Raw genomic sequence first — 72,089 nt, forward strand, 5'->3', positions numbered from 1 at the left:
TACTTCTGAACTTTTCTTTGGGGTCGTATACTTCTGAACTTGTGTCTTTGGGGTCGGATACTTCTGAACTTGTTTCTTTGGGGTCGTATACTTCTGAACTTGTATCTTTGGGGTCGGATACTTCTGAACTTGTATCTTTGGGGTCGTATACTTCTGAACTGGTTTCTTTGGGGTCGGATATTTCTTAACTTGTATCTTTGGGGTCGGATACTTCTGAACTTGTATCTTTGGGGTCGGATACTTCTGAACTTGTATATTTGGGGTCGGATAATTCTGAACTTGTATCTTTTGGGGTCGGATACTTCTGAACTTGTACCTTTGGGGTCGAATACTTCTCAACTTGTATCTTTTGGGGTCGGATACTTCTGAACTTGTACTTTTGGTGTCGGATAATTCTGAACTTGTATCTTTTGGTGTCGGATACTTCTGAACTTGTATCTTTTGGTGTCGGATACTTCTGAACGTGTATCTTTGCGGTCGTATACTTCTGAACGTGTATCTTTGCGGTCGTATACTTCTGAACTTGTATCTTTGGGGTCGTATACTTCTGAACTTGTATCTTTGGGGTCGTATACTTCTGAACTTGTATCTTTGGGGTCGGAAACTTCTGAAATTGTATCTTTGGGGTCGGATACTTTTGAACTTGTTTCTTTGGGGTCGGATACTTCTGAACTTGTTACTTTGGGGTCGTATACTTCTGAACTTGTTTCTTTGGGGTCGGATACTTCTGAACTTGTATCATTGGGGTCGGATACTTCTGAACTTAAATCATTGGGGTCGGATACTTCTGAACTTGTATCATTGGGGTCGTATACTTCTGAACTTGTTAGGGTAGGGCATCGAGGGGCTATTCACTCTGATTGAATGTACGGTAAATCATTTAAGCATTGTAAAAGATAGCGCTATTCACTCATTTCGGTAAGGAAAAAAGGGTTATCCACTCATTAGGGTAGGGTATAGAGAGGCTATTCACTCGTACGATGTGGCTACTATTAGTAGCCCTTGGGCCGTCTTGTTTAACTCGTTTAGATAATATTCGGTTGGGGTACATTAAGGTCTTACCACACATAGCTGAAAAGGTCTTTTCGTCTACCCAACATACACAGCAACCCAGCCTTCACACATAGTGCCCTTTCCGACTAAAAATGAATCTTTCACTCTAGCTACCTTGCCCGCATTCCCTATCCCCCTCCCCGCGTTAACCCCAAACACCGGAGTAAAGAGAAAATATTTTAATTTGAAACGCTTTCAACAAATGGGCTTCGCTACAGCTGTCCATCAAATTAAACCAAATTGGAGGGTTGCCGCGATATAACAGGGTGAATTCTTTGACAATATCAATGGTGTTTACCAATACTCCAAGAGCCGGGCCCGTAAACAAAAGCCCCAAATGTAATTTTTTTATAGAAATTCTTTGCTTAATCGGTATCTAGCCACAATTGTTCCTGGCGTACCCCGGCCACAAACACACGTACAGATCTCCAGTGCAAAGCAAGGTCCGCTTACATAACCACACCTAGCAAAATTACCTGTAAGTTAGCGATTAAAATTATGGAATAACAAAAACAACCCTAATTTATGGTATTTTATATTATAACAGGCTTATTACCGTGGTAATTTACCAATAAATTACCATTGTAAGATTTGTAAAATTACGGTTATTTACGTCGTACTCTCTATACTTACACCAATGGAAATAGTTTTTAAATCGTCGAAGGCTCCGACTGGAGCAGCGTTGAACGTCAGATTTTTGACAGACAGTAATCTTTGATGGGCGTACGTGACTGGTACTGTGAATTTTGAGGAATATTTGATTACAAATTCGTAACTCATTGGAAATGCTGTCAGGTCCGCTTCCTGGAAATGCGTATGAGAAAAACAGTTTGTAGTTGGCCCTTAATGGGAGCATGAAGGGTTGAAACAAATTGAACTCATTCGCTTTAAAATTATACAGTGAAATGAATAAAGGGTTAATGAAAAATAACGCCTCGCTTTTAAACGATTTTCACGTTGCCTGAAATGTATTCTCGACCTTTTTTACTCTGAATTTCCAAGCAAAGCTGGACCATCCATTTTAAATAGGCCTTGTCAAGAAAACTAGAGTGCTCTCTGCAGGTTGAGAAGATTTCACCTACTAGAGTTTTGGCGGAGAACGTTTCGTCACTGGAACACGATCTAATATAAAAGAACGTAAAAACACTCGAGCACCGTCGCTCCGTCGAATTTTTCAGAGCAAGAAAGAGCAATTCTCTGGCAGTTTTTGAGATCAGTGGAAAACTCGACTCTGGGCGAGTAATGCGCTCGTGTTCCCAGTGATGGATACTTAGTATTCTAGTGCAGTCGGTGGACATCGCTATTAAGTTTACCCAGTTCCTCTCTTCAACCCTTCAAGCTCTTTTTTAAGATTAATCAATCAGCGAAGTGAATATATATTTTTTTAGTTCACGCATAAGTGCAATATTTGAGCGCTAAGTTTTTTAGTCAAGGCGTTGGTTGTTGCAATTTCGACATCAATAGCGCGCTCTGTTTACATATTCTCCTAGCGAGATTTGCCAGGAGTTAAAGACAGCCTGCGCAGCGGGAGATGCACAAATTTTCAAATTTTCCTCTCTTATCTGGATTAGGCTTGCTTGACATTTTGAATAGCGTACAATGAAACCGACGGTGGGGCACTTATTTCAAACTTAGGGCTAAAATGTTTTATTTATAGTGACAAACCTTCATGATTTCTTTTCCATTAGTATCATACACGTGGATGTACCTTAAAATATAAACTCAATTAGGAAAGCGACTTTTACATCACCAAGAGCAAAACCAAGCGGGAATACCAAACTACGAACTTTGACCAAATTTCAATATAATACAAATTTCATCGAAAATCAAGTTTTAGAATCCCTAAAATGAATCCGACTTTTTGGTGGGAACCACTAAATTTTCCCATAGAGATAACGTCGAAATGTTTTTTACAAGTGAGGGTAAAATAGGAACCGTTATGAAGACAAGTCACGCAAATACAATTTCCGTATAAGCTACGTGTGGTTGGGAGGGCGTGTTAGCTTCGTATGAGCTAATGTAATACATTATTCGCTTTATCTCTTTCACTAAGGTAATATTCGAGATTACCCAACATTTGGGGTACTTTAAGTTCTTACCACGCCTAGCTAAAAAGGTCTTTTCGTCTATACAGCCTCCACACACAATCCACAAACATACACACTCGCGGATCATAATCTGAATATCTTTCGTAGCTAAAAACCGATTACAACTAGGCCTAAATATATATTGAAGGGTCAGGAGAAGTTTTGGACGACAACTATAATAAATTAATAAAAACTGTCGTTGTAGAAAAAGACGACAAATTGTAACAGTTAAGTGAAGAAAATTAATTGCCTGAAGTTCAGATATTCAAATTGTCACTTTTGAAGACAAGATATTAAAACATCAATTATTTTAAGAAATTCTTATCTTACTTTCTTCACCAAAATTACTTCGGTAAAATATTGTAACACGAAACGCGCGTCAGTTTAAAAATAGTACGCGTTTGCATTTTATTTTCTCTCAAAAGTTTACAATTAGGCCCTATAAAGAGAATAAAATCATGAGTGCTGATTAAAATAAAAACCGTATGAAAACTTAACAAAACGTATTCCTTAATTTAAATAGTTTTCAAAGTTTTAAAAATTAACGTGTTGTATAGCTCTCAAAAGATCACGATCGATCTACAGATCACTTCGACACTAATAACCACATCACAATGAAAAGGCCTATGTTATTTACCGCTTCGCTGATATCCGAGTATTTGTATCTCCTAAAAGCAAATGTTAGTTGATAGTAAAACCTAGTATTCTTTAAAGTGTACTCCAACTCCATTTGCTCTTGGGTAACGGTTACCTGGCATACATTACCGGAGACGTTTAGTATTTTCAAAAACGTAATAAAAAATCATTCTCTGGATAGAGTATTTAGGAAAATCCCAAAGCGGCTACGAAATTAAAATTTATTACGCAATTAAATTTCAAATCTACAACTAAAGTCTGGAGCGAATCGGAAGACGCGGAATCTCATTGCGAAATTTGATCAACCTCAAAAACTCCGATGCGCAAATCGACTATTTCGACATAAGAATTCATGACTCTAACGTTTTTAGGTATTGATAACTTACCTTATCAAAGAGACTGTATACGCTTACGTTATAGACGTCTTCTTCCATATGTTAAGCAAATAGAAGCCCTTTTCAAACAGCAGATTTAAGCTCGGATTTAGAGTCACAAAATGATCGAATCAACAGCGTGTCCTCACCAGGAGAAGTCAAAACGAGTTTTACCGCCGGAATCGACCGAAGAGTCCAATTAAAACTGCTCATTTTGGTGTTATCATTATCCTTAGTAGTGTTTCGACACCAGTTAGTTAAAACGTTCATTTCTAGTCACTTGGATTAACAGCGCCAACCGAGGAGCTCGTCACTCTCAGATTCCCGCTCCACCTATTAAAGCATAGCGCGTTATAATTCTAGCGCTGCCAAGAGTAGGCTTTAAAGGTTAGGCGTAATCATTTTTGTAAAAAAACAATATTGCGACTTGTTCACTGAATACTCCGAGTGGCTGGCCCCTCGACGCCAAGTTGGAATAATTACTTTTTGAAATGATGGCATTATTATTATTATTGTTGATGAGGAGGGTACGCGCCCTAGCACCGATGCCAAAGGCATATTGTGCATCCTCGTAATCAGGCCTTGAATAGGCCTGTAGCTGCAGCGTAGCGAAGAATTCGCTCCACCGTGAGAGAGGAGACCCTCGAGGGTTCCAGGGTGTGTGAATCAAGAGTAGGCTTTAAAGGTTAGGCGTAATCATTTTTGTAAAAAAACAATATTGCGACTTGTTCACTGAATACTCCGAGTGGCTGGCCCCTCGACGCCAAGTTGGAATAATTACTTTTTGAAATGATGGCATACGCGAGAAGCAATCACGGAGTGTTATTAAAGTCATTTTAGAGTCCACTTTGTTTTGCACGCACATTTGAGAAATCGAAACTCGACAGCGTTACGACGCCATGAAGTTAAAATGTTCATTTCTAAAGGCCCGTTTTCAATCAAGAGTTTTTGATAAGAAAATAAGTTCTTGCGTCTAAAGTAATGTTCAGTCAAAAGCGGAAACAAAAATTGTAGATGGTTTTCAAACAAGCTTCAAATTCAGTTCGAGAAGCGGATATCTAAAAGAGTTAAGACATTTGTTTCTCATTTTCTTTAAGTTTCAACTGCTCAAAGTGAAAGTAATTGAGTTACGCCCTCTTTAGTCAGTTTTATTCATTTGATGCTTGTTTGAAAACGATCCGAGTTGCGGCTTTTCGATTTCGATTTTTCTTTGTGTTCGAAAGCCGTTCAAAATTTCGAAAGGAAAGGCCAAAGGCAAAGAGCTTGTAAAACGTTGATTGAAAATGGCTCTTAATTTAAAGTCAGGGATAAAATCTCAGTTAATACAGGCGAAACGCTGCAATAATGGCTTTGGTAATGATGGTTCAATATTAGGAAAAATAGCTACCATATCGGTAATTAAAGTTTAAACGGTTCATTTGGCATTATTATTTAAGTTGTAGCGGTTCAGCTACTGAGCCTACACACACACTTAAATAAATTAGGCTTACCGTTTAGGCTCCTGTCTATTGAACTTATGACTAGGCCTATATCATAAACTATTTTTGAGTCTCCTCACTTGAGGGCGCGCTATTGCATTCCTTGAGCGCCCCCTTGTGAGGATAGGCCGAACTACTATGATTCTATATATAGTCAAAGCAATAGAGAGTTAGTTAATTAATTAGCAGTGAGAGAGCTAGTTAGTAGTCAGGTCAACTGACGTAGTCCAAGGGAATCGGTCGACACCCGTCAAGTTAATATCTACTTTACGGCGAGGTTGAGGGTACGACTACCACGTCCCTCTAGTAAGTTAGTGAGTTCTCGCGAGCTACTTATACTAGGCCCGCTTACTCCGAAGACCGTTACACATTGAACATAATATGGCTCTTCCTACCTCGGTGAGTGTAATAAGTAATTAGAAGAAACCCTCTGGCGCTACCCCAATTTTGACTTGGCATTGTATATAATTCATAGATTAACTACTTTAACATTATTTATTTATTTATCATTTTTGTAAAAACTTTATTACTAACAAATTAAGAATCTGGACAATAAAAAGAATTCAAGCATAATATCTATCTTGAGTTCATTATTTCACCCTGTAACCCGCTTTTCAGCCTAATCGGTTACAGGGGAGAAATAATTGGCGCGCTTGCCAGGACCCCGTTAGTTTTTAATTTTAACATTATCTAGCTTTTTTATAACTTAATTATTATACATAGTCGACCTAGGCTTAGGAAGCGCGGCTAGCTCGTACCCCACGTGACTTATAGCTTAGACAAGTTAGGACACGTTTTTCCCATGTGGCGAAACAAGGAGGCTGAATCCGATAGTGATTCGGGAGACGCCGCCATAGCTGCGGTGAGGCCTACTCCGATATTAGCTACATCTACACGGCGGGCTAGGAGGGATGATACCTCCGTAGCACGTGATATCCGTCGTTCGGAAGTTAGGCTAGCTAAACGGAATTTATTGTCACAATTTCGAAATTTAGCTTTATCAGACCCCCCCAGTTACCACTAGCGGAATTCCTAATACTGTAATGACTACCGTTCCAGTTTCAGTAAGTCCAATTGGTTTTCAATTTAGTACTTGTAATATTCCTAGCTTAAGGTTTAATACAATGCCAACTAGTATTAATCCCTTCTCTATTGCGCCCACACCAAGGCTTATACCTAATACACATGTCCCTGTTAGTGTCATAAGTTCTGTGTCGTCCAATATGAACGCTAGGCCTACTTCTACTTATACCACTTCAGTGTTTGGGCAACAACTAGTCGTTACTACAAATATATACCCATCCACTAATCTTTTTAGTAGTACCTTTACGACATCCTCTGTGTCATCCATGCTAGGCCACATTCCTAATATTTCTGGTCCTTCACCAACTGTTCCTTTCAACGGAACTTTACCAGTAAGGGGTGGTGGGTCTCTAGCAACCTATGGACCTTTGTCATCGACACCAGTTAATGCTTTTCTGCCTACACATACTCCAGTAGATCCTAACATTGCAACCTTAAATACACAATAAGCTGCATTAACCAATTTAGTGGCAACTTATGTGGCTTCTAGTAACTCCAACGTTCAGAATTCTACTCTTACATCTAACGCTGCCACCTATCATCGGGTAATTAAACCGGATTTTAAGTATAATGGTAATTTTGCTGAAGCCGCAAACTTCCTTTACCAATTGGATGGTTTCCAGTTACTTCATTCATTAAGTGATGTAGAAATTTTAAGGTTAATGCCTACATTATTAGTAGACGAAGCGCGAGTATGGTATAGACAGGAGCGATTGGCTGGGGAAGGTTCATTAGTTAACTTTAAACGTAGATTTCAAGATTATTTCATGTCAGATGATAAACAAAGGTTTATGAAGACTGAATTAATCACCACTAAACAAAAGCAGGGGGAAAGTGTAGTTCAATTTATAGAACGGGTTCAAAATATGAACTTTTCATTGCGCGAACCGCTTATTGATCTTGAACTTCTTCCCTTATTAGAAGAAAATTTCCTCCCTGATATTAGCCTGTATTTGCAGAGAAACTATGATACTATTTCTGAGCTAAGTCTCCATGTTCAAAGAATTGAATCTAGACTTAATGCTTGTCGTAGGGATTCTAGAGTTTCCTCTAAAATTACCAGAAGTGAGAGTAGTTCTCGAAGTAAGCCTACTGTTTATAGTCAGGCTACCCGAACAGAAAGTAGTTCGTCTAGTGGCTCTAGTAGTATGACTCCTAGATGCCACAAATGTGGGAAATTAGGGCACATTAAGCCAAACTGTCATGAGTCGAAAAGAAATCCACCTAATTCTCCTCCAAAGTCTAGGACCAGTAAGAAAAAGAAGGGAAACTAGGGGGCAGGAAGGATGATGGAGGGTCCCTTTCTTGCCAGGATAACATCCCTCCAAATTCTCATATTCTTGCTTCTTCAAGTGTCTCTCCTCAGACTAGTTTGTCATTTGCCCTACCTTTGAAATTTCCCAATACTAGATTGATATTAGCTCGTGTAGGTCAGGGTTCCGATTCTAGCTTTATTTCCACCAAGGCTTACCTCGATGTACAGTCGCCGCAATTAAAAACTTTCTCTCTTGCGACGTCTTGTTTCAATCATAAGCCGCAAATTATTGATCTGATACGATGGGTATAAAAAAACGGATCTTATATTGTTGTTTCAATAAATTTTTTACTAAGCGTTTTTTTAACACTCTCCGCTTTACATTTCCAACTGCTAAATAGGGGGTTTTGAATGATTGGGATGATTTTAAAGAGAAGGTGAACAGTTGAGCATAGCTCGTCCGAATTACCGAATGACATTCCAGTAAGGGGAGAGTGATTTTAATTGCAATTTTCCGAATACACGTCCCCCACGGAATCAATGCCTTGAGCCATATTCTTATGGATAGAGATACCCTTTAATGTTGCACAAAGATATAATCAACAATTGTGGAATGAAACTTCAAATCTTCCTCCGTTGAAGATATGGCCACGGGTGCGACATTCTGTTCCACTATGGTTCGCAAATGCCAGGGGGTGGACAAAGATTTCTATCTAGATTAGTGGGCGATTCTTGATGTCAGATTCAACATAAGTCTGCACGAACGTTTGGATGAAAACGGCGCATTTCGGAGAGAATAGTCTAGAAATTCAATGGCCAACCAATTCCCTCAATATTTCACCCATTGAAAACCGCTTGGTATAGGAAATAAAGGTTCACTGAAAAGGAGAATACCCACATTCAAAGAATAGCATGGGTCGCAAAGTGGTGCCTACATTTGAGAAAGTGGTTGTACTCATTGTCTTCAACTAATTGGGATTCGCCATAATCAAGATGACGAACCTTTCTCAAGAAACCCTTTATTTACAATGCGAAATTATTATTATACTAAAGTTCCACTAGTCTTAGCAGTGTATCCGATGGCAAATTATGGTATTTTTGACAATCAATGGAATCTGCTGAGCTGCACGAAGTATTATATCCTTGAAGGTTAAGTAAGGACGCAATTAATGCAGAGTGTGTATATATTTTATTGAGAACAACAACCAACATAACAAGTTAAATAAAGAATAAAGACACTTTGCTAATTACTATAAAAATATTTATTCTTAATTATGAACATGGTTAGGATAAATACATTTATACGTTTTCATTTTTAATTTCATTATGCGATTAATATTTGATAATTTTCCCGTTGGCGTTTACAACCTGTTACATTCTCTGCGGCATTGATGAAAACAGATTGCTTATATAATTGGGCCGCTCACCAACCTCTTCCCATGCGGTCTGGATGATGGTGAATAGTTCGTCCTTATCATTGGGAATTATATTGATCTGGGATACAATCCTTTTCATAATCGCCCAGACGTTTTCGATTGGAGATAAGTCGGGTGAATTTCTTGGCCAGTTCATTAGATCTATTTCCCGATTGGAGAAAAGTCGGGTGAATTTCTTGGCCAGTTCATTATCTATTTCCCGATGATTCCATTCAAATACGCCATGGTTGCACGTATTACATAGACATCAGGTACACGTTCAATAGACCCGTAAGTTGATGGATTTAGTTTTTTTTTTGGCAAAGAAAAACTGAAACTGGTTACTGCGAGGGTTTATTTCTGATTGTGTTGATTTTCTGCGATTTATGGAAAGAGAAAAAATGTAAGCTAAACTAGAAATGGCACCTTATAGTGTCGTGGTCACTGTATTTTGCGTGTATTGAATTGGGCATGGATTTCTCCAGTTTATGTGACACTCTTCGTAACTGTATAGTGTATGCGAGCCAATGTATAGAGTAGAGAGAGGATTAGCAGATGTATCCCTCACTCTAGGCGCGCTTATTATTATTATTATTATTTAATTGTATAATTATTATTATTATTAATTGTTATAATTATTATAATTAATTGTTATAATTATTATAATTAATTGTTATAATTATTATTATTTTTTTAATATTACATTATTATCCGTTTTTTGTTCTCATATTACTGTACTCCCTTAGAGTCTTTCCGTAACATGCCTAATGTATCGATTTACGATGTTCACACATACGTCACAATTGACTTTGTGAACAACACATTCAAATAAATATATTTTGTAAGAGGGGATACAGTACGCGCCTGGTAGGGGGATGACACTGAGCTAATAGAACAAATATATGTTAGAATATAGATATTTCGAGTATCCACAAGTCACGTGCAACCATGGCGTATTTGAATGGAATCATCGGGAAATAGATCTAATGAACTGGCCAAGAAATTCACCCGACTTATCTCCAATCGGGAAATAGATCTAATGAACTGGCCAAGAAATTCACCCGACTTATCTCCAATCGAAAACGTCTGGGCGATTATGAAAAGGATTGTATCCCAGATCAATATAATTCCCAATGATAAGGACGAACTATTCACCATCATCCAGACCGCATGGGAAGAGGTTGGTGAGCGGCCCAATTATATAAGCAATCTGTTTTCATCAATGCCGCAGAGAATGTAACAGGTTGTAAACGCCAACGGGAAAATTATCAAATATTAATCGCATAATGAAATTAAAAATGAAAACGTATAAATGTATTTATCCTAACCATGTTCATAATTAAGAATAAATATTTTTATAGTAATTAGCAAAGTGTCTTTATTCTTTATTTAACTTGTTATGTTGGTTGTTGTTCTCAATAAAATATATACACACTCTGCATTAATTGCGTCCTTACTTAACCTTCAAGGATATAATACTTCGTGCAGCTCAGCAGATTCCATTGATTGTCAAAAATACCATAATTTGCCATCGGATACACTGCTAAGACTAGTGGAACTTTAGTATAATAATAATTTCGCATTGTAAATAAAGGGTTTCTTGAGAAAGGTTCGTCATCTTGATTATGGCGAATCCCAATTAGTTGAAGACAATGAGTACAACCACTTTCTCAAATGTAGGCACCACTTTGCGACCCATGCTATTCTTTGAATGTGGGTATTCTCCTTTTCAGTGAACCTTTATTTCCTATACCAAGCGGTTTTCAATGGGTGAAATATTGAGGGAATTGGTTGGCCATTGAATTTCTAGACTATTCTCTCCGAAATGCGCCGTTTTCAACCAAACGTTCGTGCAGACTTATGTTGAATCTGACATCAAGAATCGCCCACTAATCTAGATAGAAATCTTTGTCCACCCCCTGGCATTTGCGAACCATAGTGGAACAGAATGTCGCACCCGTGGCCATATCTTCAACGGAGGAAGATTTGAAGTTTCATTCCACAATTGTTGATTATATCTTTGTGCAACATTAAAGGTATCTCTATCCATAAGAATATGGCTCAAGGCATTGATTCCGTGGGGGACGTGTATTCGGAAAATTGCAATTAAAATCACTCTCCCCTTACTGGAATGTCATTCGGTAATTCGGACGAGCTATGCTCAACTGTTCACCTTCTCTTTAAAATCATCCCAATCATTCAAAACCCCCTATTTAGCAGTTGGAAATGTAAAGCGGAGAGTGTTAAAAAAACGCTTAGTAAAAAATTTATTGAAACAACAATAATATAAGATACGTTTTTTTATACCCATCGTATCAGATCAATAATTTGCGGCTTATGATTGAAACAAGACGTCGCAAGAGAGAAAGTTTTTAATTGCGGCGACTGTACTTCTGGACCTACACAATAATGACCCCGAAACATTCACACAAAATACCAAAGATTGCATCTTTATGCCAAATGGGCAATATTTCTTTACAAGTGGTAGTGTAGAGTTAGATTTCACAATATGTGGGAATTCATTTACACACTATTTTCATATTGTCCCTGATTTATTTTGTGACATTATATTAGGTGCAGATTTTCTTATGAAACATTCAGCTAACATAGATTTTCCTAGCTTAACGGTAACTTTAAACACTAAGCCTTATTCTTTGTTACCAGCACCCCCGATATCAATTGGTACCCTTGATTCGGCCGGTGATCAGCAAGATTTAAGTCCTGCATTTAAGGAAAGTACTATGATGCCATTACAAATCCTGGAACTTAAGGCCTTATTAACAAAATTTCCTGCGATAACAGCATCTAAACCAGGTCGTACACATATGACTACACACAAAATAGATACAGGTGACAGTAAGCCTATTAGAACTTTTGCCTATCGTTGTACTGAGTCAAAAAGAGCAATCACCAAAGAACACATAGATAAAATGCTAAAGGCGGGACAAATACGTCCTTCCCGAAGCCCATGGTCCTCAGTAATGATTTTTGTTGAATATATCTAACTGTCCAACTTTCGAATAGAGTTCCCATGCCCAATGCGTGTTGAGGAAAAGGGAGCCCAAGAGACCGGCGACCAATTTACTTCTTCCACTCAAGAAGGTAGCGAAATTAAACCCAACCTCAGAGAAACAAAAAGAATTTAAAATGGAATTAGTCCAAATGTTGGCCGTTGATAGCGTACCCTTTAGTGTGGTAGAAGATACTGGCTTTCAAGACGTTGTAGCAAGGGGTTGGCCGCAGGTGCTCGTACTGGCGTCTTCGTAGTTAGAAGATGTCTTTCAAAAACCATGAAAGATTTCATGCCACAAATTGTATGTCAGGATATTAATCCATGTAATGTACCTAATTTTTTTAATGTGGGTCAACTTAATTTATAGTCTGAATTACAAAAATGCGGTGACATTCAAATAATACTTCTTCGGTGGGGCGGGATTACTGAAGTGTCATGTCATTCAATTGACATTAAATGGTGCATCAAAACAGGCATTGTTGGTTTTATCGGTGACGAAGACAATTTACAAGAAAAACTTTTGACCATGCTTCAAAATGTTCAAATCGATGTCACCGAGGTATTTCAATGTTTTAGTTCTGTGAAGTCCATTGAATGAATCTAATAATTTCAAAGAAAACCTCTTACAAGAGGCTGGCTTATAGGTTGGGATGTGTCGAAATATTATATTTTCAACATAGTTCAATTAATGGTAGTTTTATTATCCCTGATGATATTTAGGAATTGTAGGTTAAAATTATGTTGATTAATATGAATTATCTCAGGAGACTAGATTTTGGAAAATAGCTTCTATTGCTTAAATAATAGCCTAAATAGATGAAAACTTTAAAATATCTTTAAAAGTGTTTGACTTCTATGGCACCTATCCTTGAATGAATGAATGAATATTTATTTTCCTTTCACATACAGTGAATCCCTTTTGAAACAGGGATTCACATACAGTGAATCCCTTTTGAAACAGGGAGGAGCAGTTAGGCTGCTCGCAAGTTTAATTTTGTACATTTTAGAACATTTAACATTTTATTTATTATATTATTATATGGTTTAAGGCTTTAGTTGCGGTTATTGTTGTTGTGGAGGAAGGAATTGGTCTAATATTGTTCCAAGCTTTTAGGAGCGCGTTTGTTGATTGCACATTCTTAGCTTTGTCTTTACCCATAAAACCTAGTCTAAGGAGCAAAGTGCTTTCTGCATTTGATGTTACTAAGTTAGCTTCGCGGTATTGACTAAATGAGGATGTGAGGAATATCCTCACGCGCAGAGCCGCATCTCGGGCACACTGGGTCTTCCACAAAATTTTCTGATCTTTGAGCCGCTGTTGCTAATGCTAAAAAGATGAGCTCGCTTTCCTTCCCATTGGAGTAAAATGGTTCCACCGACGGAGACGTTTTGGCGTGGTACACTGACAAGCTTTGGTGGCGTTCTAGTTTGGCCCTCCACTTCTGTTCGGCGAGATCTTGAACAGTCTTACCCACTCTCTAGTGTTAGTGGCTCCTACTCTGCTAGAACCGCATCCATAAGTCTTATCGAGGAAAGAGAGCCGATTCTAATTCCCGTAGCTCGTAGATAGCGGTAAATATTTTTGGCGATCCGGATTTCATCCATGAAGGGGCTGTTCGACTGTTTCACCTTGGCTACCGTCAGAGGTTTTTAGAGCCTTTTGATAAAAATACGTATTATCGGTGGATGCGGCTTCAATTTTAGAAAAGGTTGAATCATGGATGAAATTCCTTCAAATTTCTGAAAAAATGGGTCTACAAGTTTGTCATTAATGCTCCTGATGGAGCTGATTTAATGAAATCGAAGAATTGTCGAGTCACTTCTCTTTTTTGAGGTAAGAATTGTGAAATATATTTCAGTGTCGTCCCTTATCTTAAATTCTGTTTTGTAGAGTTTGTAATTGCATCGAAATTTTACTTATTAAAAGTATTTAGGTTCACAAAAATCTGAAATTACCTTGAAAATTTGAACATATATAAAAGGTGGTCCAGAAAGGGTGGCTGGGCCGAAACGATTTTTAGCCCAGTTTTACGCATGACCCCTTAAATTTCAATAAAAAGTATAAAACATAATGACATTTAAGTAGTCATCCACAGAACACTCTTTAGGGTGAAATCCCTTGAAACATTGAGTCAAAATGGACTATACAATTCACTGTACTTCGGTCCTGCAACCATGGATACAAAAGCCATTCACCGAAATAAGATGCAAAACCGTTTATTTTTCAGAATGGAGACGTTACAGAATCACTGAGGTCAATTCTCATGATGGCTAAAGGTGACATTTATCTGCCAGATGAAGATAATATTGAGAAACTGAAACAGCTAAGTGAGCTGTGTAAGGCGTTCAGAATGACAGTAGAGCCATTGTGCGCTGAAGGCCGAACTGTCTCTAAAGTTATTTTCTTGCTAATGGAATTGTTCAACAATCTAAGAAAAATTAAATATATTTGGTCTGGAACCTTTCGGTCAAATCTTTCAAAAACTATGAAACATAGGCTTTCGAATCTTATGAGAGAAGAAAGGTTTTAGATATCGGCTTTATTTCTTCAGAGACGAAAACATTCATCTTTAAAGGTGATAATTTTGCGAAGTCATATGGTCATATGTTAATGTTCAATGGCAATTGGCTTATAATCAATGAAATGGTCACGGGCTACAATTTACTAGTACAAAGAGATGAATATCCAGATTTTCGCACAGTGAATGAAGATAAAGCCGAAGAATTTATCTCGATGCTCTTGATAAACATTTTTCAAGATAAAACGAATCAAGGTTTTTGAACCTCTCGTTGATAATATTTTAAAACTTAAAACAGAAGGTATTTATATTGAAGAGCATAATGAACGTTTTTATGTAACGATATGAACAATTTGTGATGATATCCTTTCCAGTGACACATTTGGTGGGTTTTCGTAAACTTTTTCTAGTAAAAGAATCTGCAGATTTTGCATGGCTAGCACGGAAGATATTTATGGTAAATTGAAGAGTCTTGTTTTAATTTGCGAACGGAAAACATACATACCTATCATTTGACCGAAGTTAAAAAATAAGGCTACCGCAACTATTTACGGGGTTTCAGAAAAGTCTCCTTTTAAAAATTTGCACTACTTTAAAATAACAGATATTATGCATGATCTTTTTGAAGGCGTCATCCTGGTTATATTAAAATTAGTTGTGGTATTTATTGTGAAAAAATGGCTTAATGTCTTTAGAACTAATAAATTGGAATATAGAGAATTTTAAATACGGTGAGCTTGAGAATAGAAACAAGCCAGTTTCTATAAATAAGAGTTAACTAACGCCAACTGGAAATATTATTGGTAGTGCCTCCCAAAAAATTCCTGTTTTACATTTTACCTTTCCTCTGTTGGGATGTTGTGCCTAAAGATAATGAATATTGGCAACTCTTTCTTCTTCTTACGGAGTTGGTTCAGATAGTCACGTCCCCAGTAATAAATAAAATATGGCTGGTACACTTACACAAACTTGTATTTGATTTTAGCTATCAGCTAAAAAAGTTATCGCCTAATTCCTTTACACCGAAAACGCGTTTCATGATTCACTGCGCGAGATTAACTGAAGAATTTGGACCGTTTGTGAGATTATGTTGTATGAGGTATAAAGCGAAAAATCAGTATTTTAAAACCTTGGCATTCAAAGTTAGAAATTTTAGAAATATAAGTAAAACTCTTTCCCAGCGACGTTAGTTTTTAGTTTGCTAGCAACAAAGCGGGAAAAATAGTTTTGAAAACGACAATGATCAAGGAAAATGAGAAAAAGTTATTACTCGAATATTTCCCTCAAGTCTAAGATGTATGATAGCTGAGTTTTTAGCTGTAGAAAGGCCTCCTGAAACAGTGCGAGGCGTGTCAAAAACCATTTAATAAACATTTATTACGTGAGAGACGCCTAATTGGTCAAACATCGTTGAACGTTCTGTAATAACCAAAAGGAGAATAGTTTTGATTTTTTTACAAAATTCAGAAAGACCTTCCGATTCTTTTACTGTGTAATAAGGTATTGCATGTAGTTATGGAACGATTAAAAATCACTTGATTTATCTCTTTAGTCTCCCTTTAAAGGTAAAGCTCAACCTAGAATTTTTCATGTTTTTCGAAAGAGCTCAAAGGATAAGGAATATGTCTTTTGAAACCATAATTAATTGTATCTATAATATTGAAGAATTGATATAGGCAAATATGTATGCTCATTAGAAATATTCCTTACTTTGTGCGTTTTTTCAGTTTTTTTTTGCTCCTTTGTAGGAATGCCGAGCTAGGGTTTATGGGAAAACCTTACAGCTCCAAAAAATAAAGAGGCACATACGGGACATTTTAACTTGAGTTACCGTTTCAATGCTGACTTAAATTGGGTAGAAAAAATCTACGAAAAAAAGGAGTGCTTAAGCTGGTTTTTACGGGCATATCGGTGGAATAATGTTTTACCATGATCCCTTGTGGGAGCGAGAGAGGGATCATCAGAAAAATAAGTTTGATTGAGGGGAGTTTAAGATTTTGAATATGCTTGAAAGGTCAAAATACTGGCGACGCGTTGTAGGGGAAGACCAACGAAGAGTAGAAAGTCGTACATTCCTCGGTAGGTGACGGAGTCTGGTTGGGATTCGGGAGAGAGAGCCCAGGATATTGTCGAGATACTTAATATCAATAGCGGATTGGGGGTTCCAGATTTGGCAACCAAACGCAAGAATAGGGCGAATGTAACTGTGGTAAAGTCGAGTAAGGAGTTTGGTTGTGATTCCCGGAAAATTTGCATTGAGAGTTGCTCTTAAGCCTCGGGCACGACCACGGATTTTTTGAATATGGGAATGGAATTTTGGGTTGTACACCTAGGTCACGGCATTCATTGACACGTTGTATATTTTGGCCGCAAATAAAATAAAGGGATGGAGAATTTTGTAAGGTTAGGACTAACGATTTGGTTTCATTAAACAATAGACCAGTACAAGTCGACCAAACCTCAAGCTTAAGGAGTTCTGATTGCAGGGTTTGTACATCAGTATATGATTCAATTACTCGGAATATTTTTAGGTCATCAGCAAATAAACCAAGAGGGGAGGTTAGGTCTTGGGGCAGAGCATTAATACAGATCAGGAAAAGTATAGGGCCTAGAACACTTCCGTGAGGAACGCCACTGGTAACCGGTAAAATATCGCACAGTGAATCCCAAACACAGACTTCTTGAATACGATCAAGAAGATACGATTTAAGCCACTGGAGAACATCATTTTTGACGCCGTTGATGTTTAGCAAGGAGTCTGTGGTGGGGGACTGAATCAAACGCCTTGGCTATATCCAGATAAATTATGTCAACTCGTTTAGATTGGTCAATAGCTTCTAGCCAAGTGAAAAGGGCTGAGAGGAGATTTGATTCAACCGATTTGCCATTGAGAAACCCATGCTGGATATTGCTAAGGCGGGGGGTAATTTGGGCTAGGAGAGAAGAGTATAGGCATTTTTCAAGAACTTTACAGACCGCTGACGTCAAACTAATTGGACGATAATTTTTCGCGTCACATTTACTTCCCTTACCTTTATGTAAGGGGGTAACATTGGCAATGCGCCAGTCATAACGAAGGGACCCGGTATTTCCCGATATTTAGGGAGTACTTTATTAGGTGTAAATTACCTAATGAAAATACATTAAGATGAGAGCTTTCGGCTCGTGAGCCTTCATCAGTCTTACTAAAAACTAACGCGCGTGACACTTACGAGGTGACCTCGGTTTTTAAAAATCTTATCACGCCCTCTCTTGATTAAAATGTTTGTCGTCTGACTCCCCAATATTTTGCTTCAGCACAACCTTGATTTAAATTTAATTTTCCTGATTTTTTAATAAATATACCTTCAATAAATTTTCTTTTTCGCCAATTTTTCTCCCGATACAGAATTTTCGGATATTTAATATCCATTACGTGACCTTTTGACTCCCAAACATGAACCGCTATGCCGTTTTCTTTATTATAATTTTTAATGCATTGCTTATGCCCGGAGAATCTATTTTTTAACGTTTGTTGTGTTTCGCCAACATACGTTTCGCCTGATGTTTCACACTTTACTTGGTAAACGACGGAGCGATTTTCCAATAGGTTAATATCTCTTTTAGGCCTATTTTTAACTAAGTGATTGTTTTGATTTTGTCCACCTATATTTAATAATTTAACGTTGAATTTATTTTTTAATAATCTCCCCTAATGTATGGGAGCGCTAAGCATGGTTGAGACTCTCTATGTCTATTGTAATCGTTGTTAACAATAGACCGGACCGACTGTATGTCTGTAAGTAACCAGTGGGTTGCATCCAGAGAGGTATTGGGAGGGCGGTAGACACAACCCAAAGTGATATATGTTGGTGAGCATAGTAGTTTAAATTCAACCCAAAGTGATTCAGGATGGAGTGGTTGAAAATCTAACTTGTGAGGGATAAAGTCTTGATGAAGGTAAATTATAAAACCCCCTCCGGTTTTAAGCGGTCTATCTTGACGGAGTAAGACGTAGCTAGGAAGATTGTAAATAGAGACATCTTGGGGAGGTGAGTAGTAGGGACTACCTAGTTGCGCAGAGATCCAAGATGGCCGCCACCCCAAGATGGCCGACAGACCATCATCTATCAAACTCAAACCAAACTTTTCAGACAAGTCTGGACTAGCCCGAGCTGTTAGTTTCAACCCCCATGACATCATCTTCTTAACTTAAACTAAAACTAAAAGCTATAGTCAACCTTGACGTCATCCCTGGCTTGCTGACATTGGGTGTTACCCTTTAACCACTCCAGCTTTCTGTAAGCCTAAAGTTAATAAAAACACATATTGTAAAACATCAAATATTTACTTTTTATAAGATGTACAGATATGCGTAATAAATAAATACAGAATATATAGGACAAAATAATCAACAACCAGCAAGGATAAACAAACATGTTTTAACGAGTTCATTTTTTCACATTGACCCCGTATCGTTATTAGACTCGGAAGTGCAATCGGCGGAGGGCCGTTTGGGTTTATTTTCTAATTGTTTTCTGCTTCGCCGCTCAATTTCGTAAAGAGTTAACAAAATGTTGACTATTAACCCGTAAACAAAAAAGAAAATGAGGCATAGCATATTGGGCGGGTTACAAAAGCAAATGATATTTAAATAGCTAGTACGTGATATATATGTAATATAATAGCAAGGAAAGCGATATTGTTGATTGGTTCCTACTTGGCTTATTAGGCGGGGTGTAAGTAAAGAGATAAATTTCATTGGATAGGTTAATTAAGGCGGAGCTAAAAAATAAGCCTATAATTATAAGTCTGGAAAGAATATACAAATATGCAAATAAAGATTTTAATAACAAATATTATACAATAACATTAAAACAAAATAACAAAAATATATAAAACTAAAATATTTACATAAAAAAACCCACCACCAATAAAAAATTACTAGACGCCGGTCGACCCAAACCCCCCATTGCCGCGTAACGTAGGGGTCAAACTCTAGAGATAACATAAAAACATGTTACAAGTTGAATTCTAAATTAAAAAACTTGAAAATATTTACCGCCGTTTCCACCGGTCTTAGCAAAATAACCGGGGTCACTATCAATTGGGCAACTCTATTGCCCCGCTGGATAGTGTAGGCGGTGTCCCCGACGTTGGCGATGACGACTTTTAGGGGTCCCCGATAGTCGGCGTCTATTATTGTTAAGAATTATTATACTTTTACGCACTATAAAATAACTAATAAACATACCTATCGTCCCCTCGGCAACAAACAGCCCTTGGGCCGTTAAGCTGCTACGGCCAACAATGCGGCCGTAGCTGTTCTCGGGCAGCATAACGCCTAACCCAGTCGACACGATTTTAATACCGTGAGGGTCGATTACGGTATCCACTGGACAATATAAGTCCAGTCCGGCCGACTGGGAGGTGGCACGACGGGGAGTAAGCGCTGCTGGATGGATTTTGATCACAGGCAGGCAGGGCAAACGAGGAGCGGTGGAAAAAGACATCTTAAAGTGGTTGGTTTCAGAAACAGAAGTTAAATTACTGATAACTTTCATTTTGAAACACGGGGCTTATATACAAAATTAGCGAGGTCAAATCTAATAGTGTCTAGCCAATACTTTCATGATTCTTAAAATTCAATAAATAGCAAAAAGTTAATTAGATAAATAGGCATAAAATTACAAAATCTCTCCGAGGTCTAAGTTTTTTTCGTATGCAAAAAAGTTGTCTAGGCGTGTTTTAAATAATTCAAACGAAATCGTGTTTTATAAAAAACCCTTTAGCGAAGGTTAAAAAGAAGTTACTTTGATAGATGCCAAAGGGGACAAATATTATTCGTATGCAAAAGCTTGTTTAGGCGTGTTTCGAATAATTAAATTTGAATAATTCTCACGAGATCGTTTTATATAAGAAAAACAATTTATTAGTGAAGGTTAAAACTAATTACTTTGGGAGGGACAGAAATTGTTTTTTAACATGATTTAAATCTAAATAAATGTATATTAATATTAAACTAAAGAGGTTATTTTTATATAGATAGATATATTAATGTCCTCTTTAATCTTTAGTATCAACTCCACAATGAAAAATGTATTTTAGGTTAAATTAAAAAATAGTGTATCAGACATAATTATATTTTTTTTAAACTATTAATAAGAATAGAATAAGGTTGTGTTATAAAAAACCATGTCTGGGCCTGTATTCTAAAAAAAATGGCCCTGAGATTTTGGGTATAAAAGCTTGAGCATGGGCATAGGGTTTTCACAATCAATCCAGCCATGAGTAGCAAATATCTTCAAGAATCACAGTCTATGTTTGACTCTCCACCGTCTTCTCCTGGGGATCGAGCCGGAACCAGCAGCGGTAAGCGCACCATAAATCAATTTTTGAAGCCCGACCCTGTCGAGGTGTTAATCGACTCGGACGACGAGACGTTCGTCCAAGACGTACTCCAAAAACACGTCGTTGGCATTCACGGAATTGAAGGGTCGTACCGGCTGAGGAGCGACGGCCAGTACTTCGAGACAAAAGTCCCCCCGCGAAAAGGGGACTATTTTGTAGACATAAGTGTCTACAAATTTAAGGACATAAAGGACTCCCAAGCCGACAAGCTTTGGGAGTGCTCCCACAAACGACTGAAGCGTGTCGTTGACGGCAAGGACAAGGACGCCGTCAAACTCCTCAACGCCTTCCACCGGTTGGTGGAGGACATAAAGGGTGACGCTCAGGCCACGCAGCAGCCGCCCAGCAAAGTAAGTATCTTATTAACAATAAATTTACAAACCAAAATTTTGTTCCAATTTTTTTTATTTCTGATAGAGATTCAAAAAATGAGTTCGAGCAGCGGCAGCAGCGGGAGTGACTCGGAGGGTAGTGAGGGAGAGGAACACGCGCAGGTAAACCGTTTCTACACAATTGAGCGGCAGATTGACAAAACGAGTCGCAAGTGGCTTTTAAAAATTTGGAAGACATTCCAACGCGAGATTTTTTTCGAATTTTTCGAATAATTCTCGACGAAGTTATACGTAAATTAGTAACCGAGAATCCCGGGTATAATCGGGTTCGATTTGTTTTAAGCTCCCCCGGATTGTCGACCCCCGAGAAAGCTTTTCATTCTTGTTTATATCAGCGATATACGCCTCTTTTTGCAAAGGCGTTTGCGCGTGAGCTGGAAATCCGGAATTCTTCACTTTCAAGGCGATAAAATCAGTCATGTACTGGGCGAAGAAATATTCCGTTTTTGGATAATGGTAAACCTCGAATATATCGAGAAGTTTATAACCATGCTCCATAGCGGCATAGACTTCGACCGTTGGCCTGACTGATTCGAAAGCCCGTTCATTGACAGTGTGTTCGCAGATTTCCGCTCGCAATTCTAGACACGTGCGACAGAGGGCGTAAGCTAATTTACCACCGCTGCGAAAGGGAATTAAGGGGATGTGGAGATCTTGAGGGGCCAGCAGACGACAACTCATAACGCCAAAATACCACCCTGGCGATTTGTCAAAATCTCTGTTATAGATTATGGGGTGACCGCTAGGGTATGGACAATCGCGACAAACTTTCGGGTACAAAGAAATAATATCCTTGTAGAAAATTCGCTCCTCACCTTGCACGTGGCAGTTAAGAACAAAATTTTCCGTTCGTCCCCCATAGAGAGCGCTACGGGCTGATATTTGAGGTCGAAAAGTTAAACTTTTGCAGAAAGCCTTTGCTTCGGCGTTTTCTTTTAAAAGCTTAGCAAATTGACACTCAAAAATCGAGGTATATTCATACCCGACCATCTTCTCTTTAATAAACAGCTCTCTATCTAGAGTCCGCTCGTACAGAAATCTGTTGCTGGCTTTGAGTTGGGTATTGTAGGCATTGAGTTTTTGGCATGGACAACCGTGATAGTAGCAACCGTGGAAATCGTAGATTTTGGGCGGAGTTTCACTATAGTCGTCGACTAAATAGCGACCCACCCGATATTCACCCCCATAGCTTAAAGCAGTGCGCAATTTTATATTTTCCGTTTTCTCCACCCAAGCGAGATATTTTAAGCTAATCTGACTGTGATTAAATTTTGCGTTATAGCCGTTAGAAGGAACAATACCCATGCTGTAAGGTTTATAGTAATTGTTAAGATAAATAGTGGTTAAAGCACCCGCCAAAGTAATATTTTTTAAGCAAAAAGGGTCTAATTTTGTTAGATCTACGTAAATTTTTCTAAAAGCTTCGACGCCTTGTCTTAGGACTCGGACATCTTGAATGCAATATTTAATAAGCTCCTCTTTGATGTTGTAAATAGATCCTTCCATTGACGCGTACCAAGTTTGAAAATCTCGATAATCATTGGCTTTCATTTGAGCTACGTTAAAGTACGAAGCTTCAGGGATGACGCCAATGTAATTAAGATTTTCTTCGGTATGAAAATCAAATGGAAAGAATCCTTTCGCCACATCGCCGAGGCTAAACATGCTGGTGAAATTACGCAAAGGCTGACTAATGTAATTAAAGCTATCGAGGAATCTAATTTGCGGTCCCTCAAGATGAATCATTAAAATTTTACTGCCGTCAAAAATAACGGCAGGGGTGACGTGTCTATGGACTAAAGCGTTAAGAATTAAGAAGTTATCAAAAGCTTTCGCGTAATGAGCTACGACTTGAGTGTTAGTAAAGCGCGGTTGGTACGTTTTACGTTTCTGTCCAGTCAAAACTACCTGCTCTACGCTAAATAAATAATTTAAAAATTGCTCGACGCAATTGGCGCCGTAAAAAATTTTGGTTTCAAAGCCAGCTTCAGTCTCTACGTCGCAAACTAGTAAAATGGGGACGTGGATATTATTTCTAAGAATAGTCTCAATGTCGTAATAAATAAACCGCGAGGCTTTCATTTTGGTTTCCAAAGGCATAACAAAATGTTCACCTGGCGGATGAACTATTTTACACTGAAAGCATTCGGGATTGCAGTCGTGATCGTCACCCATCAGTCGCCCACATTCTAAACATCGTTTTTGGCTCGCGCAGGTGCCATTAAGTAAATGAGTTTCGTAGCAGGGGCCCGGGAAAAAGTAGCGGTGGCATTCGTCGCAACGTTTTAAAACATCCTCGTTGGTTAAATGAAAAGCTTCTCCTTGACACCGAAAACATATATAGGGTTTTGTATCCTCGGGGCATTTATGCTCTTTTAACAATTCACGTTTGTAAAACGATTTCAAGCATAAATCGCAAGAGGTACAACCCCCCATCATGCCATGCCAAGTTTTCGCGGGGTGGATATGGTCACCAATTTTTAAGAGATAGATAAATTTAGGAGCTTGGGGGCCTTTGAAAAATATGGTAAAATTATTCGCTGCATCAATTATCACGATCCTATAATGGGGAGCTAAGTAATTTTGAAATTTTTGAATATCTTCTAGAGTAACGAAACCCTCGGGGACTCCCGCTTTTCTGTGCAAGATTTTCGCAATATTACCCACGAGGGTGCTATTGCGTTTCAGTTTGTCTAAATTGTTCTTGTTAAAGGGCGGACCTTGTTTATTTTGTTGGTAAAAATTGCGATCGGCCATCTCTTTACCCAGAACTAAACTTCGAGCAAAGCAAAGGTTATCATTATTCTCCATAAAAATAAATTGGTTATTTTGTTTTACAAAATAATCCAAATTAACCAAAGTTCTATTTTTAATGGATTTATAATAAGTCCCTATATTGGCATCGAGGTTTAGAAAAATTATGTCAAACTGAAAATCTTCGCCATTAAAGACAAAGTCCCGACTAGATTGCGTTACTCTATAGATGGTGCGCATAACTCGCTTACTGGTGAATTTGTCAATTTTTATAAATTTAATATTAACGGGGGTCGTCAATCGGGGGAGCTTAAAACAAATCGAACCCGATTATACCCGGGATTCTCGGTTACTAATTTACGTATAACTTCGTCGAGAATTTTTCGAAAAATTCGAAAAAAATCTCGCGTTGGAATGTCTTCCAAATTTTTAAAAGCTATACGCAAATCGATTTGTTTGCAATGCCACTTGCGACTCGTTTTGTCAATCTGCCGCTCAATTGTGTAGAAACGGTTTACCTGCGCGTGTTCCTCTCCCTCACTACCCTCCGAGTCACTCCCGCTGCTGCCGCTGCTCGAACTCATTTTTTGAATCTCTATCAGAAATAAAAAAAAAATTGGAACAAAATTTTGGTTTGTAAATTTATTGTTAATAAGATACTTACTTTGCTGGGCGGCTGCTGCGTGGCCTGAGCGTCACCCTTTAGTCCTCCACCAACCGGTGGAAGGCGTTGAGGAGTTTGACGGCGTCCTTGTCCTTGCCGTCAACGTAACGCTTCAGTCGTTTGTGGGAGCACTCCCAAAGCTTGTCGGCTTGGGAGTCCTTTATGTCCTTAAATTTGTAGACACTTATGTCTACAAAATAGTCCCCTTTTCGCGGGGGGACTTTTGTCTCGAAGTACTGGCCGTCGCTCCTCAGCCGGTACGACCCTTCAATTCCGTGAATGCCAACGACGTGTTTTTGGAGTACGTCTTGGACGAACGTCTCGTCGTCCGAGTCGATTAACACCTCGACAGGGTCGGGCTTCAAAAATTGATTTATGGTGCGCTTACCGCTGCTGGTTCCGGCTCGATCCCCAGGAGAAGACGGTGGAGAGTCAAACATAGACTGTGATTCTTGAAGATATTTGCTACTCATGGCTGGATTGATTGTGAAAACCCTATGCCCATGCTCAAGCTTTTATACCCAAAATCTCAGGGCCATTTTATTTAGAATACAGGCCCAGACATGGTTTTTTATAACACAACCTTATTCTATTCTTATTAATAGTTTAAAAAAAATATAATTATGTCTGATACACTATTTTTTAATTTAACCTAAAATACATTTTTCATTGTGGAGTTGATACTAAAGATTAAAGAGGACATTAATATATCTATCGGCGACTTTTAGGGGTCCCCGATAGTCGGCGTCTATTATTGTTAAGAATTATTATACTTTTACGCACTATAAAATAACTAATAAACATACCTATCGTCCCCTCGGCAACAAACAGCCCTTGGGCCGTTAAGCTGCTACGGCCAACAATGCGGCCGTAGCTGTTCTCGGGCAGCATAACGCCTAACCCAGTCGACACGATTTTAATACCGTGAGGGTCGATTACGGTATCCACTGGACAATATAAGTCCAGTCCGGCCGACTGGGAGGTGGCACGACGGGGAGTAAGCGCTGCTGGATGGATTTTGATCACAGGCAGGCAGGGCAAACGAGGAGCGGTGGAAAAAGACATCTTAAAGTGGTTGGTTTCAGAAACAGAAGTTAAATTACTGATAACTTTCATTTTGAAACACGGGGCTTATATACAAAATTAGCGAGGTCAAATCTAATAGTGTCTAGCCAATACTTTCATGATTCTTAAAATTCAATAAATAGCAAAAAGTTAATTAGATAAATAGGCATAAAATTACAAAATCTCTCCGAGGTCTAAGTTTTTTTCGTATGCAAAAAAGTTGTCTAGGCGTGTTTTAAATAATTCAAACGAAATCGTGTTTTATAAAAAACCCTTTAGCGAAGGTTAAAAAGAAGTTACTTTGATAGATGCCAAAGGGGACAAATATTATTCGTATGCAAAAGCTTGTTTAGGCGTGTTTCGAATAATTAAATTTGAATAATTCTCACGAGATCGTTTTATATAAGAAAAACAATTTATTAGTGAAGGTTAAAACTAATTACTTTGGGAGGGACAGAAATTGTTTTTTAACATGATTTAAATCTAAATAAATGTATATTAATATTAAACTAAAGAGGTTATTTTTATATAGATAGATATATTAATGTCCTCTTTAATCTTTAGTATCAACTCCACAATGAAAAATGTATTTTACGTTAAATTAAAAAATAGTGTATCAGACATAATTATATTTTTTTTAAACTATTAATAAGAATAGAATAAGGTTGTGTTATAAAAAACCATGTCTGGGCCTGTATTCTAAAAAAAATGGCCCTGAGATTTTGGGTATAAAAGCTTGAGCATGGGCATAGGGTTTTCACAATCAATCCAGCCATGAGTAGCAAATATCTTCAAGAATCACAGTCTATGTTTGACTCTCCACCGTCTTCTCCTGGGGATCGAGCCGGAACCAGCAGCGGTAAGCGCACCATAAATCAATTTTTGAAGCCCGACCCTGTCGAGGTGTTAATCGACTCGGACGACGAGACGTTCGTCCAAGACGTACTCCAAAAACACGTCGTTGGCATTCACGGAATTGAAGGGTCGTACCGGCTGAGGAGCGACGGCCAGTACTTCGAGACAAAAGTCCCCCCGCGAAAAGGGGACTATTTTGTAGACATAAGTGTCTACAAATTTAAGGACATAAAGGACTCCCAAGCCGACAAGCTTTGGGAGTGCTCCCACAAACGACTGAAGCGTTACGTTGACGGCAAGGACAAGGACGCCGTCAAACTCCTCAACGCCTTCCACCGGTTGGTGGAGGACTAAAGGGTGACGCTCAGGCCACGCAGCAGCCGCCCAGCAAAGTAAGTATCTTATTAACAATAAATTTACAAACCAAAATTTTGTTCCAATTTTTTTTTTATTTCTGATAGAGATTCAAAAAATGAGTTCGAGCAGCGGCAGCAGCGGGAGTGACTCGGAGGGTAGTGAGGGAGAGGAACACGCGCAGGTAAACCGTTTCTACACAATTGAGCGGCAGATTGACAAAACGAGTCGCAAGTGGCATTGCAAACAAATCGATTTGCGTATAGCTTTTAAAAATTTGGAAGACATTCCAACGCGAGATTTTTTTCGAATTTTTCGAAAAATTCTCGACGAAGTTATACGTAAATTAGTAACCGAGAATCCCGGGTATAATCGGGTTCGATTTGTTTTAAGCTCCCCCGATTGACGACCCCCGTTAATATTAAATTTATAAAAATTGACAAATTCACCAGTAAGCGAGTTATGCGCACCATCTATAGAGTAACGCAATCTAGTCGGGACTTTGTCTTTAATGGCGAAGATTTTCAGTTTGACATAATTTTTCTAAACCTCGATGCCAATATAGGGACTTATTATAAATCCATTAAAAATAGAACTTTGGTTAATTTGGATTATTTTGTAAAACAAAATAACCAATTTATTTTTATGGAGAATAATGATAACCTTTGCTTTGCTCGAAGTTTAGTTCTGGGTAAAGAGATGGCCGATCGCAATTTTTACCAACAAAATAAACAAGGTCCGCCCTTTAACAAGAACAATTTAGACAAACTGAAACGCAATAGCACCCTCGTGGGTAATATTGCGAAAATCTTGCACAGAAAAGCGGGAGTCCCCGAGGGTTTCGTTACTCTAGAAGATATTCAAAAATTTCAAAATTACTTAGCTCCCCATTATAGGATCGTGATAATTGATGCAGCGAATAATTTTACCATATTTTTCAAAGGCCCCCAAGCTCCTAAATTTATCTATCTCTTAAAAATTGGTGACCATATCCACCCCGCGAAAACTTGGCATGGCATGATGGGGGGTTGTACCTCTTGCGATTTATGCTTGAAATCGTTTTACAAACGTGAATTGTTAAAAGAGCATAAATGCCCCGAGGATACAAAACCCTATATATGTTTTCGGTGTCAAGGAGAAGCTTTTCATTTAACCAACGAGGATGTTTTAAAACGTTGCGACGAATGCCACCGCTACTTTTTCCCGGGCCCCTGCTACGAAACTCATTTACTTAATGGCACCTGCGCGAGCCAAAAACGATGTTTAGAATGTGGGCGACTGATGGGTGACGATCACGACTGCAATCCCGAATGCTTTCAGTGTAAAATAGTTCATCCGCCAGGTGAACATTTTGTTATGCCTTTGGAAACCAAAATGAAAGCCTCGCGGTTTATTTATTACGACATTGAGACTATTCTTAGAAATAATATCCACGTCCCCATTTTACTAGTTTGCGACGTAGAGACTGAAGCTGGCTTTGAAACCAAAATTTTTTACGGCGCCAATTGCGTCGAGCAATTTTTAAATTATTTATTTAGCGTAGAGCAGGTAGTTTTGACTGGACAGAAACGTAAAACGTACCAACCGCGCTTTACTAACACTCAAGTCGTAGCTCATTACGCGAAAGCTTTTGATAACTTCTTAATTCTTAACGCTTTAGTCCATAGACACGTCACCCCTGCCGTTATTTTTGACGGCAGTAAAATTTTAATGATTCATCTTGAGGGACCGCAAATTAGATTCCTCGATAGCTTTAATTACATTAGTCAGCCTTTGCGTAATTTCACCAGCATGTTTAGCCTCGGCGATGTGGCGAAAGGATTCTTTCCATTTGATTTTCATACCGAAGAAAATCTTAATTACATTGGCGTCATCCCTGAAGCTTCGTACTTTAACGTAGCTCAAATGAAAGCCAATGATTATCGAGATTTTCAAACTTGGTACGCGTCAATGGAAGGATCTATTTACAACATCAAAGAGGAGCTTATTAAATATTGCATTCAAGATGTCCGAGTCCTAAGACAAGGCGTCGAAGCTTTTAGAAAAATTTACGTAGATCTAACAAAATTAGACCCTTTTTGCTTAAAAAATATTACTTTGGCGGGTGCTTTAACCACTATTTATCTTAACAATTACTATAAACCTTACAGCATGGGTATTGTTCCTTCTAACGGCTATAACGCAAAATTTAATCACAGTCAGATTAGCTTAAAATATCTCGCTTGGGTGGAGAAAACGGAAAATATAAAATTGCGCACTGCTTTAAGCTATGGGGGTGAATATCGGGTGGGTCGCTATTTAGTCGACGACTATAGTGAAACTCCGCCCAAAATCTACGATTTCCACGGTTGCTACTATCACGGTTGTCCATGCCAAAAACTCAATGCCTACAATACCCAACTCAAAGCCAGCAACAGATTTCTGTACGAGCGGACTCTAGATAGAGAGCTGTTTATTAAAGAGAAGATGGTCGGGTATGAATATACCTCGATTTTTGAGTGTCAATTTGCTAAGCTTTTAAAAGAAAACGCCGAAGCAAAGGCTTTCTGCAAAAGTTTAACTTTTCGACCTCAAATATCAGCCCGTAGCGCTCTCTATGGGGGACGAACGGAAAATTTTGTTCTTAACTGCCACGTGCAAGGTGAGGAGCGAATTTTCTACAAGGATATTATTTCTTTGTACCCGAAAGTTTGTCGCGATTGTCCATACCCTAGCGGTCACCCCATAATCTATAACAGAGATTTTGACAAATCGCCAGGGTGGTATTTTGGCGTTATGAGTTGTCGTCTGCTGGCCCCTCAAGATCTCCACATCCCCTTAATTCCCTTTCGCAGCGGTGGTAAATTAGCTTACGCCCTCTGTCGCACGTGTCTAGAATTGCGAGCGGAAATCTGCGAACACACTGTCAATGAACGGGCTTTCGAATCAGTCAGGCCAACGGTCGAAGTCTATGCCGCTATGGAGCATGGTTATAAACTTCTCGATATATTCGAGGTTTACCATTATCCAAAAACGGAATATTTCTTCGCCCAGTACATGACTGATTTTATCGCCTTGAAAGTGAAGAATTCCGGATTTCCAGCTCACGCGCAAACGCCTTTGCAAAAAGAGGCGTATATCGCTGATATAAACAAGAATGAAAAGCTTTCTCGGGGGTCGTCAATCCGGGGGAGCTTAAAACAAATCGAACCCGATTATACCCGGGATTCTCGGTTACTAATTTACGTATAACTTCGTCGAGAATTATTCGAAAAATTCGAAAAAAATCTCGCGTTGGAATGTCTTCCAAATTTTTAAAAGCCACTTGCGACTCGTTTTGTCAATCTGCCGCTCAATTGTGTAGAAACGGTTTACCTGCGCGTGTTCCTCTCCCTCACTACCCTCCGAGTCACTCCCGCTGCTGCCGCTGCTCGAACTCATTTTTTGAATCTCTATCAGAAATAAAAAAAATTGGAACAAAATTTTGGTTTGTAAATTTATTGTTAATAAGATACTTACTTTGCTGGGCGGCTGCTGCGTGGCCTGAGCGTCACCCTTTATGTCCTCCACCAACCGGTGGAAGGCGTTGAGGAGTTTGACGGCGTCCTTGTCCTTGCCGTCAACGACACGCTTCAGTCGTTTGTGGGAGCACTCCCAAAGCTTGTCGGCTTGGGAGTCCTTTATGTCCTTAAATTTGTAGACACTTATGTCTACAAAATAGTCCCCTTTTCGCGGGGGGACTTTTGTCTCGAAGTACTGGCCGTCGCTCCTCAGCCGGTACGACCCTTCAATTCCGTGAATGCCAACGACGTGTTTTTGGAGTACGTCTTGGACGAACGTCTCGTCGTCCGAGTCGATTAACACCTCGACAGGGTCGGGCTTCAAAAATTGATTTATGGTGCGCTTACCGCTGCTGGTTCCGGCTCGATCCCCAGGAGAAGACGGTGGAGAGTCAAACATAGACTGTGATTCTTGAAGATATTTGCTACTCATGGCTGGATTGATTGTGAAAACCCTATGCCCATGCTCAAGCTTTTATACCCAAAATCTCAGGGCCATTTTTTTTAGAATACAGGCCCAGACATGGTTTTTTATAACACAACCTTATTCTATTCTTATTAATAGTTTAAAAAAAATATAATTATGTCTGATACACTATTTTTTAATTTAACCTAAAATACATTTTTCATTGTGGAGTTGATACTAAAGATTAAAGAGGACATTAATATATCTATCTATATAAAAATAACCTCTTTAGTTTAATATTAATATACATTTATTTAGATTTAAATCATGTTAAAAAACAATTTCTGTCCCTCCCAAAGTAATTAGTTTTAACCTTCACTAATAAATTGTTTTTCTTATATAAAACGATCTCGTGAGAATTATTCAAATTTAATTATTCGAAACACGCCTAAACAAGCTTTTGCATACGAATAATATTTGTCCCCTTTGGCATCTATCAAAGTAACTTCTTTTTAACCTTCGCTAAAGGGTTTTTTATAAAACACGATTTCGTTTGAATTATTTAAAACACGCCTAGACAACTTTTTTGCATACGAAAAAAACTTAGACCTCGGAGAGATTTTGTAATTTTATGCCTATTTATCTAATTAACTTTTTGCTATTTATTGAATTTTAAGAATCATGAAAGTATTGGCTAGACACTATTAGATTTGACCTCGCTAATTTTGTATATAAGCCCCGTGTTTCAAAATGAAAGTTATCCGTAATTTAACTTCTGTTTCTGAAACCAACCACTTTAAGATGTCTTTTTCCACCGCTCCTCGTTTGCCCTGCCTGCCTGTGATCAAAATCCATCCAGCAGCGCTTACTCCCCGTCGTGCCACCTCCCAGTCGGCCGGACTGGACTTATATTGTCCAGTGGATACCGTAATCGACCCTCACGGTATTAAAATCGTGTCGACTGGGTTAGGCGTTATGCTGCCCGAGAACAGCTACGGCCGCATTGTTGGCCGTAGCAGCTTAACGGCCCAAGGGCTGTTTGTTGCCGAGGGGACGATAGGTATGTTTATTAGTTATTTTATAGTGCGTAAAAGTATAATAATTCTTAACAATAATAGACGCCGACTATCGGGGACCCCTAAAAGTCGTCATCGCCAACGTCGGGGACACCGCCTACACTATCCAGCGGGGCAATAGAGTTGCCCAATTGATAGTGACCCCGGTTATTTTGCTAAGACCGGTGGAAACGGCGGTAAATATTTTCAAGTTTTTTAATTTAGAATTCAACTTGTAACATGTTTTTATGTTATCTCTAGAGTTTGACCCCTACGTTACGCGGCAATGGGGGGTTTGGGTCGACCGGCGTCTAGTAATTTTTTATTGGTGGTGGGTTTTTTTATGTAAATATTTTAGTTTTATATATTTTTGTTATTTTGTTTTAATGTTATTGTATAATATTTGTTATTAAAATCTTTATTTGCATATTTGTATATTCTTTCCAGACTTATAATTATAGGCTTATTTTTTAGCTCCGCCTTAATTAACCTATCCAATGAAATTTATCTCTTTACTTACACCCCGCCTAATAAGCCAAGTAGGAACCAATCAACAATATCGCTTTCCTTGCTATTATATTACATATATATCACGTACTAGCTATTTAAATATCATTTGCTTTTGTAACCCGCCCAATATGCTATGCCTCATTTTCTTTTTTGTTTACGGGTTAATAGTCAACATTTTGTTAACTCTTTACGAAATTGAGCGGCGAAGCAGAAAACAATTAGAAAATAAACCCAAACGGCCCTCCGCCGATTGCACTTCCGAGTCTAATAACGATACGGGGTCAATGTGAAAAAATGAACTCGTTAAAACATGTTTGTTTATCCTTGCTGGTTGTTGATTATTTTGTCCTATATATTCTGTATTTATTTATTACGCATATCTGTACATCTTATAAAAAGTAAATATTTGATGTTTTACAATATGTGTTTTTATTAACTTTAGGCTTACAGAAAGCTGGAGTGGTTAAAGGGTAACACCCAATGTCAGCAAGCCAGGGATGACGTCAAGGTTGACTATAGCTTTTAGTTTTAGTTTAAGTTAAGAAGATGATGTCATGGGGGTTGAAACTAACAGCTCGGGCTAGTCCAGACTTGTCTGAAAAGTTTGGTTTGAGTTTGGTAGATGATGGTCTGTCGGCCATCTTGGGGTGGCGGCCATCTTGGATCTCTGCGCAACTAGGTAGTCCCTACTAGTAGGGACTACCTAGTCAACCTTGACGTCATCCCTGGCTTGCTGACATTGGGTGTTACCCTTTAACCACTCCAGCTTTCTGTAAGCCTAAAGTTAATAAAAACACATATTGTAAAACATCAAATATTTACTTTTTATAAGATGTACAGATATGCGTAATAAATAAATACAGAATATATAGGACAAAATAATCAACAACCAGCAAGGATAAACAAACATGTTTTAACGAGTTCATTTTTTCACATTGACCCCGTATCGTTATTAGACTCGGAAGTGCAATCGGCGGAGGGCCGTTTGGGTTTATTTTCTAATTGTTTTCTGCTTTGCCGCTCAATTTCGTAAAGAGTTAACAAAATGTTGACTATTAACCCGTAAACAAAAAAGAAAATGAGGCATAGCATATTGGGCGGGTTACAAAAGCAAATGATATTTAAATAGCTAGTACGTGATATATATGTAATATAATAGCAAGGAAAGCGATATTGTTGATTGGTTCCTACTTGGCTTATTAGGCGGGGTGTAAGTAAAGAGATAAATTTCATTGGATAGGTTAATTAAGGCGGAGCTAAAAAATAAGCCTATAATTATAAGTCTGGAAAGAATATACAAATATGCAAATAAAGATTTTAATAACAAATATTATACAATAACATTAAAACAAAATAACAAAAATATATAAAACTAAAATATTTACATAAAAAAACCCACCACCAATAAAAAATTACTAGACGCCGGTCGACCCAAACCCCCCATTGCCGCGTAACGTAGGGGTCAAACTCTAGAGATAACATAAAAACATGTTACAAGTTGAATTCTAAATTAAAAAACTTGAAAATATTTACCGCCGTTTCCACCGGTCTTAGCAAAATAACCGGGGTCACTATCAATTGGGCAACTCTATTGCCCCGCTGGATAGTGTAGGCGGTGTCCCCGACGTTGGCGATGACGACTTTTAGGGGTCCCCGATAGTCGGCGTCTATTATTGTTAAGAATTATTATACTTTTACGCACTATAAAATAACTAATAAACATACCTATCGTCCCCTCGGCAACAAACAGCCCTTGGGCCGTTAAGCTGCTACGGCCAACAATGCGGCCGTAGCTGTTCTCGGGCAGCATAACGCCTAACCCAGTCGACACGATTTTAATACCGTGAGGGTCGATTACGGTATCCACTGGACAATATAAGTCCAGTCCGGCCGACTGGGAGGTGGCACGACGGGGAGTAAGCGCTGCTGGATGGATTTTGATCACAGGCAGGCAGGGCAAACGAGGAGCGGTGGAAAAAGACATCTTAAAGTGGTTGGTTTCAGAAACAGAAGTTAAATTACTGATAACTTTCATTTTGAAACACGGGGCTTATATACAAAATTAGCGAGGTCAAATCTAATAGTGTCTAGCCAATACTTTCATGATTCTTAAAATTCAATAAATAGCAAAAAGTTAATTAGATAAATAGGCATAAAATTACAAAATCTCTCCGAGGTCTAAGTTTTTTTCGTATGCAAAAAAGTTGTCTAGGCGTGTTTTAAATAATTCAAACGAAATCGTGTTTTATAAAAAACCCTTTAGCGAAGGTTAAAAAGAAGTTACTTTGATAGATGCCAAAGGGGACAAATATTATTCGTATGCAAAAGCTTGTTTAGGCGTGTTTCGAATAATTAAATTTGAATAATTCTCACGAGATCGTTTTATATAAGAAAAACAATTTATTAGTGAAGGTTAAAACTAATTACTTTGGGAGGGACAGAAATTGTTTTTTAACATGATTTAAATCTAAATAAATGTATATTAATATTAAACTAAAGAGGTTATTTTTATATAGATAGATATATTAATGTCCTCTTTAATCTTTAGTATCAACTCCACAATGAAAAATGTATTTTAGGTTAAATTAAAAAATAGTGTATCAGACATAATTATATTTTTTTTAAACTATTAATAAGAATAGAATAAGGTTGTGTTATAAAAAACCATGTCTGGGCCTGTATTCTAAAAAAAATGGCCCTGAGATTTTGGGTATAAAAGCTTGAGCATGGGCATAGGGTTTTCACAATCAATCCAGCCATGAGTAGCAAATATCTTCAAGAATCACAGTCTATGTTTGACTCTCCACCGTCTTCTCCTGGGGATCGAGCCGGAACCAGCAGCGGTAAGCGCACCATAAATCAATTTTTGAAGCCCGACCCTGTCGAGGTGTTAATCGACTCGGACGACGAGACGTTCGTCCAAGACGTACTCCAAAAACACGTCGTTGGCATTCACGGAATTGAAGGGTCGTACCGGCTGAGGAGCGACGGCCAGTACTTCGAGACAAAAGTCCCCCCGCGAAAAGGGGACTATTTTGTAGACATAAGTGTCTACAAATTTAAGGACATAAAGGACTCCCAAGCCGACAAGCTTTGGGAGTGCTCCCACAAACGACTGAAGCGTGTCGTTGACGGCAAGGACAAGGACGCCGTCAAACTCCTCAACGCCTTCCACCGGTTGGTGGAGGACATAAAGGGTGACGCTCAGGCCACGCAGCAGCCGCCCAGCAAAGTAAGTATCTTATTAACAATAAATTTACAAACCAAAATTTTGTTCCAATTTTTTTTATTTCTGATAGAGATTCAAAAAATGAGTTCGAGCAGCGGCAGCAGCGGGAGTGACTCGGAGGGTAGTGAGGGAGAGGAACACGCGCAGGTAAACCGTTTCTACACAATTGAGCGGCAGATTGACAAAACGAGTCGCAAGTGGCTTTTAAAAATTTGGAAGACATTCCAACGCGAGATTTTTTTCGAATTTTTCGAATAATTCTCGACGAAGTTATACGTAAATTAGTAACCGAGAATCCCGGGTATAATCGGGTTCGATTTGTTTTAAGCTCCCCCGGATTGACGACCCCCGAGAAAGCTTTTCATTCTTGTTTATATCAGCGATATACGCCTCTTTTTGCAAAGGCGTTTGCGCGTGAGCTGGAAATCCGGAATTCTTCACTTTCAAGGCGATAAAATCAGTCATGTACTGGGCGAAGAAATATTCCGTTTTTGGATAATGGTAAACCTCGAATATATCGAGAAGTTTATAACCATGCTCCATAGCGGCATAGACTTCGACCGTTGGCCTGACTGATTCGAAAGCCCGTTCATTGACAGTGTGTTCGCAGATTTCCGCTCGCAATTCTAGACACGTGCGACAGAGGGCGTAAGCTAATTTACCACCGCTGCGAAAGGGAATTAAGGGGATGTGGAGATCTTGAGGGGCCAGCAGACGACAACTCATAACGCCAAAATACCACCCTGGCGATTTGTCAAAATCTCTGTTATAGATTATGGGGTGACCGCTAGGGTATGGACAATCGCGACAAACTTTCGGGTACAAAGAAATAATATACTTGTAGAAAATTCGCTCCTCACCTTGCACGTGGCAGTTAAGAACAAAATTTTCCGTTCGTCCCCCATAGAGAGCGCTACGGGCTGATATTTGAGGTCGAAAAGTTAAACTTTTGCAGAAAGCCTTTGCTTCGGCGTTTTCTTTTAAAAGCTTAGCAAATTGACACTCAAAAATCGAGGTATATTCATACCCGACCATCTTCTCTTTAATAAACAGCTCTCTATCTAGAGTCCGCTCGTACAGAAATCTGTTGCTGGCTTTGAGTTGGGTACTGTAGGCATTGAGTTTTTGGCATGGACAACCGTGATAGTAGCAACCGTGGAAATCGTAGATTTTGGGCGGAGTTTCACTATAGCCGTCGACTAAATAGCGACCCACCCGATATTCACCCCCATAGCTTAAAGCAGTGCGCAATTTTATATTTTCCGTTTTCTCCACCCAAGCGAGATATTTTAAGCTAATCTGACTGTGATTAAATTTTGCGTTATAGCCGTTAGAAGGAACAATACCCATGCTGTAAGGTTTATAGTAATTGTTAAGATAAATAGTGGTTAAAGCACCCGCCAAAGTAATATTTTTTAAGCAAAAAGGGTCTAATTTTGTTAGATCTACGTAAATTTTTCTAAAAGCTTCGACGCCTTGTCTTAGGACTCGGACATCTTGAATGCAATATTTAATAAGCTCCTCTTTGATGTTGTAAATAGATCCTTCCATTGACGCGTACCAAGTTTGAAAATCTCGATAATCATTGGCTTTCATTTGAGCTACGTTAAAGTACGAAGCTTCAGGGATGACGCCAATGTAATTAAGATTTTCTTCGGTATGAAAATCAAATGGAAAGAATCCTTTCGCCACATCGCCGAGGCTAAACATGCTGGTGAAATTACGCAAAGGCTGACTAATGTAATTAAAGCTATCGAGGAATCTAATTTGCGGTCCCTCAAGATGAATCATTAAAATTTTACTGCCGTCAAAAATAACGGCAGGGGTGACGTGTCTATGGACTAAAGCGTTAAGAATTAAGAAGTTATCAAAAGCTTTCGCGTAATGAGCTACGACTTGAGTGTTAGTAAAGCGCGGTTGGTACGTTTTACGTTTCTGTCCAGTCAAAACTACCTGCTCTACGCTAAATAAATAATTTAAAAATTGCTCGACGCAATTGGCGCCGTAAAAAATTTTGGTTTCAAAGCCAGCTTCAGTCTCTACGTCGCAAACTAGTAAAATGGGGACGTGGATATTATTTCTAAGAATAGTCTCAATGTCGTAATAAATAAACCGCGAGGCTTTCATTTTGGTTTCCAAAGGCATAACAAAATGTTCACCTGGCGGATGAACTATTTTACACTGAAAGCATTCGGGATTGCAGTCGTGATCGTCACCCATCAGTCGCCCACATTCTAAACATCGTTTTTGGCTCGCGCAGGTGCCATTAAGTAAATGAGTTTCGTAGCAGGGGCCCGGGAAAAAGTAGCGGTGGCATTCGTCGCAACGTTTTAAAACATCCTCGTTGGTTAAATGAAAAGCTTCTCCTTGACACCGAAAACATATATAGGGTTTTGTATCCTCGGGGCATTTATGCTCTTTTAACAATTCACGTTTGTAAAACGATTTCAAGCATAAATCGCAAGAGGTACAGCCCCCCATCATGCCATGCCAAGTTTTCGCGGGGTGGATATGGTCACCAATTTTTAAGAGATAGATAAATTTAGGAGCTTGGGGGCCTTTGAAAAATATGGTAAAATTATTCGCTGCATCAATTATCACGATCCTATAATGGGGAGCTAAGTAATTTTGAAATTTTTGAATATCTTCTAGAGTAACGAAACCCTCGGGGACTCCCGCTTTTCTGTGCAAGATTTTCGCAATATTACCCACGAGGGTGCTATTGCGTTTCAGTTTGTCAAAATTGTTCTTGTTAAAGGGCGGACCTTGTTTATTTTGTTATCATTATTCTCCATAAAAATAAATTGGTTATTTTGTTTTACAAAATAATCCAAATTAACCAAAGTTCTATTTTTAATGGATTTATAATAAGTCCCTATATTGGCATCGAGGTTTAGAAAAATTATGTCAAACTGAAAATCTTCGCCATTAAAGACAAAGTCCCGACTAGATTGCGTTACTCTATAGATGGTGCGCATAACTCGCTTACTGGTGAATTTGTCAATTTTTATAAATTTAATATTAACGGGGGTCGTCAATCGGGGGAGCTTAAAACAAATCGAACCCGATTATACCCGGGATTCTCGGTTACTAATTTACGTATAACTTCGTCGAGAATTTTTCGAAAAATTCGAAAAAAATCTCGCGTTGGAATGTCTTCCAAATTTTTAAAAGCTATACGCAAATCGATTTGTTTGCAATGCCACTTGCGACTCGTTTTGTCAATCTGCCGCTCAATTGTGTAGAAACGGTTTACCTGCGCGTGTTCCTCTCCCTCACTACCCTCCGAGTCACTCCCGCTGCTGCCGCTGCTCGAACTCATTTTTTGAATCTCTATCAGAAATAAAAAAAATTGGAACAAAATTTTGGTTTGTAAATTTATTGTTAATAAGATACTTACTTTGCTGGGCGGCTGCTGCGTGGCCTGAGCGTCACCCTTTATGTCCTCCACCAACCGGTGGAAGGCGTTGAGGAGTTTGACGGCGTCCTTGTCCTTGCCGTCAACGACACGCTTCAGTCGTTTGTGGGAGCACTCCCAAAGCTTGTCGGCTTGGGAGTCCTTTATGTCCTTAAATTTGTAGACACTTATGTCTACAAAATAGTCCCCTTTTCGCGGGGGGACTTTTGTCTCGAAGTACTGGCCGTCGCTCCTCAGCCGGTACGACCCTTCAATTCCGTGAATGCCAACGACGTGTTTTTGGAGTACGTCTTGGACGAACGTCTCGTCGTCCGAGTCGATTAACACCTCGACAGGGTCGGGCTTCAAAAATTGATTTATGGTGCGCTTACCGCTGCTGGTTCCGGCTCGATCCCCAGGAGAAGACGGTGGAGAGTCAAACATAGACTGTGATTCTTGAAGATATTTGCTACTCATGGCTGGATTGATTGTGAAAACCCTATGCCCATGCTCAAGCTTTTATACCCAAAATCTCAGGGCCATTTTTTTTAGAATACAGGCCCAGACATGGTTTTTTATAACACAACCTTATTCTATTCTTATTAATAGTTTAAAAAAAATATAATTATGTCTGATACACTATTTTTTAATTTAACCTAAAATACATTTTTCATTGTGGAGTTGATACTAAAGATTAAAGAGGACATTAATATATCTATCTATATAAAAATAACCTCTTTAGTTTAATATTAATATACATTTATTTAGATTTAAATCATGTTAAAAAACAATTTCTGTCCCTCCCAAAGTAATTAGTTTTAACCTTCACTAATAAATTGTTTTTCTTATATAAAACGATCTCGTGAGAATTATTCAAATTTAATTATTCGAAACACGCCTAAACAAGCTTTTGCATACGAATAATATTTGTCCCCTTTGGCATCTATCAAAGTAACTTCTTTTTAACCTTCGCTAAAGGGTTTTTTATAAAACACGATTTCGTTTGAATTATTTAAAACACGCCTAGACAACTTTTTTGCATACGAAAAAAACTTAGACCTCGGAGAGATTTTGTAATTTTATGCCTATTTATCTAATTAACTTTTTGCTATTTATTGAACTTTAAGAATCATGAAAGTATTGGCTAGACACTATTAGATTTGACCTCGCTAATTTTGTATATAAGCCCCGTGTTTCAAAATGAAAGTTATCAGTAATTTAACTTCTGTTTCTGAAACCAACCACTTTAAGATGTCTTTTTCCACCGCTCCTCGTTTGCCCTGCCTGCCTGTGATCAAAATCCATCCAGCAGCGCTTACTCCCCGTCGTGCCACCTCCCAGTCGGCCGGACTGGACTTATATTGTCCAGTGGATACCGTAATCGACCCTCACGGTATTAAAATCGTGTCGACTGGGTTAGGCGTTATGCTGCCCGAGAACAGCTACGGCCGCATTGTTGGCCGTAGCAGCTTAACGGCCCAAGGGCTGTTTGTTGCCGAGGGGACGATAGGTATGTTTATTAGTTATTTTATAGTGCGTAAAAGTATAATAATTCTTAACAATAATAGACGCCGACTATCGGGGACCCCTAAAAGTCGTCATCGCCAACGTCGGGGACACCGCCTACACTATCCAGCGGGGCAATAGAGTTGCCCAATTGATAGTGACCCCGGTTATTTTGCTAAGACCGGTGGAAACGGCGGTAAATATTTTCAAGTTTTTTAATTTAGAATTCAACTTGTAACATGTTTTTATGTTATCTCTAGAGTTTGACCCCTACGTTACGCGGCAATGGGGGGTTTGGGTCGACCGGCGTCTAGTAATTTTTTATTGGTGGTGGGTTTCTTATGTAAATATTTTAGTTTTATATATTTTTGTTATTTTGTTTTAATGTTATTGTATAATATTTGTTATTAAAATCTTTATTTGCATATTTGTATATTCTTTCCAGACTTATAATTATAGGCTTATTTTTTAGCTCCGCCTTAATTAACCTATCCAATGAAATTTATCTCTTTACTTACACCCCGCCTAATAAGCCAAGTAGGAACCAATCAACAATATCGCTTTCCTTGCTATTATATTACATATATATCACGTACTAGCTATTTAAATATCATTTGCTTTTGTAACCCGCCCAATATGCTATGCCTCATTTTCCTTTTTGTTTACGGGTTAATAGTCAACATTTTGTTAACTCTTTACGAAATTGAGCGGCGAAGCAGAAAACAATTAGAAAATAAACCCAAACGGCCCTCCGCCGATTGCACTTCCGAGTCTAATAACGATACGGGGTCAATGTGAAAAAATGAACTCGTTAAAACATGTTTGTTTATCCTTGCTGGTTGTTGATTATTTTGTCCTATATATTCTGTATTTATTTATTACGCATATCTGTACATCTTATAAAAAGTAAATATTTGATGTTTTACAATATGTGTTTTTATTAACTTTAGGCTTACAGAAAGCTGGAGTGGTTAAAGGGTAACACCCAATGTCAGCAAGCCAGGGATGACGTCAAGGTTGACTATAGCTTTTAGTTTTAGTTTAAGTTAAGAAGATGATGTCATGGGGGTTGAAACTAACAGCTCGGGCTAGTCCAGACTTGTCTGAAAAGTTTGGTTTGAGTTTGGTAGATGATGGTCTGTCGGCCATCTTGGGGTGGCGGCCATCTTGGATCTCTGCGCAACTAGGTAGTCCCTACTACTGAGGTGTTGCCCAAGTTTCCGTAATACAGATGCAGTCAGCTAGCCATTTAGAAGAGAGAGAGCAAAGTTCTTTTCGCTTACAACAAAGACACTGGGCTTTAAAATAGATGATTGTTAAATTTGAGTTTAGAAGTGACGTAGTAGCTTGGGACGAGATTGGGTGAGCAGTTAGATTTTTGGTACTGAGAAAGCTGGGAGCATCCTTGGTGGCACGGTATTGAGATAGAAGAGATGAGCATATGAAGTTTGCGATAAAGGATACTGCTGCGATTGCGATTGGGGACTGCTTCTTGGAGGTTCTTCACAGATAATTTCGCCCTGGCGGATAAAAAGTCCAACCTCACCCTGGTGGCGGCGGTGACGAAGTTCAGAGACAAGTCGCCTACGAGCCTCACGTTGTTCGACCGTTTGGTCGGGGGCGATTGGGTACTGAAATTCGTGAAGGTGGCGATAAAGTACTGTCAATGGCTAACAGACTTTATGGTTAGACGCAAGGGACGGTTCTGAGCAGGTTGATATTGACCAAGTCTTTGAAGGACAATACACACACACTGGGTGTAGGTAAGATCTAGAGACTGAAGGGTCTCATACGAAAAATCACGATCATACATAAAATCATTAAAGAAAGGAACGTGAAAGAGTATGGCGTTATATTTATGAGAGTTGGTGGGCGTGGGGGGTCAATGTGTCAGAACGCGGGTTGGTATTGTTTAAGACTCGAGAGGATGTATATTAGGGCTGTCTTTTAGAGAGGCTCGAACTTGAGGTACTTTAGGGGTCGTTAGATGAGGATCTTTGACTGGGGTTTCTTTGTTAGTTGAAAGTCTAGATTTAAGTTTCAAAATTTCATCACTCTGCGCTCTTAGTTGTAGTGCAAGGACCTCATGGAACGTTTTAAGAGATGCTATTTCCTCTGCAATTTGGTCATCAGCTTTGGAAAGGGGGGAGCAGTGGGTACATCATTCTTTGTAGTGTGAAGCTCTTTTTGAAGTTGCTTGAAGCAATCTTCTAAGTCTTGAAGACGAGACGAGGTAGGCATGGTAGTTTGTAGGTGCTATCACAGGAGCAGAGGTTCTAAGGGGGGCAGCAACCATCTTAGTAGAGGCAAGTTCTTGGGAAGGAGTAGCAATAACCTTGAGAATCTTGGGACCGAGTATGATACAGGACGGGCAGAAGAAAACCAGATTTTCACAGGGGTGAGAGTTGTGATAATCAAAGAGGTCATCGGAGATATTTACACAAGTGGTGTGACAGCAGGCTTGGCATGCTTCACACTGGAAGGCTTTGTGATCATCAAAGTCCGAAGGAATTCCGGCGCGCTTTCACCTTCAACATCACTAAATATTAAGTTAGAGGTTGGTTTTGGCCTATTTTTGGCGGCTGGTCTAGTTCCTACATTGCCTAACGTAGTTGCTGGGGTTTGAATAGTTTGTAGCCAAACATTGGTCGCTGCACCTTGCGGTGGCGGCGGCGGCGGCGGAGGTGGGATTCCTCCTGCCGCTTGTCCTTGACCATGCGTAGGACTAGTACCAAGGCTTGGAGGAGGAGTGTTCCTCCTCGAGGGAGTATAAGATCCCGGAAACTGCGCGTTAATCGCGGCGATTAGAGCATGTGGGACGGCGGGATTCATAACGCGACAGTTAGTTCAAGCAAAAGGCACAAGTAATTGTCACAAGTACGCGTTTAAGCACAATTGGCAATGTTGGTATTAACGACTCCTGGCAAGCTCGCCACTTTATGTAACCCTAAAATTTAAATGTAGGAAAGGGGGCCTAAATTCACGGCTCACAAAGAATTTAAATTAAAACTAGAAAAACTAAGAAGTTTCCAGCTTCCCGTTTAAAGGACTTGTTGTCCATGATTAGCAATATTTACCAGGTAGTTCATTGTCGAAGAAAAACGCAGTGTGGTTTAAAATGCTAGCTTGAATTTATTCAAAGCAAAAAACAAAGACGTCCGAACTGGAGCGCGATTACAAATTGACTACTACTGACCCCGTTACAGACGGAGGCGGGGGTTTTATGCCCGCCGAAATAGTTTTTTAGAAATGAGAGCTGTGGCGCTTAAGGCGCCACTTCGGGACAATTTCACATTATACAAATATAAAAAATGAAAAATTAACAAAACAGACGACGCGGTTTTTCCCCGGGAAGGAGGTGCTTGGTGTGGACGGTTACAACGCTCTTAAAGACATGGTTCAGGCTTATAAAAACAATTATCATCGATCCATAAAGTGTAAACCTGTTGAAGTCACACCCAAAACATCGAGACGGGTATGGGAAAACCTTTACGGCGATATAGACTTCTCTCCACCATTAAAGTATCCTTTTGATATTGGTGACGTAGTCCGGATAAGCAAATATAAGAATATTTTCGAGAAGGGTTACTTGCCCACGTGGTCAGAAGAACTTTTCAAAGTGGTGGAGAGATTACCCCGTAGTCCACCGGTGTATAGGATCCAAGATTTGAATTCGGAACCGATTAGTGGTATTTTTACAAAGAACTATTACAGAAAGTGGGTAAAGACCTAAATTCTAGCGTGTTTAAAATAGAAAAGATCTTGAGGAAACGCCGCAGACCCGACGGGACGCTAGAGAAGCTAGTACGTTGGATAAGATACTCTCCGTCTTTTGACAGTTGGGTTCGGGAAATAGATATAGTATGAGCTTTTACGTCACTTTACCTTCCGACTCGTCGATGAGGTATTTTCCCGGCAATACGAGAAGTAACTTCAGGACACACCTCCCTGAACCCGTAAAATTGGAGGGATTTTACGAAGTAGGCTTAGCGGAAATCAGCTACCCGCACACTTGGGATAATTTGAGTAAAACATGTCCTCTTATACTCATGAGTAATGGTAAATTGGTGTATTCTACAATTATAGAGTTACCCGCTGGATATTACGGGAATATCCAGGACCTTACTGAGCAACTTAACTTCGTCGAGGAAGGTGTGTCAAACGAAACTACACGCGAACCTTCCACCCATGTCAAGTATTCCTTTAGTTACATAAAACGCATACGACGAGTACAAATTTCAATCAAAGAGGATCATTTGTTAACTAAACCGGGGGAATTAGCTGTTATTCTCGTATTTTTGAAAGATTCCACGGAATCCACGACTTTTTCCCAGTCTACGATAGCCGCGTACCCCTTAGACCTCGACGCCGGAGTTCATTCACTCTTTGTTTATAGCGACGTAGTCGAGTCTAGACCCGTGGGAGATGTACACATACGTCTATTAAGAATCGTTAGCGTGCAGGTTAATGACGGAGAAACGGTGGACAGGGATTTTCCCAGACCCCAATACCTCCCCCCTACGCCTGCAATACTTTCCTGGCAATTGAAATTAACATAATGAGTGAGCTTGGTACTCCCATAGATTTCGTGAGGGGAAGAGTTCACGTTACTCTACACTTTAGACCCCGTAGAATGTGGTCGCCATTATAAATTAGATGGTAAAACTGGCCCTCGTGTCATTTACACTTGAAGTTTCAGATGAAGAACGTCGTCAAATCAAATATGTCCTTTAACCAATCGGACTACGATCAAACACATTTAAACCAGATCGGACATGGTGGAAAATTTGATTATTATAAACACTTTCATTCCCAAATTGGTAATTCTTTAGCGGTATACAGGGGACCTCCGGTGCAACACGGGTACGGATTGGTAAACTTCATTTCATCGGCCTTCCGCCAGGCAATACCTCTACTCAAAAGGGGTGCTTCATACCTCGGTAAAAAGTTTTTGAACACAGGTGCGAAGGTCGTGACGGACGTAGCTAGCGGGATTCCCTTAAAAGCATCTGTAAAATCTCAAGGAAAAGCCGCGGCTAAAGACGTCGCCCTTAGTGCGGCGGAAGAAATCCGAAAAATGACGGGGAATGGTAATAAAAGGAGACGTAGGTCTAGATCACTCGTCAGTTCAGTCGTGACAAGAAAGAGGAAAGCAACGTCCTTTAAACATCCGGTTATTTTTACCTAAAAAATATAATGACACATGTCCATCCCGGTTCGCATGGGTCAATCAGTAGCGAAGTCGAACTTTTCGACGTAACTCTTACCAATACCAGTATTCTGAGTGGAGAATGGATCGAATACAGCCCCATCTCTAACATTAACGAAAATTCGACAATCACGTTTACCGTGGCTGGTAGTTCCGACGCGTATTTGGACTTGTCCAAGACTTTACTACATCTCCAAGTCAGGATTGTCAACCCGGCCGATGGAAAAACAATTCCGGCCGCTGCCGATAAAGTTGGACCGGTAAATAATTTCCTGCATAGTCTTTTCAGCGAAGTACACCTTTCGACTCAAGAGAGATCGGCCACACCTTCACCGCAAAACTACCCTTACAAGGCCATGTTTCAAACGGCGTTGACGTTCGGAGGACCTGCCAAAACTAGTTTTCTTACTAGTTCCATGTTTTACAAAGACACGGCCGGAAAATTTGACGATTTGGACGAGAACGATGGGTTTAAAACACGAGCGGCCTTTGCTAGAAAAGGAACAATAGATATGGTAGGAACTGTACACTTGGATCTTTGTCAACAACCTCGATACTTCCCAAATTTAACGGATCTCAAATTCAAGTTTGTTAAAAGTCCAAACGAATTTTGCGTGCAGGCGGCCGGTGCAGTTAAATGGAAAGTGGTTTACGAGTTAGCATCCCTGTACGTTCGTAAAGTAAAATTACCATCGGAAGTGTTAATCGCCCACGCTAAATGTCTGGAACTGGCAACCATGAAATACCCGATTATTCGCACGGAATGTAACTCATTCTCAATTAACAGTGGCACAAAAATATGTGTTAGAGATAACTTATTCATGGGTCAACTACCCAAAAAAGTTCTTTTCGCTCTTGTAGATCAAAATGCGTATTTGGGTGATTACGGAAAGTCACCCTTCAATTTTCAACCTTATGATTTAAATCATATCGCCTTGTACCTTGACGGAGCTAGCGTTCCTCATAAACCTCTTACCCCAAACTTTTCTGGTGGTCAATATATGAGATCTTATACTAATCTTTTTACTCAAACCTCTCAATGGTTATTGGACGAGGGAAACTACATTTCACGGGAGGAATTCCCCAATGGGAATTGCATATTTGCTTTTGATTTAAGTGCCGACCTCAGTAGTTCAACTTCTCAATTTCAATTGATAAGGAATGGTAACTTGCGATTGGAATTAAAATTAGCCAAGGACTTGCCCAAGACTATCACAGTTTTATATTACTCTGAGTTTCAGAATTTGGTTGAGATTGATAAGAATAGAACTGTCATATACGATTACAATTAGAAACAAGTTGGGAAAACCAAAATATTACCTCTCCGAGTCGGGGAAAAGACTAGTATACGACTCAATATCGAAATACTAGAGCAACATTTTTTCCCTTTGTTTTGTCTAACCCTCTTAAGTCATTGAATAGTTTTCTCTACATTGTCAAAATATATAATCATCCGCTAATCCTAGGTTTCAAATCATTATTTACAAAGAACATATAAGTTCTATGTTAAATTTTATTCTCTGATGCATACCACTAACCCGATAACGATTAGCCCTTTCACTGATCAAATGCTACCATGATGCTTTCTTCTATTATAAAATCTATATATGGTTATTTAAACGTGTATTTAACTTTCGGTTCACTCTGAACCGTTAATGTCCCTTCATTACAGACACGATAATCAAAACCCAAAGTTTACTCCACCTCAGGTCTCAATTATTTACTCTATGGTTCACTAAGCCTATTGCGGATCAGACTTGATTTACCCGACATAATCCAGGCCTTAGCTTTCTTTTTGAAATAACTTAAACAAGGATTATTCTATATACAGATGTAGTATAGCTTAAGTAATATATAAACAGCCATTTCAAATAATAATATTAAAAAACATCCTTGGAATATCAAAATGAAACAGAGCTTTAAAGCTACAAATGTACTAAATGCATCGTAATTACGAAAAGGATTTCCACATATTCACTTTATATTATGGAAAAAGTGAATATTAAGGTTCTGTAGGATTTCTTAACACATCAAAACAAAGCGAACTGCTAACTCGGCGCACTAGTGTGACAACCGACAGACACACAGACAAAAAAATAGACTGCTTTATAAATCTTCCTGTATTAATTTTGAATTGAGAAAAGAGATTATCTTAAATATTAAAATAAATATAATTAATATTTAATATTTTCTTCGTTAGTTATTCGCCTTATTGAACGTTACATCGTTATAAAAAAGAACAATTAAACATTCTTGAGAGACTTGACTAATATTGGCGTTTGAAATGAAGCATACGCCGGTTGCTTCACCTTACTAAAATAGGTAGTATATAGGGGTTTCGAATCGCAGCTATAGATAAGAACAGCGCAATTGCGTGAACCTTTGGTGGAAGCCCCACCTTAGGGAGGCCGGACGTTTCTCGTAACCCTGGCCGATCGCCGCGTATGTCTTAACCTTAATGATGATGATGGAGTAGAAACCAGGTGTACAGACTGGTGTCCATGTGGGATGGACAAAAACAAAGACCAGAAGATGGTGGTGTTAGAAGCCAGGTGTACCGACTGGTGTCCATGTGGGATGGACAAAGAGCAGATGACGGTGGTGATTAGAAGCCAGTGTGTACAGACTGGTGTCTATGTGGGATGGACAAAGACCACAAGAGGGTGGGGATTAGAAGCCAGTGTGTACAGACTGGTGTCCATGTGGGATGGACAAAGAGCAGCAGATGATTGTGATTAGAAGCCAGTGTGTACAGACTGGTGTCCATGTGGGATGGACAAAGACCAGAGGCTGGTGATGTTAGACAGGCAATGGAGTAATAGCCTGTAAGTGTAATACAATTTTCGAAATTTCCGGAAATTGAGAACACGTTTGCTCCGATTTGCAAACTGCGAACGCGGTCACGTGGGTGTAACAACAGACAGACACACACACACACACACAGACACGTCGAAATTAGAACCTCTCCGTGACATACGTCACTCGGAGAGGTAAAAACTATGAACACTACGAAATTAACTCGAATTATGGAAAGGGATAAATTCACCAAAGATCTGTTTCGAGGTGTTTTTGCAGCTGACCTGCTACCCGAGAAAGTAAAGTTTTTCCCTTCACTGTATATTGTAAATACTGGCTCTTCAGAAACTGAAGGTGAGCATTGGACTGTTATTTACTTTTCTAGTAACAAAAATACCGAGTTCTTCGATAGTTTCGGAAACCCTCCGGACATGTTTCAATTCAACGATTTTGTAGAAAGAAACAGCGTTACCGTAACTTTTAATTCTAAACAACTTCAAGGAAATTCCAGTCGGACATGTGGCGGATTTTGCGTATATTTTTCTCTGTATAGATGTAGAGGTATTAAAATGTATAATATTTGCTTAAAATTTGTAAAAGATAAGAATTTGAACGATAAAATGATATCGGAATTTATGTATAAGAGATTTTTAATAAAGTTTTTTTGATTGAATTTATGTGTTTTTCTTTAAATCGCGCGCGAACTTATTCCTACACGCGGGAAATTTAAACACGCGCACGCGTCTGGCCCACGCGTTGGGGGGTCCTTTCCCCTTAACCTGAAAAAATGTTTGCCTAAGTTGTATGAAATAAGAGGGAGGAAATTTGTATTTAAAAAATTTTATTTTGAATGAAAAACCGTTGAATCACGGAGTGAAACTCATTCGAGAAAAAACAACTTAAAACTATACAATTAAACATTGAAAATATATATACATTAAATTAAACTTATAAACTATACATTAAACTATGAAATTTAAAAAGGAAAAGGGTTGGGCGTGGACTGATTCGGCCACTTCCCACCAAAAGGGTATGGGAGGGGAAATTGGGCGTGGACCGATTCGGCCACTTCGCACCAAAAGGGTATGGGAGGAGGGCGTGGACCGGTTCGGCCACTTCGCCCCCCAGGAGGGAATGGGAGGGGATAGGGTTACAGAAAGTAATTATACATTTGGAATTATTCCTTAATTTTAAAATGACCATGAGCGTATGTAGACACCCCATCGATGATGAATCTCTTATCATCGCAGGGGTTAAGAGCGAGTTTCTTCTGAGTGATGGAAAATAGTTCGTGTTTAACACTGACTATCCTCTTCATCTCCTCAGTGGTGAGTTTACGTTGAAGCAGGCATTCCTTGTATTGAGCGTGACGTATCTTCTTTTTGACTACGCGACGACAGATTCCCTTCGCCGTCTTCTTTTCACCTTTTGCCGACAGGATGCTGTACATTTTCGGCCGCAAGCCGCAGAACTCCTGAATCTGGACGCTGTTGAGTTCGTCCTTGAACTTTCCGAGGGCCTTCTTGTTCTCTTCGCTGAAGAGAGAATGTTCCTTGGGGTAAGCGGAAAAGTCGAACATATCCTTCATCTGGGCAAAGTCCCGGGGCAAATCGTCGGTGAAAATCTGATAGTTCAGGCTGTCTGCAATTATACGTAAAAAACATTTAATTAGTTAAAATTGAAAGTAGAAAAAAGGATTTAAATCTAGTAAACGTTTTTAAAAAATCATACCTGTGTCGGTAAAAACAAGTTTGAGGTCGTCGCCATATTTTGCCTTCATAGTGTTGTAATGGAAGTCGTACATGACCAACTTTGAGAGGTCCAAGATGGCGAAACCGGTGTAAATGGGTCGGTCCAACTTGAGGGATTTCTTCAGACGATGGATCCCGACCAGCTCGTTCCTGAAGATGGTGAACCTCTGGAATGTCGGCGAACTAGCCTTCTTGATTGCCATCTCCCGGGTCTGGACAAGTTCAAAGTTGATCCTGTTGCGGAGGTTTTCCATCGTCTTCCCGAAAACACTGAAAGTTTTGATTAATTTACGTGTGAAATAATAACTTAGCGTAGTGTAGATGCGTACCTATTGTTGGCCAACTTGAAAAAATCTTTCTCAAAGTCGTTCACTGCCTGCTTCCTTTTCTCCGTGTTGAACTCGATAAATGGTTTTAACCATGCACCCTGCTCGAATGTGAGTATTCGATGGATTTTCCCCAATTTCTTCCCCTTAGCGATGTAAAACTTGAGATTCCGGTAGTGGAGAACATATTTCTCCCTATTGTAGAGCGAGGGAACTAACTTTGGAAGGCTATCCTGTACGTTAATTTTCAGTTTGTTCAACTGTTCAATCGAATACGGTGAAAGCTCATTCGCGTTAATAACTCTACGTTCGGGTGCTAAGGGTAGACTGTTATGTTCTTCGTGCAAACTTTCCGGGTACTCAAGATCCACCTCCAGGATAAAACCCTGGGGATCATCGTCTGGGTGATTCAAGATAATTTCACGAGTGAAATCTTGACATGGTTGAATCCATCGAAATCCTCTCATCGGCAGATGATGACACATTACGGTGCCGTAAAGGTTATTACAGTCTAGGTAGGTAATGTAAGAGCTACGTTTTGCTGGATCGAATGTTTCGGGGAGATCCTTATTATTGGCTATGGCTAGTCTATGCGTAATTAAAGAAACACCCCCTCTTATACCCTTCTCAATAAAGAGATGCATATCTGAATCCTGGAGTAGTTCCAATTTCACTTGGGTCATGTGAAGTGCGCTTTGCCAAGCGAAACCAGGACCTGTATATGCATGCGCGCAATCTAACTTGAAATATTCTAGACACATAGCCCTGAAACTTTCAAAAACATCCGCTAGGAGCAAAACGTCGGTCTTAACGTATAAATCATGGTACTCACCGAGGTTAGTGAGTTGGAATTTTTCCCAAACCTTTTGAGCTTGAGAATAATCTTCCTCACTAACCTCTTCGTCAGTTAAGGAATTGAAGAAGGCATCCTTGGGTGGCAACTCGGTCTCGTCGAATTTCGTCTCGCAGTCGAAGTAGTCATAGGGTAAACCTGTTTCCTCAGCAGATGCGGTACTGCGTCAGCGCTGAAGGCAGAGTTTAAACACTTGAACTTATCAGCTCCTCCTCGAGCCAAATTCGATACGAGTGTCTCTAGCGATGCCGGCATGAACCTAATTGAGTCTAAGAATCGTAAATTACCCAGAGAAAACGAAATGTACGTTTCGGAATTCGTGGGGATACACTTAATCTCGTGATCTTTGACTAATCCAATTCTGTCCATAATAAGATGAGCATCGTAACGAGATAAGTTATGCATGAAGACCGGAACGAAATTCCGGGTCCTCAGTTTCAGGTTACACGAATTATGAGCAGCTCCCCTGTAGGCTCCGTTAGTGTGGTCGTGGTCACGAACTTTACAGTCATTTACAGTGAAAGGCTTGTTACATAAGTAACAGGATTGGGCCGAGGCGAATTGCGCCTTTTCCAAGTTTGATAGATTCATGGGGGCGTTATCTTTAATCTTACGCTGAATAATCGCGTCTTCACGCAAAAGGTTTTCTAAAAACTTTTCCGTGGCATCTATCCCTCGATAAGTGACTGGTTTAGAGACTGTACCGTCGTGACTAACAATGACATAACTAAACCCACAGGAGATATGCTGCGAAGTTTTCGTGGTTGAAGAGAGGTCGGCATCGGGATCGCATCGGTGAACTTTACGGAGAATAGACTCGAAATCGGCATAGATGACGTATTTAACCTGTGAAAATAGAAATAAAACTATAGTAGATAAAATGTAAACAAAACATTCTCTCTCTCCCATGCATCTTCTCGTCTGCTTTATTTATCTTGCTATGGGCGCCGTCTGTCGCTAGTCTCAGTAAACTATTTTTGGCGCGCTATTCAAAATACCCTGATAAATAACAAAAATTTTAGTTTACCTTCTGTTGCCATGCGACGTTTTTGAATTCCAGAATAGGTTCCTATACTACACTCCTTGATGTGGTCCTTGTAGTTTTCCTCCGAGTTTACACCGGAGAATCGATGCAGGCAATAACGACAGTAATAGTTCGTGTGTGCGTGTGCGGTGAATGACTTTGCTAGAAGTCGACTCCGAGTTTACACCGGAGAATCGATGCAGGCAATAACGACAGTAATAGTTCGTGTGTGCATGTGCGGTGAATGACTTTGCTAGAAGTCGACTCATGCTTCGGATTAAGCAGAAATGCTTCTTCTCACCCTCGGTTAGTAGCAATAAATCTACTTGTCGTGGTTCCTCAACTCTATTGGAACTCACGTAAAGGGGGAAGACCTCTTTCTCGTATCCGAATACATTAATCGAAAGGTTATTCACCCGTTCGAAATTCTTTAATTTACCGGTATTTACTTCCACGGGGAACGTAATACCGGCCATGTGCAATTCGTTACTATACTCTAGGTACTTTTCTACACGGTGAGGGGCATTTCCATGGTTAACAGGGTGTAAATGTGCCAAAATTGACCATAAGAAACACTTATTGTCTGTATTTTGCACATTTAATAGGGCTCTCTTAGCTAAAAGATTTTTAGGGGTTTCAAAGTACGTACCCCCATGAAGCGGGAGGTACGTTATGATATTAATTTGCAGGAAGAGAATTTTATCTAAAACCCAGCCGCTACCTTGCGCTTCGTACTCCTCCATTAAACGTTTCAGAGTTCTAATACTAAAATCTATCTGTCCGAGGATAAAGTCGGGGTTCAGAATAGTAAGGTTTTGGGTTCTATGATAAATTAAATTTTCTACTTTCTCGTCAGTGTCGGCTAACTGACGGGTGTAGCGAGCCCTGACAGTTAAATACCACTTAATCCCTCTATCCCTTTTATGTCTCAAAGGTTCCCTGTTCCCTTGGTATGAACACTCACAAATATTACACTTAAACATTCTCAAAGAATGAATGAGATAAGGACAATCTCAGAAAAATCGCAAGTACTTGTAAAAATCACAAGTAATTTCGGTACTAGCCCGTAAATTATTCTTACCCTCTGCAAAATAACTTCCAACGGCAAATGTTACCAAGTATTGAAAAATACTATAAAGCAACTAGGGAGCAGGCTGGAACTCGTCTGAAGTCAGGAACAAAAGTGACTGAGTTTGGGCACGTGCCGGGCTTTTATACTCTTGGCGTCGTCCATTTAATCTTTGCCTGAACTATCATATGGGTTTTCCCATTGACGTCCCGACGAGAGCCGCGCCATGCTTCGAAATCCACGCCATGTTTCGAAATTCACGCCAAGTTTCAATCTTGTTTTTTTACTTACAAGTTTCCTAGCATAAACAAACATTGCAACCTCAACTATCATCCCATGTAGACACTCGGTGCCAGAGTTTCCCACAAGCGCTTATCATGATTTCTAATTATTGACATAGACCGTTTATTTGCCGTCCGAGTTTCTCTATTCCTGTTCACCGACCTCGAACACCGCGCCATGTTTCGAAATTCACGTCAAGTTTCAATCTAGTTTGTTAACTTACAAGTTTTCTATCATAAACAAACATTGCAACCCGAACTATCATCCCATGTCGACACTTAGCGTTAGAGTTTCATACAAGCGCTTATCATGATTTCTAATTATTGATATAGGCCGTTTATTTACCGTCCGAGTTTCTCTATTCACGTTCACCGACCTTGTTATTTACATTTCCTATCCTTGAAAATGTGAAATAGGCCTATCAATTTAGAGAAATTGAAATAATTTCTAAAGTTTATATTTAGAAGTATTAAATTCGGATATTAAGTTGAAATAACTCCTAAAATTTGGAATATGCCTATATATTTAGTTAAATAGTATTAAATTTGAATATGAATAACTCCTAAAATTTGAAATAGGCTTATATTTAGGTAAATGAAAAAGTATTTAATGTGAATATTTATTATTTAAATTCAATGTATTACAAGAATTTTTTTAGAGTTGCATACACTTAGAGAAACCATTTGCTTACAGAATTGAAAACTTAAGAAAGTGGAATTATTAAAAATATTAACTATCATTCTCGATATTTAAATTAGACACGGCATTAAAATAATGTTCATCTACACGTTCACTCCATTCCGTCATTATACAGTCATGCTGTAATTGTGAAGGATGGTCGATAATGCAGCCGTTGCACGAATTCTTTATTCCCTCAGTTAGATGTTGTATTACTATTCCCTTAATCGCACTCTCCACACGTTTCGCTTCGGTAATGAATGTCGTCACCTGAATGTGTTTTTCCAATAGCTTCTCCCATAGGAATGGTCCTATGGCAAATCCATTCCTAGTCGGGTATTGGATTCCGTAGTTCGCTCCTTGACCCTGGATCACTTGGAGGATATTTAACATCTTCCTTTCCTGATAAGTTACCAGTTGAATTCGCTTGTCCATCGATCCCTCGAAAAAGCACGTGGTGGCTAGGGCGTCGTCCTTCTCGAAAAATCCGTTTATGATGTCCTTTATTCCGTAAAGTTGCATATATTCCTCCTCGCTTAATACGATCCCAGTTGAGCCATCGTTCATTCCTAGTCTAATCCTACAGTCCGGCGTTACAGTGACTGATTTAGTAGAAGAAATCTCGAACACGTTGGAATTATCCCTAAATATTCACATTAAATATGGTAATCACATTAAATAGGATGCGGACCAAGATTATAGTACTAAGATTTTATTGGAAATTATACTTACATTTTTCGGATCTGGATCGGTACTTCAAGGAAGGTTGTAGAATGACTTATCTTTAAACCGTCCTCGTCTTTTATACTTTAATGTCACGTGACTTTCTGACCATGTAAACATGGCGCTCTTTTAGACCAATCATGTTCTTATAGTGAACATGGCGTTTAAACCGCGTGTATGACAAGGGTTATTTACCGCGTTGTCGGATATGACGCTCAAGCCTAACATTGACGCCATGATTGACTCACTGACGTCATAGCAGGATTGTGAGAAAAAATATTTGATTCACTGGCGCCATAAGAAGAAAAATTCCGTGGGCGTCCATTGACGCCATATTTACTGGTGCCAGATCATGTGCCATCTGGCACTGACTGACGCCATGTCCCCAAAGTGACACTTCCTATCTACTTACAATACCCAACTCAAAGCCAGCAACAGATTTCTGTACGAGCGGACTCAAGATAGAGAGCTGTTTATTAAAGAGAAGATGGTCCGGTATGAATACACTTCCATCTTTGAGTGTCAATTTGCTAAGCTTTTAAAAGAAAACGCCGAAGCAAAGGCTTTCTGCAAAAGTTTAACTTTTCGACCTCAAATATCAGCCCGTAGCGCTCTCTATGGGGGGCGAACGGAAAATTTTGTTCTTAACTGCCACGTGCAAGGTGAGGAGAAAATTTTCTACAAGGATATTATTTCTTTGTATCCGAAAGTTTGTCGCGATTGTCCGTACCCTAGCGGCCACCCCATAATCTATAACAGAGATTTTGACAAATCGCCAGGGTGGTATTTTGGCGTTATGAGTTGTCGTCTGCTGGCCCCTCAAGATCTCCACATCCCCTTAATTCCCTTTCGCAGCGGTGGTAAATTAGCCTACGCCCTCTGTCGCACGTGTCTAGAATTGCGAGCGGAAATTTGCGATCACACTGTCAATGAACGGGCTTTCGAATCAGTCTGGCCAACGGTCGAAGTCTAAGCCGCTATGGAGCATGGTTATAAACTCCTCGATATATTCGAAGTTTACCATTATCCAAAAACGGAATATTTCTTCGCCCAGTACATGACTGATTTTATCGCCTTGAAAGTGAAGAATTCCGGATTTCCCGCTCACGCGCAAACGCCTCTGCAAAAAGAGGCGTATATCGCTGATATAAACAAGAATGAAAAGCTTTCTCTGACCGTGGCGGATATTCAATCAAATCCTTCCCTGCGTAATATCGCAAAAATTAATTTAAATTCTCTTTGGGGTCGCATGGCATTAAATACGGGAAAGATTCGCAGCATCTTTATCAACAATTATTACGAATTGATACGATACGCGAGCGATTACACTCTGGAATTAGTCGACTTACGGCCAGTTACAGAGTCGATCGCTCTCTTATCGTACAAAGCCAAAAGTGATTACGTTTCGGACTACAAACTGGGGTCGGCCATCGTGGGGAGCTTCGTTTCTTGCTACGGGCGACTCGAATTGAACAAGATGCTGCTTCAATTAGACCGCGCAGCTTTGTATTGTGACACCGACTCTATAATCTACCGCCATCTACCGGGAAAGTTAGACATTCCAACTGGCAATCATATTGGTTGCTGGGCGGACGAACTCGGCGGTGATTATATAACTTCCTTTTGTAGTACCGGTGCCAAAAGTTACTCGTTTCGCACTAGCAAAGGAAAAGAAGTCAAGAAAATTAAAGGGTTGACGTTAAATCGAGAAAATCTGGAAAAACTTGACTTTGAAACCTTTGAAAGTGTGGCGATGAATCCGGAAAAGGAAGTTACAGTCAATGTCCCTTTTAATTTTAAATGGGACAAATACAAGCTGCAATTAGAGGCCGTTAAAATCACCAAAAGATTTCGCCAAACCTCGAATAAGAGATTGTTGAACGCCGATTTGACGGTTTCAAAGAGGCAACACCCGTTTCAACATCTCTTTCGCATGAATTACGAGGCTAGGCGAAGACATACTTTTGAGGGCTTGTGGGAATCTTGCGTTCCTATCGAAGCCCTGGCCAAAGACGGTTTCTATCTTGCAGATTTATAAACACAGACGACGCGCTGCGCCTTTTGCGGCATTGCCCTGTACCAGTGGCGTTGCACGGACCATCCATCGAGGGAACATCGGAAGCACAGTCCATCGTGTCCGATGGTTTCCAAAAAACCGTGCAACAACAAACCACTGCGTCAGAGGTTTCCCGACTTCCCGACCAGCGAGGGCACGGATGTTTGCGACTTTCTGATCCAAACGTGCCCAGCCACCAACAACGAGCGGTCGGGAAACGAAAAAGTGCGCGTGCGCATAAATCCGTCGTGTTTCCTACTGTAGTGCGTGTTTACCAACTACCCTTCGAGTCTCGCGTGAACTTTGACCTCATCAACGACCAACGCTTTCAACAACGGATTACGGACTTTGAAAAAAAATTTTTAAAAAACAATTAATTAATAGGGATTTTTTTGGGTAAAAGGGTTTTGATTATATTTTTTTTAATGCTGTTTAAATACGTAAGGGTTTTTGGGGTTTTTGGGTTTATAGTGTTTTAATTTTTTTGATTATTAATGTTTTTTAAATATATATCTATGTTTTTAATATAAATAACATGTGAACAATAATAAAATGTTTATTATTTAAAATGAATCCGACCGAGTCAGTCACACATTCTTTAAAGTTCCAAACACCCGCCCAGTTTCTAATCGTGGGGCCTACGCAAGCGGGGAAGAGTTTTCTTTTAAGTAACTTATTGCAAAATCATCAGCTTATGTTTGACCCGCCGCATAAAAAGGTTATTTATTGCTACGCCGCCTGGCAACCAAACTACGAAAAATTTAAACAATTGATTCCGGGAATTCAATTTATTCAAGGCTTGCCAACGGCCGATCCGGATTTTTGGGAAACTCATCGCGACTCCTACTTGATACTAGACGATTTAGCTAGTCAATTATTTAAGCAAACTCATATTGCCGATTTAGTGTGCGTGACGTCGCATCATTTAGGGTATACGGTCATTATTATTACTCAACAACTGTTTCCCAAGGGTAGCCAATCGCGGATAATTTCTCAAAACTCTTCCTATTTTATAATAATGAAAAATCCTAGAGATGTCGCCTCTATTAGATATTTAGCGCAACAAATAAGTCCAGATAACCCAAAGCGTATTACGGACGCGTACAGACTAGCCACTAGAGAACCCTATAGCTATTTGTTAATTGATTTAAAACAAGAAACTCCGGAAAATTTACGATTAAGGTCGCATGTTCTACCTCACGAATCACCTATGTATGTGTATGTCGATTAAATTTAATTGTCATTTGAATAATTGCCCCACGCGTTAAACGTCGATCAGGAAAACGCTCCCGACTCGTCGTAGCCCGTCCCTCGACAAAGTTTGCCAAATTTGTCCCTTATTTACAGAGTTTGCGTCAAACTAGCTGTAAACAACGGCGAACCCTCTTAAACAATAGTAGCGCGCCCCAATTAAAGAGCATTCAGATAATTTGTAAGAATTTAAAGGGCTGGGGCATTTATTTGAGTAAAGACCGTAAGAAAAGGCTAGCAAAGTACAAGAAAATAAACTCGGATCAAGTACCTTGTCGCAGAAAAGCAAAAAAAAGCTGTTGTTGCAGCAATCAGGTGGCTTTCTTACGACGCTACTTGGCGCAATCTTGCCTTCAATTGTCCAAGCCATAGCTGCTAAACTATGAAACAAATTGTGCTTGTACCGGCCACCGCCGTAACTTCAACAGCTGCGCAAGAACACTCGGCCTTGGACCGAGAGATTGATGATATTTTAAAATCGCCATTGAATGCTTACGATAAATTATATAAATATTTAGACGCTTTTAAGAAATATTTAAGTATCGAGAAACAAATTCCTTTACCTAAATTTTAGGTCGTCAGTCCTACAATGGCAAATGTCACCACGCCGCCATTACCGGTCACCCCTAAAACGCCGCCGCGAAAAAAACAATTGTCATGGCCGAGCTATGCCACGTCATCAGCTACAACAAGCACACCTGACAGCTCGTTCACCACACCTAGCCGTTATAAAACCGAGCTTCGGCAAAAGGTCTTTAAAAGTGAAACGGCTGCGGGGACACCAACACAAGAAGATTTTTACCAACAATTTGGGCCGACCTATGTTGGAGATATGGTGAAACGGCAAGCCGAAGTTCTGGCAAATCGTTTGCAAAACACATTTTTTACGCCAAAAAGAGAGCTAGAAGAAGGGGCTGTTGGTTATACAAATCCCGACGACGCTTTTCAAGAAGAAATTGCCGATGAACAAGAGAATCTAGCAGAAGCGGAAGCGGACAATTTAAAGGACTTGGAAAACCTGTTTGAGACGGCCTCCGCTAAACAGAAGAAAAAGAAAAAACAGAAAAAACCTCGGAAAAAGGAAAGACGAACTTCAAAATCTCGGTCCAGTAGTTCCTTCTAACGAACGAAGGGGTCGACACAATAAATGGCGTGATATTGATTAATAAAAAATGTAATATTAAGACAAATAAAAAATGTAATATTAAGACAAATAAAAAATTGTTTTATTGCGAACAATATCTGTGTACATGTTTTTTTAAATGTAAAAATAAATATAATAAAGCGACATAATCGTTAAGTTAAAGATTCTGGTCATAGATGGCGTCTAATATCGTCTTTCTAGCCACGCCCTGGCAACGGAGTGTTAAAAACATGGCGGCGTGCAGACCACACAGTTGAAAGAATGGATGTTGAATTTGTTGTTTATTGTAAACAACTCGTTTCCCGTATCGTTTTAAATTAACTTTATGGTATCGCGGCGACTTTCCGTAAGTGCAAAACATTTCTACCGTGTCATTGTTAGAAAAGCACGCTATCCAATGTTCTCCAGCCTCTCCAGCTGCTTCATTATTGAATATAAAGCAAAATTTGGGCCTTTTTGGATGTGCTGGGAGTCTATCTACTGGGAAGCATCCTAAATAGTAGGGTCGCGTTCTTTTATCGCAAGTTAAAAGAGCGTATATTTGCGAAGTGTTCATAACTTAGTCTTGACAACTCCCGTCTCAGGTAACGAGACTTTTTGTAGTTCAGCGCCGTAAAAGACACCTAGAATCTGCTCTCCTTTCAAATCCGCTACGCGATAGACGGGTGGTGACCTGGGTATGACGTCAACAACGCGAAATATTTCGTCAGTAAACGTGCCTCCCGAGCTAGTTTTTCTAAAGACTCGACTAGCTATAGAGAGACGCACGAGATCGCCAACTTTAAGCCTCGGTGCGTATCGATTAATTCCGTTTGATTTCCCGTACAGTTTATTCCAAATGATTGATTCGTTATCTATATTAACATGAGCCGGTGCAATTCCAGTAGTTGAATGAACCCGTTCATTATAAGCTTGAGTAATTAAAGGTAAATATTTAACGTAATTTTTATTCCCTGTGGCCGTAATAACCCGGGCAATTTGTTCCTTAATTGTTCTAATAAAGCGTTCCGCTAGACTGGCCTTATGCTGACTCCGGGCAAAATGTATTTGCACATTGTGACGTTTCAAAAAGGAATCAAAGTTGCGCGAACTAAATTCGCCCCCGTAATCGGTGTATATTTTTAAAGGGATCCTCTCTCGAAATATTTTTTTAAAAGCTTCGATAACCTCGCCAGATGTTTTGTTTCTAAGAGGTACTGTCCATCCGTAGCGGCTTAAGACGTCAATGACACACAAAACATAGCGAACATTTTTATTAAAACGTTTTAATTTTGGTAGATCCAACAAATCAGCTTGAAAAACGTCATCGATAGTCGAGGCGTACACCTGATTGGTTTTGAATCGGAAACGTCGAAATCGGTGTTTCGTGTAGGCGGGTTGCTTCTCGAGAAAGGCGACTAATTTTGCTTTTGGCACGTGCGGTAAGGCCTTTTGTAATCTCGCTAGTGACCCATAAGCGGCCGGATTAGCCACGTCGTAATAAATTTTTCTAATTTTAGCGTCCATGTCTTAACAAGTATAAATAACGACTAAATAGTTTCCCAATAAACAACTTTATTTAATACACACAAACGTATTTTATAAAAACAATATCAGTTAAACAAATACGATATATCAGTACATTTATCTTAATAGCCATAAATCAAGGCATTCTTTAAATCGGCAAAACTGTTGACAAAATAAGCGTAAATATCCTCTTGATCCTCGATCCAACCATGGTCGGTCTCAAATTGATGCAAAATTTTCTCTCGATCCAACTGAGGCAGCGCTTCGTGCAAATTACGTTCGACTCGATCACTGAAATTTGTGTCAAATTCCGAGCAGCTTTGAGAGTGGCATATTTGTTTTCGACACTCGACGTTGGTGCAAGTGGAAGTGACGTCAAACAAAGTGGTAGTGAGCTCGTTTAAAATTAATTCGCGCATGCGACAGACAGCTATCCCTTTAGCCTTGAGAGCCTCCTCAATCAACGGCTTTAAATCGATCAATGTCTGCCATCCTGTTTTGTTCAGGCTGAATCCTTCGCTGGTGCTAAAGTTGAGGAAATAACGACTGCCGCTGCCTCGTTCATAGTATCGAAGATCGATTAGACGTTCATCTTTCGAGTTGACGAAGCATTCCAGCTTGATGCGCTCTTTGACGGGCAACCAAATATGATAGCGAGGTATTTTTCCGTCAAAAAAGGACGTGAGTTCATTTTGAAACCGAAACAAAGCGTACCAGGCGTTAGGTTTTAATATAGTTTTTGTACGCGTATCCGATCTTTGAATTAAAATTTTAGGTTCAATCGATTCGATGACGCAAATGTCGAGCTTTGGCGTAACGGTGTGTACTTGGTGCATATTGGCGCGCGACTGATATTGTATTTATAAAGTTTTAGTCTTTTATACGTTGGGGTGATTATAAATAATTTCTCTGTTTTTAGATATTATTAATTGGTTGTTTGGAAATTCGGCCATGACAATGCACGTGACGTTTTCGGTTAGCGGATAGTTAAATCTTAACGATAATCGCAAGTTACCAGTCTGGGGCATGGAATTTAGACCTAACGAAGCGAGATGTTCTCTACTCAAATCAAAAACAACGACAAAAAAGCCTTTTTTATATAAATCGTAAGAAATTATATTTCCTCGGTCAAGACCTAATATTTCGAGCCCCTCGAATAAAGAATTGTAACATCTAACGTATTGGTCGTCGTCAAAATTAGGCGTAAACGGGATATCGGGATAATTTTGTGAATTTAAAGAGAATTGCATGAAATCGAGTTTGAAGTGTTGGAGATCCAGGGGGTTAGAAGTTGCTTCCCCTACAAATTTTTTATTAGTAACGAAAGCCACGACAGTTCGCGAGGGTAATTGTCCCGTAAACAAGCTGTCCCTAATAAAATCTTGCGTTCCGGTGGTTATTAAGAAATTTTTCATAACAATAGAGTTTACTTCGTAGCGAGCGTTTATTCCCGAATTTAACATCTGAGCGTGAGCTAGTTGCAGTTCGGGATTAACCTCAATTTCGCGCGTAAACAAGGTGCATTCCGTTAAATCAATCTTATACTTTTTGCCCGCTTCATTGTGAATAATAGCGAAATCCGTGGAGCTTCGATGAAGTCTAATTCGCACCTCGATATTATATAGTAAGAATTTGGGCGTTTTGAACATATCCAAAAATAATTCGCCAATTACATCGCACGTCTTTGATTTTGCCACGCCTTTAGCGCGACGACCAATACCATTATCTTCTTTGTTAATATTGGCATCTTCTAAAGCCTTCGCCGGATCGATAATGGTATCCAAATAATATAACATAGAAGTTAACCAGGAATTGGCCGCCGTTTGTCCATAATTTAAAAGTATTTTAAAATAGGCCATATATGGGTACATATTATTAGGTTGCTGGATGGCGACGCCATTAAGAAATAATTCTACTTGACAAAATAGCGAGGCAATTATTAAATTTGTTACAGAGACTTTCTTTTCCGCATCTGGAACGGCCGTGCCGTCCTCGTGTAAAACGCGAAATTTTAATCTCAAAAGAATTTTAGTCAAATCATGATAATTGTTAGAGGGGAGAATGATAAATTCTACATATTTAGCATTAGTTAGTGGAGCAATTAAATAATGAGCAGTCGTTTTAGTCCCAACAATATTATTATTCACCACTGGCTTTTCAAATACTTCAAAATCAAATAAAACACTTTCGTAAGTCGACATGTTTAGTCTAGAAAAACGCGTTTAGTGCGTCGCTTAACACGTTTGCTCCGGCTTGTTTTAGCAGTCCTCTTTCGTTTTCGGCCCGTCCCGCTCTGCGTGTTAACAAACCGGTCCACGCCTTTATTTAGTAGGGAATTTATAGATTGCTTGACATTTCGTTTAATCGATTCTCGAGGTGATATTCCGGGGTTTTGTGCATCGCTAATTACTCTACTCGTTAACCCAACAGCTTCGGACGCTAAAGTACTAATGGCCGGCCTAATAAAGGGTGTAATTTTGCGCAATAAAAATTGAAGATACCGCCAACACTAAAACGACCCCCCGATTGGAAAACGTTCGCGTGTAAAGCTGGAAGAGACGATCCTCTTTGGAAATACAGAGTATATCTATTGGGTACCATTGCTCAAGTTCTATTGACGTCGACGCCTAAAAAACAGTTTAATATATACTTTACCCACATTAAACGGGATATTTTCCCCGTAATCGGATTTCAATTCAATTTCAATTTCTTGTATATCGCTTGTTGAAATTGGATAAAAGTCGATATTATTAAATATTTCCTGGTTCTCCTCGTCTAGCAGCGAAAAAGCCGGCATTTTTATGAAACGTAGCAGAGGGGCTTGACCACCACCCACTACTTGTTGACGGATAATATTGGAATAAACAAACATGGCATCGACGCCTCTCATGATATCCGCGGGATACTCTGACGTCTCGTTATTGATATACCGATCCAATTGATTACTACTAAAACCTAACAATCGTCCCAGTCCTCGTCCGGGTGTTGTTTTGGGAAACACAATTGAGACCGTATCGTTCAGTTTTGAAACCGTGACGGTTCCGTCTACATTCTGCGTAAATTTTAGACTTTTTCTATGCGTCGGCGACATGGCTTCGCTCATAGCACTTAAAACATCGCTAATATGATAATATACCCCGGGAGGAATCTCGCACGCAAATTATCAACTCGTCTGGCTTGAGACCCGGGTAAATACGGCTGGTCAGCCATATTTGGGTCTTCTGGAAATCTATCCACATCGTATTCGCTAGTCCAAAAATTATTTTCCGCTGTCAGGGTCATTATTCTTAATCGAGGATTTACCAGAGCTACTCCCGAATGACTGTGTTGAAAAAATTCTCCCTCTTCGTTAATGTTAAATAACTGTGCCATCGGTCCAGCTATCGATACGCGAACACCTGGTTCTATTTCGAGACGAACATAAAATCTATCTTCCAGAGCCGTTTTGAGAATGTACATTTTAAAATACTGGCGAGGCATATATTCTTTAACCCCCAATAACTGGTTTATAATTTTTAAATGTAAAGAGAAGGGAATTACGGCCCCGCTTGCCGTAAAATCGGAGGTATATTCGCCCGCGGGTATTTTGATTTTTGTGAAACTAGTCTTAGTAAATAGATACATTAGTGAGTCATGAGCGCAATAATTTACGAATGTGTCATTAGTTGTTTTGAAATGCGTAAAATTACGCTCTAAAGGTTTAGTGGATAGAAACGTCCCACCAACGTATTCAGCTTCTAAATTTAATATATCACGCAATTCCTTTGGGAAAAGCATTTCAATTTTTGCCGGACAATAGACTCTAAAATAACGTTCCGCTCCTTGTTTAATAACGCTAAATTCGGCCTGTTGCAATCTTAAAGGGTCAAAATTGCGCGCAGTTATTTGGAGGTTTTCGGCAATTTCTTCATAAATCTTATAATCATCTGTCGATCTAAACTCGCCTGACATTTTAAAAAAGAAATAAAGCCAGGGTTCTTCCCAGGCGGTATAGCGCTTTATGGTTCTATTGACCCGATATTCTACGTATGCATTGTCTTTGTCTATAGTATATTCTCCTAACGTCATGCTCAAGGGACCAAGCTGGTGTCTTCCGGAATAATATCTATCGGGGTCAGCGCCAAGCAATTTAGCTACTTGGGGAGAAAATTTAATTTCCACCCATTCCGGTGTTTTGAAATTATACACGATAGCATCCCCCCAATTATCTACTGTGTGGTATGTTACTTGAATTTTTTTAAATACTAATTTTTCTAAAGTGTTGGCTACGGCTCGATAAAGCCCTTCGGCGTTTTTCTCTGGCGTTTTACTGGCTTTAAAAGTTTGCGGTAAGAACAATACTGTGTAATTGTCATAATCTTCAGGGTTAATTGGCTTAGGCTTTTCAGAGATAATTGGCTCGGGTTTTTTCTCTGACGGTTCAACCGGTTGCGGAAACAAGGGTTTTTCATCAACCGGTGGTGGGAAGGGGGTCGGTAATATGGGTAGCTCAAAAGTAGAGGATGTTGTAGAGTCTGGAGATTTTGAGAGGTCAGGCTTGGATGGGTCGGGTTTCGGTAAGTCCGGTTTTGAGGGGTCTGGAAATATATATACTTCCTCAACCTCCGTTGGCGAGGGGGTCGGCGTCAGTGGTTCGAAGGTAGAGGGTTTCGGAGCCTCTGGTGCTGGAATTTTAGGGGGGTCCGGAGCTGGTATTTTAGGGGGATCCGGAGCTGGTATTTTGGGGGGATCCGGAGCTGGTATTTTAGGAGGATCCGGAGCTGGTATTTTAGGAGGATCCGGAGCTGGTATTTTAGGAGGATCCGGAGCTGGTATTTTAGGAGGATCCGGAGCTGGTATTTTAGGAGGATCCGGAGCTGGTATTTTAGGAGGATCCGGAGCTGGTATTTTAGGAGGATCCGGAGCTGGTATTTTAGGAGGATCCGGAGCTGGTATTTTAGGAGGATCCGGAGCTGGTATTTTAGGAGGATCCGGAGCTGGTATTTTAGGGGGATCCGGAGCTGGTATTTTGGGAGGATCCGGAGCTGGTATTTTGGGGGGATCCGGAGCTGGTATTTTGGGGGGATCCGGAGCTGGTATTTTGGGGGGATCCGGAGCTGGTATTTTAGGGGGATCCGGAGCTGGTATTTTAGGGGGATCCGGAGCAGGTATTTTAGGGGGATCCGGAGCTGGTATTTTAGGGGGATCCGGAGCTGGTATTTTAGGGGATCCGGAGCTGGTATTTTAGGAGGATCCGGAGCTGGTATTTTAGGGGGATCCGGAGCTGGTATTTTGGGGGGATCCGGAGCTGGAAACTTCGGTAGTTCAGGCTTGGGTGGCTGCGGTTTTGGCTTTGGCTTTGGCTTTGGTAACTCGGGCTTAGGTGGTTTGGGCTTTGGGTAGTAGGGTTTCGGTAAGTCAGGTTTAGGTGGGTTTTGTTTTGGAGTTGTTTGTTTTGGAAAAGTTATTTTGGGTGGAGGGGTTATTTTAGCTGGCTGTGGTTGTACAAGTACTACGGGTTCAGTCGTAGCAATAGGTATCAGAAGAAAAGGCGTAGTTCGTGGTAAAATAGGTATAGATGGCGGTACAGGCCTATATTCTGGCTGAGGCTTTTTTCTTATCGGCGGAACTTCGTGGCTTGTTTTACGTTTAATGGCGGCCTTGGGAATGTACTTGTAATCAAATTTTTTTCTAAAACTATCTCCAACATTATCAATTTCGATTTCCACATAATTATTAGTGTAATTTAAACTTATATTTTTAGCATGCTTTGATACAGGATATTTGGATATATAGGGAACATCTTCGTAATTATTCTCTTTAAATTCAAATAATGTGGTCAAGGGGGAATCAGCTGGTATTTTGAACCGTATGTTTTCCTTTCCTAACACTTGCAAGTAAACGGGAAAATTTGTATCTAACTGTTTTCCCAGGGCCCCGTCTTTATATTTATTCACTAATTTAAAAGATAATTTCCCATTTAAATACGGATGACTGTTTACATCATCATTTAAAAGCTCAACAAAATTTTGAGGCAGTTCGTACTCTTTGGTCTTAACATAACGATTGACTGGTGTCTCTATTTTTTGATATTCAACAGGCTCTCGAATAGCCGCATATTTGTCACTATTTGGATCATTTACGACCTGAATTTCAAACTTGTAAAACTTTTCGCTTATATTCACCCAATGATTTGGAAATATGATTTCCGCCAACCCAACTTCATAATCACTAGTCAAGTTAAGGGGCTGATGCAAAAAATTTTTAAAACTTGACTGGGTATTGTTTGGGTATATATCTAGACACGTATTAGACGCTAAAGTTAAAAAAAAAGTCGTCATTCATGACTAACGCCTGTTTGTCAACTAACCCCAACTTCTTAAACTAACGTTATTTTATACATAAAAAAAGATTGCCAATGGCTCGGTGGACTGGCCGGGATTTGAACTCGCCACCTTTGGGGTATCACATTAGTAACCCTGCCTTAACCCATTGAGCCATTGGCAATCTTACAAAACACGCCTTTTATTTTCATCAAAAACTTTAAAAACTCTTAAACTTTTAAACTCGTTACCCTTGAAACATCTACGTAGTTAGGTAATTGACCTTACCCTGATTTCAATAAAAAAAAGACAACGCCCTGACTAGTTCGAGCCGGTTTTCAACTTGTTTGATGCAGTTATTATATAAGACACGCGGTTTTAATAGTACGTTAAAGGGTGTGGTCGGTAAAAAATAAATTTCTTGAAAGCATTGCCTCGAAACCTCTTTTAATATTAAATTTGCCCTTCGTATCTTAGTATATAAGCGCGGTGTTTCGAAAAGAAAGTTATCAGTTGCCTGACTACGCTCTCATGTTTCACCGTGTGCAGTACTATTTTTACGATGATGTCTTCCTCCAGTACTATTTTTACGAAGATGTCTTTCTCCACCGCTCCTGGACTCACACAACAAAAGTCGTGTGAGAAGAGACCAAATTCGATTTTTCCATCCGTCTCTTCTCGGGCATAGCTTGAGAAGAGACCAAATTCGATTCATGTGCCTCGATTTCCGCAACTTTTTTGTAATCTTTACTGGTTACATGTGGCTGCACAAAAAGTTGCGGAAATTTGTGTGAAGGCGCATTTTTTCGTCCCACCACTCAACGTTGGTCATGGTTCCCCTATGTTGAGGAAGTTCCCCTATGTTGAGGAGGTTCATGAATCGACCTTCATTGCAGTGTCATTTGCGTACACACAACTGACTACTGCAATGAAGGAGAAGTTCTGGCGCAAACAACCAGACCAGAACAAGAAGACCAGGCCCCCACAGTGGCTCGAATGTAACTTCCTTCGGTAGGTAAAGGGTCAACGAAGAATTTTATGGGACATGGCTCGTACAACCCGACAAGCCCTGCTACTGCATAAGGTTCTACGTACCCTGCACCAGTTGGAGCACGTTCTCTTCAGTGAGGCACAACAATTTCACGACATCAACGTGGCCAAACCTTCGGCGATAGATACATTTCGGGAACAAGAAGTAGCGAAAACATCCAGGCCTCGCCTAAAGATCCATGATCTTTGAAAACCAATGGAGGATTTCACTTAAAAGGTCATTTCTAACAATCCTCGACTATCCTGCTTGTCTTTTATCAAAATCCATCCGGCATTGTTTATCCTACGCCGCGCCACTCGACGTCAGCCATCAGAATGCATGAAGAAAGCCTGCTGATGGTGGTTGACGTCATACACAAGATCGTGCGAACTTACTTTGTGGTAAATAGTTTCGATTTAATTTAGGATTCAACATGTAACATGTTTTTTGTGTTGTTGGCGAACAAGCCATTCTAAACTCAAAGAAAAGAAGTATTGACCAATATTTTTGTTATATCTATATTCTTGTTAATCTATTTTATTTTATTGTCTATAGTATTTGGTATTGTTATTAAAAAATCTTTTATTTATATATTTGGCTTTGTTTCTCAGACATATTTAAAAGGTTTATGGCGGGAAATTCAAACGGGGATCTTGCAAAAATAACTGGACTGGTTTATTAAAAATGGGTAAATCCCCTCTGAATAGTCTTAGCAGGGTGGAAGGCAGGTAAGATTTTCTTGTTAAATAACACAATTTTTGGTTGGAAGTTTGGTTTGAGGATTGGTGGATGGGGGGGTCTGGTGGCAACCTTGGGGTGGCGGCCATCTTGGATCTCTGCGCATCTGTATAGTCCCTACTACTCGAATTGTACGTTAAATGATTAAAAAAAATTGTTAACTCCAAATTAAAGAGCTGTTTTATTTGTTGGCCGGTCTTATCTTATAATATTATAAAGTAGTGAAATTAATTAAAATCACTCTCCTCAAAATATATCACGATTTTGAATTATCTTCAATTTAAAGAGCTGTGTTTTACTTGTTGGTAGGCCTATCTTATCATATTATAAAGCAGTGAAATAAATTAAAATCGCCCCTATCAAAATACATCACTATTTTGAAGGTTTCAAGTGATGTTAAAGTTCAAAATGTAATTAAACATATATTTTTAAACTAACAATTACTTCAAGAGGTGCTAAAGATTCGGTTCTATACCATTATCAGTTTGAATCGCTGCAGATGAACTTTGATAAGTGCAAAGTGTAATGGCAGGGAGAATGATAAGGCTAAAGGGAGACCAGTATATTCGCAGTTTCGTTGACACTTATCCCCTTAGAACCACTTACTAACAAGTTGCATCTCGTCAAAAATATATTTTGAAACGCATCAATAACAAACAAGATAACAAAAGCGTGCTTAATAAATTAAGTCTGTTCAAACTTATTGTTTGTTTAAACCTTTTAAACTAAATATGAATATTAGCATGGTGTGTGTGTAAATTATCTTAACGTATTGAAAATCCACTTTTAATTAACCTTCATTTAGTATTATTACATTCGTTAAATGTCAAATAAAAACCACTCTATTTGACTTATATATAAGCTCAGTTTTAATTATTGCTAAGCCTATTTTAAATCGTTTTAGTTACTTGTATGTCTATTTTAAAACCTTACCTACTGCGTTCATATTCCCTCTCAAACCGATTTAAGAACCGATTATAGTTTTAACTCATAAGTGATTGAATTTCCATTTTCAACAACGACGGGTAAACAAATTCGTTTAGAAAGGCAAATATTCCGTACTAGTACCGTTTATCGAGAAGATATCACTACACCTCCATATGGTGGTGGTGGGGTAAAGTCCCATAGTAAAACACAGCCAATAACGAAACTTCAACTAGAAATTATTGTATCATTATATATCTAAATTATTTGTAGAGATCCTTAACAACTCAAATCGTGGCAGAGTCCCATATCATCGTGATAAATACAACGTTCACTGACAGGAAAATTTGGTGGGAAATAATATCGAAAGTGATGTAAAAGCAGGGATAGATAGACTTTTTTAACACGGAATAAACAATGTTTGGCCTTTACTTCAGGCCGACTCATAGACGAGTATATAGTCCCTTCCTTCAACACGTAACCAAAAAATTAAATTATCTTATTGGCTCACAAAAACTACGTATTGGTGACGTTGCTGACGGGGAGGGCCAAAAATACGTAATTCCTGTTTAACTCTGTCGCTATGACTACGACCCCTCTTGCGTTGTACCATAGCCAACTCGATCACGCGCGTCACGACGCAAGCTGCTCGCGCTATAGCTATAGAGCGCGGATCGAGTGGGCTATGGTTGTACAGATAAGCGTCTTCACAGGGGTTCAAAATGGAGCCGTCTAAATGCGAGGGTCCAGGTAATTATTCGGGAATTGTTTTTAATAGCAATTAAGAAGGTAGTTAGTGAATTTGGTGCCGGTGTTTTGGATTTGGAGTACATCTGTAAAGGTGAAAAGTGTTCGCTAACTCTTTGTTAAGCCAATCATTTCTACTATCCTCATGATTTTGTAAACGAATTTGATGAAGTTAACCAAGGCTTAGTGAATGGTCAGGAGTTTTGTGAGCTTAGTGTTTGGTTAAAACCTGTTCGTGCTGTAATATCTATGAAGACTTTTACTCAATTCTAACTCACTTTTAATTTTCTTGGGTCTCCCCCGTTTTTTTTTCAGTTGCAAGCCCTATGTCTTGTATAACTTCCATTTTTAAACAATGTTATTTCAAAAATTAGGGGAACACTATTTTACCCCGAAATTATTTTTGCCGAACATTTGCCGAATTACCCCGAATTCTAAAATAGTAGAAATCTCCCATGCGTCGTCTGCTAAAACATCCTAAATGAATTCTGGCTTCGCCTTCGGCTTTTCGGGGTAAATTAGTGACCGTTTCGGCACTTTTCGGCACAAAAGAGTGGGGTAAAATATAAAAATACGGCCCCCACACTAAAAGTCGCAATTAAATCAAGCAATCATTCAAATCCATTTCAGAAACTAAATAAGCCTAACTAA

General features: G+C 39.5%; 6 protein-coding genes across 6 annotated transcripts; 3 read left to right on the plus strand and 3 right to left on the minus strand.

Annotated features, from left to right (window-relative positions):
- Positions 1 to 19,033: 19,033 nt before the first annotated feature.
- Positions 19,034 to 21,848, plus strand: LOC149666695 (uncharacterized). Its single transcript, XM_089841721.1, has 2 exons — positions 19,034 to 21,653; positions 21,721 to 21,848. The coding sequence occupies exons 1-2, from the start codon at positions 21,180 to 21,182 to the stop codon at positions 21,733 to 21,735; spliced, it is 489 nt and encodes a 162-aa protein (XP_089697847.1). The 5' UTR covers positions 19,034 to 21,179; the 3' UTR covers positions 21,736 to 21,848.
- Positions 21,849 to 30,690: 8,842 nt separating this feature from the next.
- LOC149666696 (uncharacterized) lies at positions 30,691 to 32,079 on the minus strand. Its single transcript, XM_089841722.1, has 2 exons — positions 30,886 to 32,079; positions 30,691 to 30,818 (listed from the first exon to the last, which is right to left on the minus strand). Exons 1-2 carry the CDS (start codon positions 31,357 to 31,359, stop codon positions 30,804 to 30,806), a joined length of 489 nt encoding a protein of 162 aa, XP_089697848.1. The 5' UTR covers positions 31,360 to 32,079; the 3' UTR covers positions 30,691 to 30,803.
- A 1,850-nt stretch (positions 32,080 to 33,929) lies between these two features.
- Positions 33,930 to 36,324, plus strand: LOC149666697 (uncharacterized). The gene is made up of 2 exons (XM_089841723.1): positions 33,930 to 36,129; positions 36,197 to 36,324. Exons 1-2 carry the CDS (start codon positions 35,656 to 35,658, stop codon positions 36,209 to 36,211), a joined length of 489 nt encoding a protein of 162 aa, XP_089697849.1. The 5' UTR covers positions 33,930 to 35,655; the 3' UTR covers positions 36,212 to 36,324.
- A 2,754-nt stretch (positions 36,325 to 39,078) lies between these two features.
- Positions 39,079 to 40,215, minus strand: LOC149666698 (uncharacterized). Its single transcript, XM_089841724.1, has 2 exons — positions 39,527 to 40,215; positions 39,079 to 39,459 (listed from the first exon to the last, which is right to left on the minus strand). The coding sequence occupies exons 1-2, from the start codon at positions 39,998 to 40,000 to the stop codon at positions 39,445 to 39,447; spliced, it is 489 nt and encodes a 162-aa protein (XP_089697850.1). The 5' UTR covers positions 40,001 to 40,215; the 3' UTR covers positions 39,079 to 39,444.
- Positions 40,216 to 46,225: 6,010 nt separating this feature from the next.
- Positions 46,226 to 47,530, plus strand: LOC149666699 (uncharacterized protein F54H12.2-like). The gene has a single exon (XM_089841611.1). The coding sequence runs from the start codon at positions 46,226 to 46,228 to the stop codon at positions 47,528 to 47,530; it is 1,305 nt and encodes a 434-aa protein (XP_089697737.1).
- Positions 47,531 to 50,211: 2,681 nt separating this feature from the next.
- On the minus strand, positions 50,212 to 53,004 carry LOC149666700 (uncharacterized). Its single transcript, XM_089841612.1, has 5 exons — positions 52,963 to 53,004; positions 52,272 to 52,810; positions 51,115 to 52,125; positions 50,766 to 51,055; positions 50,212 to 50,675 (listed from the first exon to the last, which is right to left on the minus strand). Exons 1-5 carry the CDS (start codon positions 53,002 to 53,004, stop codon positions 50,212 to 50,214), a joined length of 2,346 nt encoding a protein of 781 aa, XP_089697738.1.
- Positions 53,005 to 72,089: the final 19,085 nt, after the last annotated feature.

Source organism: Phalangium opilio, unplaced genomic scaffold, assembly GCF_054372755.1.
Source record: "Phalangium opilio isolate 3A_F unplaced genomic scaffold, DU_Popi_V2 ptg000060l_1, whole genome shotgun sequence".
NCBI classification, from domain to species: Eukaryota; Metazoa; Arthropoda; class Arachnida; order Opiliones; family Phalangiidae; genus Phalangium; species Phalangium opilio.

Coding starts and splice junctions, on each gene's coding strand:
- LOC149666695 (XM_089841721.1), top strand. CDS start 21,180: ATGAGTAGCAAATATCTTCAAGAATCACAGTCTATGTTTGACTCTCCA.
- LOC149666696 (XM_089841722.1), bottom strand. CDS start 31,359: ATGAGTAGCAAATATCTTCAAGAATCACAGTCTATGTTTGACTCTCCA.
- LOC149666697 (XM_089841723.1), top strand. CDS start 35,656: ATGAGTAGCAAATATCTTCAAGAATCACAGTCTATGTTTGACTCTCCA.
- LOC149666698 (XM_089841724.1), bottom strand. CDS start 40,000: ATGAGTAGCAAATATCTTCAAGAATCACAGTCTATGTTTGACTCTCCA.
- LOC149666699 (XM_089841611.1), top strand. CDS start 46,226: ATGACACATGTCCATCCCGGTTCGCATGGGTCAATCAGTAGCGAAGTC.
- LOC149666700 (XM_089841612.1), bottom strand. CDS start 53,004: ATGGCAACAGAAGGTAAACTAAAATTTTTGTTATTTATCAGG. Junction 52,811..52,962: donor AATTTTTGTTATTTATCAGG/GTATTTTGAATA, acceptor CTATTTTCACAG/GTTAAATACGTCATCTATGC. Junction 51,056..51,114: donor TTCAAGTTGGCCAACAATAG/GTACGCATCTAC, acceptor CAAAACTTTCAG/TGTTTTCGGGAAGACGATGG.